This window comes from Zea mays, chromosome 2 (assembly GCF_902167145.1).
Source record: "Zea mays cultivar B73 chromosome 2, Zm-B73-REFERENCE-NAM-5.0, whole genome shotgun sequence".
Lineage (NCBI taxonomy): Eukaryota > Viridiplantae > Streptophyta > Magnoliopsida > Poales > Poaceae > Zea > Zea mays.
The window spans coordinates 185687969-185760057 of NC_050097.1; the positions used below are offsets into that span (position 1 = coordinate 185687969).

General features: G+C 46.5%; 2 protein-coding genes and 1 pseudogene across 3 annotated transcripts; 1 reads left to right on the forward strand and 2 right to left on the reverse strand.

Annotated features, from left to right (window-relative positions):
• The first annotated feature begins 31679 nt into the window (after window positions 1-31679).
• Window positions 31680-34699, forward strand: LOC100282420 (golgi SNARE 12 protein). Its single transcript, NM_001155331.1, is given in 5 exon segments — window positions 31680-31898; window positions 32550-32777; window positions 32907-33071; window positions 33910-34023; window positions 34105-34699. Coding segments are annotated over 5 exon segments (657 nt in total). The 5' UTR covers window positions 31680-31862; the 3' UTR covers window positions 34219-34699.
• A 3994-nt stretch (window positions 34700-38693) lies between these two features.
• Window positions 38694-40591, reverse strand: LOC103647426 (DUF868 family protein). Its single transcript, XM_008671964.4, has one exon. The coding sequence runs from the start codon at window positions 40139-40141 to the stop codon at window positions 38876-38878; it is 1266 nt and encodes a 421-aa protein (XP_008670186.1). The 5' UTR covers window positions 40142-40591; the 3' UTR covers window positions 38694-38875.
• A 28890-nt stretch (window positions 40592-69481) lies between these two features.
• LOC103649148 (uL24 ribosome protein pseudogene) lies at window positions 69482-69944 on the reverse strand (annotated as a pseudogene). Its single transcript, NR_165274.1, has one exon. The product of NR_165274.1 is annotated as an uL24 ribosome protein pseudogene (transcript).
• Window positions 69945-72089: the final 2145 nt, after the last annotated feature.

The following is a 72089-nucleotide window of genomic DNA, read 5'->3' on the forward strand; positions in this document are numbered from 1 at the left end:
GGCTATAAAAGGGACCCCTAGGCGCATGGAGGAGTACACCAAGCATTCCTAAGCACCAACTTGTTTCTTACTGCTTGATATATATATTAGTCGAATAGTCCTCCCTGCTTTTATTTTACCTCGCGTTCTAGGTGATAAACCATGACTGGGAAAAAGACCACGGCTTCCTCTGACGGCGGCACTCCAAAGAAAGCCAAGGTGGTGGTGGAGGATGAGGAAGAGGCGGGGTTGGAGGATGAGGAAGAGGCGGGGTTGGAGGATGAGGAAGAGGCGACTGTGACACTATCTGTGGAGAAGGACGCGCTGAAGAACAGGCATTCTGGATGTGCAAAGTGCTGCATTCGCACGGACGGTAAGTGTTGGACCTGCTACGAGCGCATTGGCAACAATAGCTCTCTCTCTCCCTCTCCCTCTCCTCTCTAGAAAGTCACTAGAAAGTCGTGTAAAATTACATGCTTCGGTTTGTCGCTAACAATAATCAATTACATGACATGTCCTAACAATAATCAATTACATGACAACTATATAATCTAGGGAGCTATTGTTCTGCCTTGTCCATCGTGGCGTACCCAGGGCATCGAATTGTGTGGGATGCTTCGCTCAACGTTCCTTATCTTGGTTGGATGGTCTATGAAAAGAGACTTGTCGTTGAACTGGTTAAAATCCTCTAAATCAGATACACCATCAACTCCTATAGCTTGTTGTTTTCCAGGAAAAACTACATGCTTCGGTTTGTCGGTGCTTTTCTTCTCATTGTTAGAAATGATCTGTTCAGCATAGAAGACATGTGCAGCACGATTAGCAAGGATCCATGGGTAATCTTTGTAACCTACCTTACTTAGATCAAGAACTCTGACCCCATAGTTGTCTACCGTGACATGTTTGTCTTCAACCCATTGACATCGGAAAACCAAGATCTGAAATGTACCATAGTCTAGTTCCCATATGTCCTCAATAAAGCCAAAATATGTAATAATCTCACCAGTTTCATCATCTATGGCCTCGCATCGAACACCACTGTTTTGTGACATGCTCTTTTTGTCCTTGGACTTGGTACAAAATGTGAATCCACTAATGTCATAGGTTTGCCATGTTGTGACCTGGCGTGATGGTCCAGATGCCAACCCCTTGATGGTTTGTTCTTCTATTGTTTCTCCACGTGGAATGTCCTTCACCATTAGCCATGTGTTGAACCGCTGCTTATGTTGCTTCATTACCCAATCAGCCGTATTCCCAGGATTTTGCTCGTGAAGCTCATTGATGTGTTGTTGGATAAATGGCTCTATTATCGCTAGCTGATGTAGGATGCTGTGATGTGCCTCAAGTACTGTATTGTAATATGGAGGGATGAAAGATTTCCGTCCCATCCTCCCGCTTCCATACAATCTACCCTCGTGTCGTGACGGAGGCAAACCTATTGCAACCTGGTCTTTTAGGATACTATTGCAGAATGGACCTCCGGACTCAATGGCCTCTTCGGTACAGTACCCCTCTATCATGGATGCCTCGGGACGAGCACGGGTTGATACATAGACATTCAGTATTGACATGAAACGCTCGTACGTCCACATTTCAAGCAAGTACATAGGACCCAATGCCTCTATTTGTGGCACCAAGTGCACCACAAGGTGCACCATAATATCAAAGAACGATGGAGGGAAACACATCTCAAACTGTGATATTGTCTCCACTGCGAATTCCTGAAGAGATGCCAACTCATCACGGTCAATTACCTTTTGTGAAATTATGTTGAAAAAGTAGCACAACCGTGTGATTGCCATCTTTAAAAACAAAGGATTTATAGCCCTGATGGCAATAGGTAGGAATGTAGTCAGCATGACATGACAATCATGTGAGTTGTAGTTGGTGACTATTAGGTCTTTCATTGACACAATACTCCGTATGCTAGAGCAGAATCCGGATGGGACTTTCAAATTCTTAAGCCAAACACACATCGCATGTTTCTCATCTACATTGAGATTGTAGCTTGCTGCTGGGAGATGGTACTTCCCATTTTCTTGAAGAACAGGATGTAGTTCCTTTTTTATGCCTAAATTTACCAAGTCCATGCGTGAATTGAGCCCTTCTTTTGTTTTGCCCTTTATGTCTAGCAAGGTGCCAATTATGCTTTCAAACACGTTCTTCTGAACGTGCATACCATCGATCGCATGCCGCACATCTAACTCTTTCTAGTAGGGCAAGTACTCGAAGAAAATAGACTTTTTCTTGAATATAACCCCCGGAGCTGGTTTGGCATCCTTCCTTGTTTTTCCGTCTTTTGTCTTCTTCCTGTAACGCCCCGAATTTTGCAGTTGAATTTTTTTTCTTTTCTTTACTCGCCAAAATTCGGGCGTTACCTTTTCCTTTTCTTTTTCCCCTCGCTAAACCTTGACCTTTTCCAAAGTTCTAGCGGGATTCGGTTTGGAATTCCCGTACGTATAAAAACCCTAAATACTTTATGTTGTTTGATGCACCATGCCGCCCTTGCATTTCTTTTGATTGCTTTGAAAGCGCAATTGCATTCATGTAGAAAGATCGGATTTCGAAAATGTGGAGAAGATCTTTTCTTTCTTTTTTCTCCCTCTCTTTTTCTCTCCTTTCTTTTTCTCTCTCTCCCGCGCCGTGGGCCGACCCCGGCCGGCCCAGCCGCCCCTGGCGCCCCCTTTGGGCCCAAAAAGCCCATGCCGCCCCCCCCCTCCCTTTATTTTCCCCAAAACCCCCCAATCCCTCTCCCTCTCTCTCATTTTCTCTCCCCCTGCCCTAAGCCGCCGCCGCCCCCTGCCCAACCGCCGCCCTCGGCCGCCCCTGCCGCCGGCCGCCCCTCGCCGTCGCGCCCCTCCCCGGTGAGCTCCCCCCTCCCCCTCTCCTCCCTCCCCCATCCCCTCTCCCCTTTCCCCATGGCCGGTTCGGCCGCCTCCCTGCCCGCCGGTTCGGCCGCCCCATGGCCGGCTCGGCCGCGCCGCCCCCTGCCCCGCCGGTTCGGCCGCCCCACGGCCGGCTCGGCCGCCCCCTGCGCCGCCCCCTGCCCCGCCGGTTCGGCCGCCCCACGGCCGGCTCGGCCGCCCCCTGCGCCGCCCCCTGCCCCGCCGGTTCGGCCGCCCCCTGCCCCGCCGGTTCGGCCGCCCCGCCCTCGCCAGCTCGGCCGCCCCTGCGCGCCCCGCCTAGGGCCGGTTCAACCGCCCTAGGGCCGGTTCAACCGCCCCCCCCCCCCCTTCTGTTTTTTTTTTATTTTTTTTATTTTATTTTATTTACTTTCTGTGATCATAATTACTGTATTTTAAGTAGTCTAATCACTGTTTATGCTATGGGAAATAGGAAGTTTAATTTAAAATTCCGTTATGCTATTGATTCACGTAGTTAATTGTTTACCCTGTGCAATGTTGATCAACTAAAAGTGATTAGGTTTCCATCAGTATATATAAATATGTATAACAGAATTATTTTGTTAAAAACCAATTGTGTCATTAGTGCATAAGATTTAACCCCCTGCGAGACCTTTCCCGTTTCTTTCTATCCACAACAAATGCGTTATCGAATGTCATACTTGATGCATATTCGCTTTATTTGTTATCTTGTATGGTGTACTGTTCTTTTGTATTAAATATGTGGATGTATGTATGTATGTTTGCGCTCGCATAGAGAACGATCCGGTCGAAGAGCCCGAGGAATTCGCAGGAGAAGCCCCTGAGCAGCAGTCGTTTGGTGGAGGCAAGTGTCCTTTGACCTATCTATGTCCTATTCATTCTTTAATTCACCTCCCGCATTACACATTTATACCTAAGGATTGACTAGCTTTTGTTATCCATGTCCTTGTTTACCTACTTGGGTCGGATTATTATTACTTAGTCTGATGCTATTGCTCAACTCTAATCAATGAACATGATGTGATTATCTATGATACGCTGTTTTCCCGTTCTTCTTTATGATTATACTTGTGGTTTTCAAGGGGACTCGAGCGGTTTCTCGAGTGCCTCTCCGTAAGGACCTGTTCTATGGATGACCGCCCGGGAAAACAGTGCAACCATGAGGGTGGAATGGGGTGCCCTTAGCTGAATAATTAGAGGATCCGGGGTGTAGTTCACTTAGCCGTCGTGCCGTCAATGGGGCTCGGTGTATGCGGCTCGCTCTGCCAAGTTTGGGTTCGCCCCTTGGGGAGGAGTGCGGTGCATTTAGGAAACCTAACGGGTGGCTACAGCCCCGGGGAATCTTTGTAAAGGCTTCGTAGTGAATCCCTGGCCATTCACCTCGGGAGTGAATAAGGGTCTTGCAAGCCCGGGCCAGAGAGGGAATCACGGCTTGTGGGTAAAGTGCACAACCTCTGCAGAGTGTTATGAAACTGATATATCAGCCGTGCTCGCGGTTATGAGCGGCCAAGGGAGCTCCAGAGATTAGTGATACTTGATCAGAGACATTGTGGTACAGGTGGTTATGAGATTGATGGTTCTGGTTATGATTATGGTGCTGGTAAGTGGTATTCTTTCCGTTTGGAAAGGGTACATCGGGTTAATAACTTGGGTTAATGCTAAAACTTGGCTTTCTACTAGTAAGTAATAACCTGACCAACTAAAAGCAACTGCTTGACTTATCCCCACATAAAGCTAGTCCACTACAGCCAAACAGGATACTTGCTGAGTATGTTGATGTGTACTCACCCTTGCTCTACACACCAAACCCCCCCCCAGGTTGTCAGCATTGCAACCACTGCTCAGGAGAAGATGAAGCTGTGGAAGGAGACTTCCAGGAGTTCCAAGATTACGACGAGTTCTAGGTGTGGGTTAGCGGCAACCCCCAGTCGGCTGCCTGTGAAGGCCGTGTTATCTACGTTTCTTTTCCGCACTTTGATTTATTGTAAGAACTATATGGACGTCTCAGACGTATGATGTAATCGACTATTTCCCTTATTAATACTATTTTGAGCACTGTGTGATGATGTCCATATTATGTAACTGCTGTGTACGTGAATAACTGATCCTGGCACGTACATGGTTCGCATTCGGTTTGCCTTCTAAAAACCGGGTGTGACATAAGTGGTATCAAAGCCGTGCTGACTGTAGGACCGCTAACCTAGAGTAGAATGGCCGTTCTAAGGATTATAGACCTCTGTCTCTTCCTTGACTTTGATATCCCTTCAAAAGTTGGTCCTACTGACCAAACCTATGTTCTACTATATATTATACCTTGCTGAAAATTATGTTTTATTCTGATCCTTCATTTACTTATGATTCATTACTTGCTGGTCATATTAATTCTGTTCTCACCCTTTTGCTTGCGATGTCTTTTGTAGATGGCTCGACTTAGACACACTGCACGAAAGTCAGTCATCCCCTTCTTACCTTCCCGCCTTGCTGAGCGTCCGCTTCGCCGTCCCGTGGCCGGACAGTCCAGCCACTTGGAGAGACTACACCACCGCCTGCGTGAGGAGCAGGAGCGTCGACGACAGGAGCAGCAGAGCTCTTCCTTCTCGCTCCACCAGGAGATAGAGTCTGTGAGGAGCTGCTCCCCTGTGCTTCCTCTGGAGCCGCCCCCTGCACCACCACTGGGCGCCCCAGCTTTTGGAGTAGCTGCTGGAGGAGACCCAGACGACGGAGGAGGCGACGACAGCTCGAGCCACGACACCGACTTCTCTGCTAACCCTGAGCCGGAAGGATGGGTTGCTCGACCCATCACTCGCGACGCTGCTCGCGGGTGTCACTTCCATGATGCGCTCGACACCCTGCTACGTCGGGCATTTGACCGGCATACTTGGTCCGTCGAGTATCGCTGTGTGGTCTACCAGCATAGTCGCGGGGTCTACCCGGACCGCTGGGAGGCAACTTGCTTGGTGCGCTGCCCGGAGGACAGTCTCCAGGGTGCAGAGGCCTGTTCAGAGCACTATTCTATCTCTGAGCGGGACTCAGCTGAGGCAGCCATGCAAGATGCTGCACGGCGTGCGCTTTCGCACTACTGCTCGGTTTTCGGTGGGGCAGCTGACGGTCTCGACCTGAAGTATTACCCCCGCCGTTCATCTGGCAGCACAGGAGGCGTGATTGTCTCACCCGTTGGTGAGGGCAATCCTAGGTTGAGCAGCACAGTCAACCTAGCCGCCGTGCTAAACACGGAGCTGGACCATGCACTAGACGAGCTGAGTAGGGCTCGTGCTGAGATCGCCCAGCTGCGGGCTGAGCGCGCGGAACGTCGTTTTCTGGACGGTGGTTCCCCCGCTCCCGTTGGGACTCAGCACCCGTACCGCTCACCTCAGCGTGGACACCAGTCTTATGGCAATCCCGCCTGCAAGACCAAGATAAACCTAGAACCATAGATCGTTAGAGTTGGATCTTGTAATTAATACGAAATAAATATATACATAGAAGCTTCAGTCTTGGCGTTAGTCTCGGTCTTAGTTAGTTTTAGTTAGACAGGGTAGTTTGCTATATCCTGTGCATTTATGTTTGTCATGATGAACTATGTTTGGTTTGGATCTTTGTAATGATTGTCACCAGAGTGTGGGTATCCCCTGCATTTTGGTTTACATACTATGTCAATAAAGTTAGTTATATAGTTGGGAAACCCATTATTCTCCTTTCCTCTTTATCTGAGAAGCTGTGTGGTCTGTGTTGGAGATCAGTGAAGATGCTCATCTGTTCAGTGCTGTTGGAGAATTCTATACTCTTTTCTTATGCTGCAAGCTTTGCCAGATCAGTTCTGATGTGTGGTTGCGTTCTGCAGATGTCAGAGAACAGGCGTAGAGGAGGAAGGCGTGCTCAGCAGGAGCGAGCCGCTCCGCAGGATGAGGTGCCCCAGCAGCAGCACCTGCCGCCCCGCCCCCGATGTCGATTGAGCAGATGTTTCTGATGCAGACTCAGGCAGTTCAAGCCATCAGTCAGACTCTGGCCGCCATTCAGCAGCAGCAGCAGCAACAGCAGCAAGCACCACCCCAGCCTCAGATGCCTCAGATGCCTAGAGACAAGCGTGCTGAATTCATGAGAGGTCATCCACCAACGTTTGCTCACTCTTCTGACCCCATGGATGCTGAAGATTGGCTGCGCACTGTGGAGCGGGAGTTGCATACCGCTCAGTGCGATGACAGGGAGAAAGTTCTGTATGGTCCCTGTCTGTTGAGAGGAGCAGCCCAGTCATGGTGGGAGTCTTACCTCGCCACCCATGCCAACCCCGACACCATCACCTGGGAAGAATTCCGAGGTAGCTTTCGTCAGTACCATGTTCCTGCAGGTCTGATGACAGTGAAGAAGGAGGAGTTCCTGGCCCTTAAGCAAGGGTCATCGTCTGTCAGTGAGTATCGAGACAGGTTTCTGCAATTGTCTCGCTATGCTCCTGAAGATGTCAACACCGACGCCAAGCGGCAGTACCGTTTCCTGAGAGGCTTGGTTGACCCTCTGCAGTATCAGCTGATGAATCACACCTTCCCGACATTCCAGCACCTGATTGACAGAGCAATCATGACAGAAAGGAAGCGCAAGGAGATGGAAGATCGTAAGCGCAAGATCAGTGGACCCCAGCCTGGAAGCAGCAGCCGTCCTCGTTTCTCAGGCAATCAACCTCAGCAGTTCAGGCAGAACCAGCGTCCACCTCAGCAGCGTCAGCAGTATCAGCAGTTCCAAAGGCAGTACCCTCAGAATCAGTACCAGAACCGTCAGAGCAATCAGTCAGGAGGTCAGTTCCAAAAGCAGAATCAGCAAGCACCTCGTCTTCCTGCCCCAGCAAATCAGCAGAACAGTCAGGCAGCACCAGCTCAGGTTGGAAACAGGGCATGTTTCCACTGTGGAGAGCAAGGCCATTGGGTGATGCAATGTCCGAAGAAGGCAGCCCAGCAGCAGTCAGGCCCCAATGCCCCAGCAAAGCAGAATGTGCCTCAGCCTGGAGCAGGCAATCGCTCTCAGCAGCGCTATAATCATGGAAGATTGAATCACTTGGAGGCTGAAGCAGTTCAGGAGACCCCCGACATGACAGTAGGTATGTTCCCAGTCGATTCCCATATTGCAGAAGTGTTATTTGATACTGGAGCAACACATTCTTTCATTACTGCATCATGGGTAGAAGCACATAATCTTCCAACTACTACCATGTTAACCCCCATTCAAATTGACTCAGCCGGTGGTAGAATTCGAGCTGATAGCATTTGTTTAAATGTAAGTGTGGAAATAAGGGGGATAGCATTTCCCGCCAACCTTATAGTAATGGGTACTCAGGGAATAGATGTCATCCTAGGGATGAATTGGTTAGATAAGTATCAGGCAGTTATCAGTTGTGATAAAAGGACAATCAAGTTGGTGTCCCCACTAGGAGAGGAAGTGGTGACCGAGTTAGTCCCGCCTGAGCCAAAGAAAGGAAGTTGTTATCAGATGGCTGTTGATAGCAGTGAAGCAGACCCAATTGAGAGTATCAAGGTTGTGTCTGAATTCCCAGATGTGTTTCCAAAGGATTTACCGGGTATGCCACCAGAGCGGAAAGTTGAATTTGCTATAGAGCTTCTTCCTGGAACCGCCCCTATCTCTAAGAGAGCTTACAGAATATCTGGACCAGAGTTGGATGAACTTAAGAAGCAAATTGATGAGCTGTCAGAGAAAGGTTACATCCGGCCAAGCACCTCGCCTTGGGCCGCCCCTGTCTTGTTCGTAGAAAAGAAAGATGGCACCAAGAGGATGTGTATCGATTATCGAGCTTTGAATGAGGTCACGATCAAGAACAAGTATCCTTTGCCCAGAATAGAAGATCTGTTCGACCAGTTGAGAGGAGCCAGTGTGTTCTCCAAGATCGATCTGAGGTCAGGTTATCATCAGCTCAGGATCCGACCTTCGGACATTCCGAAGACGGCATTCATTACCAAGTATGGTTTATATGAGTTCACAGTGATGTCTTTTGGTTTGACCAATGCGCCGGCGTTCTTTATGAACTTGATGAACAGTGTATTCATGGATTATCTTGATAAGTTTGTGGTGGTATTCATTGATGACATTCTGGTTTATTCTCAAAGTGAAGAAGAGCATGCAGATCATTTGAGGATGGTATTGCAGAGATTGCGAGAGCACCAGTTGTATGCAAAGTTGAGCAAGTGTGAGTTCTGGATCAGTGAAGTCCTGTTCTCGGGTCACATAATCAACAAAGAAGGATTGGCTGTGGATCCGAAGAAAGTGGCAGACATTCTAAACTGGAAAGCGCCAACAGATGCTAGAGGAATCAAGAGTTTCATTGGAATGGCCGGATATTATCGGTGATTCATTGAAGGGTTTTCGAAGATTGCGAAGCCAATGACAGCGTTGCTAGGCAACAAAGTTGAGTTCAAGTGGACCCAGAAGTGCCAAGAGGCCTTTGAAGCGCTGAAAGAGAAGTTGACTACAGCGCCCGTCCTAGTCTTGCCCGATGTGCACAAGCCCTTCTCTGTGTACTGTGATGCTTGTTACACAGGTTTGGGATGTGTGGTGATGCAAGAGGGAAGAGTTGTGGCTTACTCGTCCCGACAGCTGAAGGTTCATGAGAAGAACTACCCAATCCATGATCTAGAGTTGGCAGCAGTGGTTCACGCACTGAAGACATGGAGGCACTATCTGTATGGACAGAAATGCGATGTTTACACAGACCATAAGAGTCTGAAGTACATATTCACTCAGTCAGAGTTGAACATGAGGCAACGAAGATGGTTAGAATTGATCAAAGACTATGAGTTGGAGATTCATTACCATCCAGGCAAAGCAAACGTAGTGGCAGATGCTTTGAGCAGAAAGAGTCAAGTCAATCTGATGGTCGCTCGTCCGATGCCTTATGAGTTGGCCAAAGAGTTTGACAGGTTGAGTCTCGGATTTCTGAACAATTCGCGAGGAGTCACAGTTGAATTGGAACCTACCTTGGAGCGCGAAATCAAAGAAGCGCAGAAGAATGATGAAAAGATCAGTGAGATTCGGCGATTAATTCTAGATGGCAGAGGCAAAGACTTTCGAGAAGATGCAGAAGGTGTGGTATGGTTCAAAGACCGCTTGTGTGTTCCCAATGTCCAGTCTATTCGGGAGTTGATTCTTAAGGAAGCTCATGAGACAGCTTATTCGATTCACCCTGGCAGTGAGAAGATGTATCAGGATCTGAAGAAGAAATTCTGGTGGTACGGAATGAAAAGAGAAATCGCAGAGCACGTGGCTATGTGCGATAGTTGTCGAAGAATTAAGGCAGAACACCAGAGACCTGCTGGATTGTTGCAACCGTTGCAGATCCCTCAGTGGAAATGGGATGAAATTGGTATGGATTTCATAGTCGGATTGCCTCGCACTCGAGCCGGCTACGATTCCATTTGGGTAGTAGTGGACCGCTTGACCAAGTCAGCCCACTTCATACCTGTCAAGACCAACTACAACAGTGCAGTATTGGCAGAATTGTATATGTCTCGGATCGTTTGTCTTCATGGTGTGCCAAAGAAGATAGTGTCAGACAGAGGAACGCAGTTCACCTCTCATTTCTGGCAGCAGTTGCATGAAGCCTTGGGCACGCATCTGAATTTCAGTTCAGCTTATCACCCGCAGACAGATGGTCAGACTGAAAGAACCAATCAAATTCTTGAAGATATGTTAAGAGCCTGTGCGTTGCAAGATCAGTCCGGATGGGACAAGCGATTGCCTTATGCAGAGTTTTCCTATAACAACAGTTACCAGGCCAGTTTGAAGATGTCACCGTTTCAAGCGCTGTATGGAAGGAGTTGCAGAACTCCGTTGCAATGGGATCAGCCTGGAGAGAAGCAAGTGTTTGGGCCAGACATTCTGCTTGAAGCCGAAGAGAACATCAAGATGGTCCGAGAGAATCTGAAGATAGCGCAATCAAGGCAGCGAAGCTATGCAGACACAAGAAGAAGAGAGCTGAGTTTCGAAGTCGGAGACTTTGTTTATCTGAAAGTGTCACCGATCAGAGGAGTCAGAAGATTCGGAGTCAAAGGCAAGCTAGCACCCCGCTACATTGGTCCGTATCAAATTCTCTCAAAGCGTGGAGAAGTGGCTTATCAGCTCAGTTTGCCAGAGAATTTGTCTGCTGTGCATAATGTCTTTCATGTGTCTCAATTGAAGAAGTGCTTGCGTGTGCCAGAAGAGCAGTTGCCAGTGGAAGGTCTGGAAGTCCAGGAGGACTTGACCTATGTTGAGAAGCCAGCTCAGATCCTTGAGGTTGCAGACAGAGTCACCCGAAGGAAGACCATCAGAATGTGCAAAGTCAGATGGAATCACCACTCTGAGGAAGAAGCAACCTGGGAGCGTGAAGATGATCTGATGGCCAAGTACCCGGAGCTCTTTGCTAGCCAGCCCTGAATCTCGAGGGCGAGATTCTTTTAAGGGGGATAGGTTTGTAACGCCCCGAATTTTGCAGTTGAATTTTTTTTCTTTTCTTTACTCGCCAAAATTCGGGCGTTACCTTTTCCTTTTCTTTTTCCCCTCGCTAAACCTTGACCTTTTCCAAAGTTCTAGCGGGATTCGGTTTGGAATTCCCGTACGTATAAAAACCCTAAATACTTTATGTTGTTTGATGCACCATGCCGCCCTTGCATTTCTTTTGATTGCTTTGAAAGCGCAATTGCATTCATGTAGAAAGATCGGATTTCGAAAATGTGGAGAAGATCTTTTCTTTCTTTTTTCTCCCTCTCTTTTTCTCTCCTTTCTTTTTCTCTCTCTCCCGCGCCGTGGGCCGACCCCGGCCGGCCCAGCCGCCCCTGGCGCCCCCTTTGGGCCCAAAAAGCCCATGCCGCCCCCCCCCCTCCCTTTATTTTCCCCAAAACCCCCCAATCCCTCTCCCTCTCTCTCATTTTCTCTCCCCCTGCCCTAAGCCGCCGCCGCCCCCTGCCCAACCGCCGCCCTCGGCCGCCCCTGCCGCCGGCCGCCCCTCGCCGTCGCGCCCCTCCCCGGTGAGCTCCCCCCTCCCCCTCTCCTCCCTCCCCCATCCCCTCTCCCCTTTCCCCATGGCCGGTTCGGCCGCCTCCCTGCCCGCCGGTTCGGCCGCCCCATGGCCGGCTCGGCCGCGCCGCCCCCTGCCCCGCCGGTTCGGCCGCCCCACGGCCGGCTCGGCCGCCCCCTGCGCCGCCCCCTGCCCCGCCGGTTCGGCCGCCCCACGGCCGGCTCGGCCGCCCCCTGCGCCGCCCCCTGCCCCGCCGGTTCGGCCGCCCCCTGCCCCGCCGGTTCGGCCGCCCCGCCCTCGCCAGCTCGGCCGCCCCTGCGCGCCCCGCCTAGGGCCGGTTCAACCGCCCTAGGGCCGGTTCAACCGCCCCCCCCCCCCCTTCTGTTTTTTTTTTATTTTTTTTATTTTATTTTATTTACTTTCTGTGATCATAATTACTGTATTTTAAGTAGTCTAATCACTGTTTATGCTATGGGAAATAGGAAGTTTAATTTAAAATTCCGTTATGCTATTGATTCACGTAGTTAATTGTTTACCCTGTGCAATGTTGATCAACTAAAAGTGATTAGGTTTCCATCAGTATATATAAATATGTATAACAGAATTATTTTGTTAAAAACCAATTGTGTCATTAGTGCATAAGATTTAACCCCCTGCGAGACCTTTCCCGTTTCTTTCTATCCACAACAAATGCGTTATCGAATGTCATACTTGATGCATATTCGCTTTATTTGTTATCTTGTATGGTGTACTGTTCTTTTGTATTAAATATGTGGATGTATGTATGTATGTTTGCGCTCGCATAGAGAACGATCCGGTCGAAGAGCCCGAGGAATTCGCAGGAGAAGCCCCTGAGCAGCAGTCGTTTGGTGGAGGCAAGTGTCCTTTGACCTATCTATGTCCTATTCATTCTTTAATTCACCTCCCGCATTACACATTTATACCTAAGGATTGACTAGCTTTTGTTATCCATGTCCTTGTTTACCTACTTGGGTCGGATTATTATTACTTAGTCTGATGCTATTGCTCAACTCTAATCAATGAACATGATGTGATTATCTATGATACGCTGTTTTCCCGTTCTTCTTTATGATTATACTTGTGGTTTTCAAGGGGACTCGAGCGGTTTCTCGAGTGCCTCTCCGTAAGGACCTGTTCTATGGATGACCGCCCGGGAAAACAGTGCAACCATGAGGGTGGAATGGGGTGCCCTTAGCTGAATAATTAGAGGATCCGGGGTGTAGTTCACTTAGCCGTCGTGCCGTCAATGGGGCTCGGTGTATGCGGCTCGCTCTGCCAAGTTTGGGTTCGCCCCTTGGGGAGGAGTGCGGTGCATTTAGGAAACCTAACGGGTGGCTACAGCCCCGGGGAATCTTTGTAAAGGCTTCGTAGTGAATCCCTGGCCATTCACCTCGGGAGTGAATAAGGGTCTTGCAAGCCCGGGCCAGAGAGGGAATCACGGCTTGTGGGTAAAGTGCACAACCTCTGCAGAGTGTTATGAAACTGATATATCAGCCGTGCTCGCGGTTATGAGCGGCCAAGGGAGCTCCAGAGATTAGTGATACTTGATCAGAGACATTGTGGTACAGGTGGTTATGAGATTGATGGTTCTGGTTATGATTATGGTGCTGGTAAGTGGTATTCTTTCCGTTTGGAAAGGGTACATCGGGTTAATAACTTGGGTTAATGCTAAAACTTGGCTTTCTACTAGTAAGTAATAACCTGACCAACTAAAAGCAACTGCTTGACTTATCCCCACATAAAGCTAGTCCACTACAGCCAAACAGGATACTTGCTGAGTATGTTGATGTGTACTCACCCTTGCTCTACACACCAAACCCCCCCCCCAGGTTGTCAGCATTGCAACCACTGCTCAGGAGAAGATGAAGCTGTGGAAGGAGACTTCCAGGAGTTCCAAGATTACGACGAGTTCTAGGTGTGGGTTAGCGGCAACCCCCAGTCGGCTGCCTGTGAAGGCCGTGTTATCTACGTTTCTTTTCCGCACTTTGATTTATTGTAAGAACTATATGGACGTCTCAGACGTATGATGTAATCGACTATTTCCCTTATTAATACTATTTTGAGCACTGTGTGATGATGTCCATATTATGTAACTGCTGTGTACGTGAATAACTGATCCTGGCACGTACATGGTTCGCATTCGGTTTGCCTTCTAAAAACCGGGTGTGACACTTCCCGAAAACAAACTTGATATTCCTGACTATTTCAAAAACTCTATGACCTCTATTGTTACCCGATGGAGCAGTAGAATGTAGTTCACCATTATTGTCAAAGTACTTATCCATCTTTTGCATGCGGTACCTGTGTCCTTCCAATAAAAAGCGTCTGTGCCTCATGTACACTATCTTCTTAGATGCAGTAAGGGACACGTAAGCAGTTCCATCAATGCATACTGTGCAGCCAACCTTTCCCTTAAACTGGCCTGATAATGTGAAGAGTGCAGGGTAATCGTTGATCGTAACAAAAATAATTGCTCTCAGCGTGAATGAATCTTTACGATACTCATCCAACATTTGAACACCCGTTACCCACAATATTTTCATATCCTCCATTAATGGCTCTAAAAATACATCCATATCAACTCCAGGTTGTGTAGGTCCAGAAATAAGGATGGTTAGCAAAATGTACTTCCGTTTCTGCGTCAACCATGGAGGAAGGTTGTATATGGTGGGGATCACTGGCCATGTGCTATGCTTGCTGCTCCTTTCAGCAAATGGATTCATTCCATCAGTACTCAGTGCGAACCTAACATTTCTTGGTTCATCGGCAAAGTCTCGGTGGTTCTCATTGAAATCTTGCCACTTCTTCCCATCGGCTGGATGTCGAAGCTTCCCATCATTTTTGTGCTCATCAGAAGCATGTCAGCTCATAAGTTTGGCATCCTCAGGGTTAGCGAACAAACGCCTCAATCGATCGACGACGGGGAGGTACCACATCACCAAAGCAGGAATCTTTTTGAGCGCATAATAATCTACTTCTTCTTTTTCTTTGCTCATGGATTTTGAAGTCTTCTTTTTGGCTTTCTTTCGCTTCTTCCCTTTAGACACAGATGCAACACACTCTTCCTCTCGATAGACTTTATTCGTCTTGTACCTACTTGCACCACACTTTGGGTAGCTCTCCAAATCTTTATAATCATCACCTCGATAAAGGATACAGTGATTTCTACACGCGTGGATCTTCTCCACACCCATAATGAGTGGACTGATTAGTTTCTTTGCATAGTACGTGTTAGCAGGCACTTTGTTCTCCTTTGGAAGCATGTCTGCGACAATACTCAAGAACGCATCGAAGCCAGCATCAGATAGACCATATCTAGCTTTTAACATCAACAGCTTTAACACAGACCGGAGCGTCGTGAACTCTTTGGTACAGCCCTTAGACTCGTCATACAAAGGCTCTTCTGCTGCCTTCTTCAGGGACTCCATACCTTTCATGAAGAACATCGATGGATCTGTATGACGACGCAACATTGCCTCTAACAACTCTGCATCTTCCTCGTCCATTACATTTGGCAGAACATGGGTTCTTTCACGTTCATTTCCTCCAGCGTAACCATGATCAGTAACATTTGGCACTACATGTTCGCTCTGTGGAAGAGGTTGTTATGTCTCGTGAACGAACTGAAAGCTGTCGTCGATGTTCGCAGGGTTTCCAGCTGTATAAGGTGAAGAGCTACCCTCTCCATGCTTTGTCCAAATTATGTAATCCTTCACAAATCCTCGGCATACCAGATGAGATATGAATTGTTCTGTGTCATCAAATACAACAGCTTTTTTGCAGTCCATGCATGGACAATATATGTGCTTTGTCTTTGTTCTCCAAGCATGGTTTGTAGCGACAACAATAAACCTATGGACCTCAGATATGTATGATGGATCTATCCTTGATAAGTTATACATCCAGGATATCCTCTCCATCATCACCTGTAAAAAAAGTAACATAAAACACACAAGAACACAAATTGGCAAGAGAAACATATACCAATATTTCCTAACAACTAAATATATCATGGATAAAGAAAATTGGCAAAAGAAACATGAACAACCTTTCTTAGCGACCTTCTTCCAAAAAATAAAGATCAAAACATCCCCCTTGTATTTTGTGAAATCTGGCCTTCCAATGAAAGTTGGGCTGCGCGCGAGCTACACAGTTTTTGTCCGGAAGGATGAAGGGGTATTTATACAACAAAGGTCATAGGCGGTTGGATTAGGCAACCTAACTACTTTATCTCTAACACATGGTGAAACCCTAGATCCAAAATGTGGCTAAAATGGAGGAAAAATGAACAAAATTTGGCAAAAGAAACATAAGCCAAACTTTCCTAGCAACTAATAAACAAAAAATCTTAATACCCAAACCTATCTCTAACACATGGTGAAAGCCTATTTTCAAAATGTAGTTAAAATTGAGCAAAAATGAACAATAATTGGCAATTGAAACATAATTAAACCAACCTTTCATAACAATTAATAAAAACAATCTTAATTACCAAACCTATCATCCTCCCTCTCCATACAACACATTCACCATTCATTAAGCAACTAAATATGTGTCATGGATAAACTGATTTGAGAACTAAACATGAAAAAGGAGAGGGAATAGACAAAATCTAACCATCTTAAGCAACCTCATTTGAGGAAATAGAGAAAATAACCTAGCTATACTCTTCTCTCTCACATGTAAAACCCTAGATCCAAAATGTGGCTAAAATTGAGCAAGAATGAACAAAAATTGACAAAGAAACATAAACCAACCTTTCTTATCCACCTTCTTCCAAAAAATGAAGACCAACCCCCCCCCCCTTGTATTTTGTGAAATCTGGATCTCCAAAATCGCCTCCAATGGAAGTTGGCTGCGAGCTACAACTCCTGTCGGGGGGGGGGAAGAGTGGTATTTATAACAGATAGTTCACTGGCGGTTGGCTTGAAAAACCGCCAGTGGAAACCTATTTCCACTGGCGGTTATCTTAACACAACCGCCAGTGGAAATAGGAGGTGGTTGGTGTAACAGAACCGCCAGTGAAAATTAGATTTTCACTGGCGGTTGGTGTAACAGAACCGCCAGTGAAAATTAGATTTTCACTGGCGGTTTCCAAGCCGGGCCCACTTGGTTTTTTTTACTGGCGCGCGGTAACTGAAACCGCCAGTGATAATTTATGGGTGCCGCAGGCTTAGTGTTAGCTGACTCAATCTAGCTAATAATTTATTAGCTGGCTAACTATTATCTTTAGTGGTTTTAAATATACTCTTAATATCTGATCGCTTATCTGACAGGCGTCGAACTTTAAACTTATATCGGACGGCTGGTAGAAAAACTGTTTTACTGTTATGTTAGATCTTTTCTTACCCCTAGCTCGCCGAATTTCTCATCACGCGCGTGGGATCCGCCGCGGCGCTGGAGTGCCAACACCTGCACCATGGGCTGGAATTGCACCCCCAGCAGGAGACGAGACGAGCGAGGATGGTGAAGCGAGTGGTTTCACACTGATTTTTCTACTACACGTCTGCACTCACTTGATTGATCTATGAATGAGAGATCGATCAACCTAAGATCACGCATCATCGACCGACCGGCTCGATTATTAAACTATATAGAGAGAGCGTAGAAGCAAATCCAGTCTTGACTTGGGTTGTGTCCTCTTGTGCGTCGTCCAACTTTGGCCTGCTTTGCTTGTTAGTTGCTTTCGTACGTTGGATCGTGATCTCGTGCGCCCAACTTTGGCCTGCATGCTTACATGGTTTTGTTTGTTTGTATTGCTATCTGCTTAGTTTTGTTTAGAAATGGCAACGGAGGTCAACGTAGTTAGCCACTAGTACAGCCGATTGATCATTAAGCAATAATAATCTGTTAGCTCTAGGCCTCTAGCTAGCTAGCTAGCTCTATTGTATTATTGTTGGGCATGCACTAGGCCGGGTTACCTAGCTCCAAGCGAAAGCAAATCTAGTCAGCCCGCAGTAACGACGCATGCGTAGGAAGAAGTAACCGAGTCGAATCCGTCGGGGGGTGATTTCCTTTTGACTACAGCTGAAGTAGGCATCGGATATTAATTGGGTCTGTAATCAAGTTGTTTGCTACTGTTGAAAGTATGGATTCCTGTTATGGGTTTATTATCGGTATGGAAACCGTCGTCATAGATAATCTTCAACATCTAATTTTAACTTAAAATTCAAAAATAATTAAGGGTTCTTAAAAGCAAGAAATAAAGTTTTCTATCACTTCCGAATCAAAGCATAAATCCACAATGAGATACCACTTCCGGTTTAAGTCATAAATTAACAATAATATTGTGGCTAGGATTGATATGTGACTACCGGTTCATGGCATGAGCCAGCAGTGGTGTAGGACCCAGTGGCGGACGCAGGATAAAATTATAGGTGGGGCAACATTATAAAAGCTAAATCACTAGACTAGATCACAACTCACAAGATAAAACTAGTTTTATGATGACAATATAAAGGCTAAGTAATAATATTATAAATGTTTCATAATAACATGCATACCGAAACTTCTCTCTTAATCTGCAGTGTGGCACCAAAATCACCAACAAAAATCCAATCTACAGTTAGAAAAGATGTATATTAGATGAACATCAATACAAGAAAAGTACATTAATGAAAATAGTGTAGTGAATATAACTAAGTTGTCAATCTTGTAGTTGTGACTCGAGGCAATTGCATTCTTCTAGTTTTAAGACCCTGGAATCTTCTAGTAATAGTCTCATCATCAAGGGATTTGAATATCTCTTTCTCCGTATAGCAAACCATCAAATCATTCATCCAATCATCTTCAATTTTGTTACGCAATTCTCTCTTAATGATGTTCATTGGAGAAAATATTCTCTCAACACTTGCTGTTGAGACGGGTAATAACAAGGCCAACTCAATTAGCTTGAAAACCAAAGGGAACACAAGATGCTTTTTAGTTTCAACCATCTTCATAGATAGAGATGCAATATCTTCACAAGTACCAAAAGCAGCATGCCTTCGCACGTGGACAATGTATGTCTCAAGTTGTTCTCTTAACATTGCACATTCAATAACTGAAAAATCCTTATCATATAGAGTACCGAGTCGGACAAGTTTCTCTATATCAAAACCGCAAAATAAGTTCTTTGGATCGAGGCAAGAAAAGCAAACAAGCAGCTCGCTAGAAACTTCATTAAAGCGATGGCATAACTCAGTGTTGATTTTATCAAGAACAACAAAGAATATCTCGGTGCGGTAGTAGTGAAGGTTTGTGATTGTGAAGCCATCTCGCCTTGAACGACCTCTAATAGGCACTTCTTCATCCATATCTACCACAGGAATACCCTTTTGAGCACAGAATTCTTTCACGCTTTGAAAGAATGACTCCCAACCACTATCTGTCCTCATCATAGCCATTCGAGTTTTCACAACATCAAGCAACTCCATAGCATGAACAATGTTGGCATTCTTCCTTTGCAAGGTTTGAGAGAGCTCATTTGTGATTGCAAGCATTTTCAACATCAATTTTAAAATGAAAACAAATTTGAAGCTCTCCATTTTTTCAATCAACCCCGCTGCCTGTGTTGGTCCACGACCATCTTCATGCACAATGGTAAGAACATGCAATACTGAGTCCCACATTGTCTCTAATCGAAGCAATGTTAAATAATGTGAACCCCATCTTGTGTCTCCAGATCTAGCAAGGTTAATTTCTTGATTCACACCTCTACCAGATAAAATGTCACCCCTTTCTAGTTTTTCTAAAATATTCTAGTGGTGTTTTTCTTTTAGAGCATCCCTTCTCTTGCAAGATGAGCTTGTGGTGGTGACAATTAAGTGAATGTACTCAAAGAAGTCATGAACTGATTGGCAACAAGCACTACTAGCAATAGAAACCACCACAAGTTGGAGTTGATGTGCAAAACAATGAACATAATAGGCATGTGGATTAATATCAAGTATCTTTCTTTGTAAGCCATTAAATTCACCTCGCATATTCGATGCTCCATCATATCCTTGCCCCCTGATCTTGGATATAGATAATCCATGGTGATCAAGAAGGCCAAAAATAGCTTCCTTCAAGGCTTCTGATGTAGTATCCTTGACATGCTTGAGCGCAAGAAACTGTTCCATCACATGGCCTTGATTATTCACATATCTATCTTATAAAAAATTAGTTAGCTAGGCAACACAACATGAAAATAAAATATGAAACTACAATATGCAAATAAAATATGAAAGTACTATTACCTCAATATCACCGCCATTTGTTCTTTAACAGAAACATCACGTGATTCATCAATAAGAATAGAGAAGTTTCTATCTCATATTTCTCCTAGGATGTCTGTGATCTGTTGAGCACAACACTTTGCAAGATCTTTTTGAATATGTGGTGATATCATAATGCAATTTCTTGGAGCATGCTCAAAAGCATCTCTCACTTCTTTAATTTTATCTTTCATCCAATAAATCAATTCTAGAAAATTTCCCTTATTTAACGAACTAGATGACTCATCATGACCACGAAAAGCCAAACCTTGCATCAAAAGAAATCTTAAACAAGCCAATGAAGAAGTCAAACGAATTTTATAAAGGTCTTCAGCCTCACGACTGGCACTAGACATGAGAGTAGATATGCTTTGTCTTTGGTCGTTGTTAAAATCATCAAAATGTAACCTAGCATTGTTGTGGATACTGTTAACACCACCAACATGTGATTTCAACCTTTCAACTGCATCTTTCCAATTATTATACCCAATTTTAGTGAAAGCTTCATATTTATCACAATTCACTGCTTGCTTAAAAAAGAAAGCAATAAAAGCAATACACTGCATCTTTTGATTCACTATACTCCAACCAATCATACTTGTCATACCATTCCTCTTTAAAACGCCTTGAACTTTGTCCATACTGTCTACGAGGGAAATCTAAACCCTTTGGTTGGCATGGACCATTCAGAACATATGCCCTTCTCACTTGATCTTGGACATCTTTATCATATTCATAAATTTGCCTCCTTAAAGCGGGATCTGCAACTATGTCATCCGGATTGAACGTCCCTCCAACAGTTGGTGTGTTATTCACATTATTATTAGCACTAGTGCCAGAGCCTCTTGAAAGTGGCTGGAAAAACCTTCTCATTTGCTTCGCCCAATATTTCTGTGAGGTTTAAAGGCCTAAAAAATCATAGAAACAATATCCGATAAAACACAACAATTGACCAATTGTTAACTTGAATTCTATGGGCTGGAGCATTTTGCCGAACACCTTGCGCTCACCAATGGACTTATGGAGTGTTGCCCCAAATGGCCAAATCGGCTCTATAAATCTAAATCACTACGCTGTTATAGGACCGAGTCACCGAGCGACGAGCGCAGAGGCAGATCTAGGCATGGAACAGAAGTACAGAACGGAAGGACCAAGGATTTACCGTCTCCGTCTGGGTGCAGACTGGGTGGCTCGTGGCTGGGTCCTGGCCTCGCCGGCTGGGGCGCTGCGCTGGCCGCTGGGCGAACAGCAGAACGGCCGGTTGGCTGGGCGCCTGGGCGAACGGCAGAACTTGCTGCCACTGCGATTTTGATTTCATGTCGAATGGATTATGGATGGCTGGCGGCTGGCTCCGTGGCTCCTATTCCTATACCATATTATGAAGATTATAAAATTTGAGGTGGGGCCATGGCCCACCTTGCCCTCACTGTGGATCCGCCACTGGTAGGACCTATCATTGTCGGCTTTTCATTTGAGCCGATAGTGATAGCTCCACAGTATAAAACCCCACATCCTGCACCCCCTCTCATCCTGAACACATTCATCCAAGGAGGTGCCATTCCCTACCTTATCCTCCATTGTTTCTACCATTTTTCACCAAAATGATTGAAGGGACCAATACGTTTAAGAGGAGGTGAATTAGACAACTTTTAAAACTCTATTTTTTATAAACTAAGGCATTTAAGTTTGCCTAGTCAAAACCTATACGGTAAATAAACTATCTATATGTGTTATGATTTTGATAAATGTGTTACTATGTTCACCGCAAAAAGTTTTGTAACCTAGGTTCTAATCCTATCAACTAAGCTAGAAAGATAAAGCACACAACCAAGATATACAATATTAATGTGAAAACTAAAATACAATAGATATACAAACTCTCATTGACAAGTGTAGTAGTTTTTGCCGAGGTATCGAGAAGCATGTAAGTTTTCCTAGTCCTTGTAGGACCCATCGCAAGGATGACCATGCAACAGCCGAGCTTTCGACCAGATAACTCCGTGTATAACCCCAGGCATTTTCTGTACGCAATTGGGTCTTCGAGATGGCCTCTTATTGTCATCTTCCCATTGTCTTTACTATCAGGGTTTTGACTAAAACTCTAAGGGCCTCGTAGTCTCCAGTACATAGTAGTGGCCACAACATAGTTGGTGTGATCTTGCAAGATTGCAAGCCCCTCGGAGTGCAACATCGATAGCGCGCACAAGCACCAACTGGCAAGAGGTATGCAAACCTCACTCAAACACTAGGACTAAACCTAGAGCAAGCATTATAAGTAGTGGTCCAAATAACGTAAGCACTTCTCAAAGCACTACGCTAATTATCGATTGATTCTTTGAGCACCTGAGTGTCTAGAGCTCATATAAATGTCTCGATTCAATAGTTATGTCTTCCAGCTCCCACACTTCTCACATGGTTGGTTGGAGTCATATTTATAGTCCTCAAGGAGAGCTATAGCCATTGCAACTTCAATAACCATCTCTTCATATCACTTAAATTGTCCAAAGAGTGTGCCTGTTGGACCATGTGTAAGGCCCAATGCCTCACAATCGCTACTTTGTGAGCACTAGTCGTTAAACCAGTCTGGTGCCGCTTTTACTTCTATGGAACTTATCTAATGTCATACTCTTTGTTCGATGCTCCGATGCCCAAAGTTGTCCCAATCTAACACTCCTTAGAGCATGAACAGTGACGTCGTTTGGTCTAATGTCCTAGTGTCCTCTCGGTCTGATCTATGAATCTCTGATGCCCTATTGATCATGGATAGTTAAATTGTAATCTAATGCTCTTTTTGATGTTGTGTGCGTGTCATGGTCTGCGCGTTTCTCTTTCTCCTATGTCTCCCAACAAAGAAGCCAGGAACAAAATATGGAGGTATTCTCCAGAGCCGGTCCTGACATTTTAGAGGCCCTGAGCGAAAGTTAACATGGAGGCCCCTCTCATCTCTCTATGTATGTATGTATACTTATTATATATTTAGGACTAGTTTGGATAATCAATTCTCCTTCAGGATTGAAGGAGATTGGAGAGAAAATTAGTTTATTTTCACCTCAACCCCCTCCAATCCCGAAGGGGATTTAAGGTTCCCAAAGGGGCCTATACCTTCGGCGCTAGGCTGCCGCCCACACCCTAGGGCCGGCTCTGGTGTTCGCAACCCAAAATTCGTGATATTTTAGGTAGATCTGCGCCTGATTTCGTTTGTGCTAATGTTCGCATCGTTATACGTAGAGATGTCAATGGGGAATTCCTCAGCGGAGATTAACTCCCCAGACCCGTACCCATGAACATAGACCCGCCCCCATCCCCGAACCCGAACCCGACCTCGGGTACGAAAATCCTCCCACACCCATCCCCGACCGGGTACTAAATACCCATGGGTATCCATACAATCCCGATGTCGGTTAGTGAATATACAGCGTAACGCAAACGTTTAGAGTATCGTCTCTCGCAAAGCATCACAATTCACACAGAGACATATAGATATAGTGGCATAGAACATGTTAAACAGATCTCACTTCTCAGTTCTCACCTTCACTTCTCAGTTCTCACCTTCCTTGCTCGTCAGCAGTGTTCCGACGTCGATGAAGATGCCATCCGGGCGTCCAGCGAGCGGTCCCGGACTCCAGGCGTCCGGGCAGTTGCAGCTGCCGTCCCGAATAACCCGACGAAGATCTCGCAATCGCAAAGTCAGCGGCGCCACCCAAGTCAAGTCGAAGGTCACTACACGGTCAAGAGCCGCGGACCTCTGACCGAGGCGGAGTGGAGGCCCAGGTCGACTTCCCAGATCTATATTGCCCCAGCCGATGAGATCTTCCCATCCCGTTTCTTTCCGTGTCCGCTTTTGTGTTGTCAAGTACTTGGATCGGGCCGGTCCAGCCCATGGTCTCCCGTTACCTTGCGTGACCCGTTGATCGAAAGGTGGCTCCTTCAGGTTTGAGGTTTCGTGGCCCAGCCCATTCCTCGGGTGGACCAAGACGGGAGGATCTACACACGCTTGCGCGGCGGCATTCTCTCTCTGATTAGTGGAGTAGAGTATTCCTTTTTGATGTAATAACGACGGCACTTTTCTGTCTCTGACGGTCTGACCGGTGACGGTGAGTGAGCCTTGTAGAGTGGGATTTCCTCTCTACTTCGCGACAAGAGCCTATAATAAAACTGTTAAGTAACCCTAGTCAGGGTTATGTGGGCAAATACCGGCTTTGCCCCTGAGGGGTCTCACATTTCTATATAAGGAACATGTACACCCTTTCATATGACAGAGATCAGAAAGAGGTCAGAGGCCCAACCCTATATCACGTGTCTATTGTGTTTTCTCTGTCGTGCTAATTGGAAGGGAGACGGGTACTCTACAGCTTCTTACGCCTCTATTGCTGACGGGAGAGAAGGGAGCGGATCTGGTGATCCGTGGTAACGTAGTTCTCAATACGTTATCAGCACGCTCTGCCTCGACGTTGCTGCGGGATCGGATCTGCATCAACTCCCCGTCACGCCGGCAGGTCCCTCGGCCTTGCCGAACTGTCCTACGCGACAGGTTTCACTTCCGTTCTGCATCAAGAAATACGGTATACAATTTCTTGATTGAATCTGCAATTTACTTTTCAATCGAGAGAAGAATCGCAGAAGATTAGAAAAAAAAAAGCTTCATGTACTAGCCGCAGGCATGTGTCCATCCATGGCACTGACGTGCATTACCACCATCACGGCCACACGAATCCACATCGGAGGGAGACCGAATTCTCTCTGCACTCGTTCGTATGGCTGCGGAGAACCCATGCCTTGTTGGCAATGCTCACGCCTACGTGCTGGGCTGGTGGCCCTGCTGGCCGCACGCCGCGCGAGCCGTGTGTACCGCCCTGCTGACGATCTCCGCACGCGTCGCCCATACCAGTGTGTAGTCTACTCTCTCTGGTGCAGCGACATGTGCTCCAGTTGCCGGCGAGTCTTGCCGAGGGGGTCGACGGGATGAGGCCGATTTTTTCTCGCTCTGAGCTGCTGAGACGTTGACCCGTACGGGTAGATATCCCTACTGCGTGATACGGTCGAGCCCCACCTACATGCGGCATTGAACGTTTCCTGGTGATGGCCGGGAATCTAGGCACAAAGAGGAGCGAGTCAATCGTTTTTTTTAATTATTTTTTCTCCTGTCATCCTGCACATTACGACCGGTCGTTCGTAACGGTTCTAGTAGGATTTTCTCTCGTTGATCCATGGTTTGACCGCTTCTATTTATGAGCTCGTGAATTCTTCCACGGAAAATTATAGATTAATCGAGATTGTTTTAGACTGTAATTTCTATTTTAATTAATTATTTCCCGCAGTAAATAATTATTAGAAAAATGCATGCTTGGATATGAGAAAATGTCTTTCATATACCTGATCTATTTATGCTTATACATTAATTGTAGTATTATTTTTCTGCTTTATTTCTCGTAATAAATAGTTAGCAGAAAATTATTAAAATGCATGTGAGAGCTATACTTCGTATATTCAAATCGCTCAAAATATTTGGGTTGCGTTGAACTTTCGTACTCACATCGAGCGATTAAATGATATATTGGGTACTCACACGTGTCAATCAGGCTGCGTTATTAATCGACTAAATTATGACATTGGCTGCGCCCTGGCAACACGACTCAATATTTGTGTCGTACGTACTTGGCTGTGTCATGTGATTGCTATGTCGCGCTCTCCATTAATCGGATCGCTCCCGTTGAGTCAGACCGCCATCGCTGAGTCGCGTATTTTTCGCATGCCCTGTAGGCACTGTCTGTCTGCCGTGATCATGGAGTCACATTTGCGCCTGTTGCGCACGTTGCGTGGACTTATCGTGTACCCCAATTACCGAGTCACAACTGCGCCTGTTGCGCTTGTTACGAAGGCTTGTTGTGTTGTGGTAGCCCAGATGGCCACACACGCGTTGACATCAGATACGCTAGAACTTGTACTCGCGAGGATTGCGGTGGGTTATTCAAGCCCCTAAAGTCACATTATACGCAACCTTCGTAAACAGTTTTGTTTGTCTCTATATTTTATTTGACTGTGTTGTGTGGCATCATATATTTATTTATATTGCCAAGTGGCCATAACAACTATATCAAGCTATATAGTGCTTGGAAATCTGGGAAATTAAATTGAAATATAAATGAAACACAGATAAGATAATTCTCTCATCTTTCCTCATGCATAAAGTTTTACCCGAAGTAAACCGAAGATATATAATATAATGCATGAAAGCCCTTTTGGCATAGAAGACATCACAAATTGGGATTTTATTAGTAAGCAATAAGACCTTACCAAATGATTTAAGGCTATAAATCTCAGTTATACATTGCTCAACCAGATGTTGACATGTTGCTCTCTTTGTCGTTGAACGACATGAAGCGAACTTTGAGATAAATGGCTAGTACCCTAGCAACACGAAGTTGCGAGTACATCGAAAGGTTATTCTGAGAATTTTTTCACTATGTTGGTGTGAAAACCATAGTGTGTTCCCGTCGAACCACTTTACTCGTTCTATCTAGGACCTCTATGCTCGTGTCGCATACATCTCTCGGAATTGTAAATACTTATAGTCACTGAATTGACTCGGGATAGTCCTTTGACAATTTGGTATACACTGTAAGCTAAATGGTAAAGGTCGGTCCTGAATGGACACATACCTGGGGTTTATGTAGCCGAACTACACTGAATTCCACCCTTTGGCATGCTTACCATTATCTACCTTCGATCTACCAAAAGTGAGAAGAGTAGACAAATAACTATGAAATCCACATCACCACAGAGCTTGAAGCTAAATTAGACATTAACATATTCTTGGTCCTCGGAGCCAGAAGAGTCATATGTCTTGACCACTAGACTACTAGTGATGATAATTTGTTATAGAAATATGAAGATCTTATGGAGACCTGTTGTATCCTCTCTACTCCTGATGATTTCTTCGTATGAGAGCAGTACTATCTGTTGTTGAAGATGGATCCTGGGCGGATACCAGTCTTGTTTCGTTCTTCCCAAGCAGTTATCATCATTTGCTTCATCATAAGCTAGTTATATGGTGATATTTCCCAGATAAAATGAATTCTTGGCCTTATCTGTTCTATTTCAAAGCTTCTCTTTTTGCTGAACAATGAAGAGATCGAAATAATGCTATATAGAACAATTTGGTATATAATATGAGGAGAAATGTTTGCCCTGCTGGCAACACCACAAATAATTAACTATTGTTATAAGTTCTCTCTCAAAATTATTATACCTAGAAACGTTGCATAAATTGATACCCAATTTCAGACCGGTATGAGTAATTGGGTAAACAATGGGCAATAATAAAACGAGCTGGACTATACATCTCTGCATATAAAAATCTCTGCTTGGCAGCATTGGCATGATGTCGTGCACTTTACTACCAATATAAACACACATTTTCCTATGTGCCTCAAAGCACAATGCAACCAGTGAATGTCTTTGTGAGTGTTAGACCCTGATGGTCATTTTACTTGTTGATATGAAGTCAACTAATGGCTCCAAATGACGAATGGTATTCATGAGCCCCTGAAGAAGCCTTGTGGATAAAATAGTGTTGTGCATGTTAGTCTAAATCTTAATGATTGACTGTGCATTTGGTAATAATAACAATAAGTTTGCAGAAATGTAACCATGAAGCAACTTGTTGTTGCGTGTCTCGCTGGATGTTGAGACTAACCCTTCATGTGAAGGACAAATATGTAGTATTCATGCCACTACATTAATCTAAGTCCAAAGCTCACTGCATAAAACCCCTATATGTAATGTGCGTAAGAATTCCCAAATAAATCACCACAATAGCATACATTGGCCACAACTGGATGATTGTGGTTGGGGATTTTATCTGTATGCTTTTAGAACATCTCGGCATTAGGGGGAGGAATGCCCATATAGTGTAATGCCTCAATATTCTATAAAACGCACAAAAGCCAAACTGAACCTGTCGTTCAGTGTGTACTCCTGTGTATATGGAGTTTGCCAGAAATCGTTGAGGAGTAACCATATTGGCCTGAATGCTTCTACCTGATGTAGATGTGGATATACCCGGGATTAATATCATATCCACATTTGACTTATTGGTATTTGATCTATTCTCGGGGACGCCTGCGAATATGATCCATCAGCCTTAGTCAAAGCATATGTTCTAATTACAGATTCACGTGGTCTGTGATAACTTTCCTCCGATTAATTCACCCTGATGGTGATTTGCCTCACGAAGAGGTTCATCTTGATGATGAAATTCCTAGCAATGCGCGCAATATCATTGTGCTGGGAATACGGAACAATGAATCTTTCGTTTTGGGAAATGACGAAGATCATTATTAAATGTGGGAGACAAATGTGTCGACACCTATATTGCCTCTATAGATTGCAAAGGGATCCAAAACAAAGTCCTAGGCATGAGTGCTTGAAGCTCTCTTATCGGGTCATTGATAAATGCAATCGAGGCTAAACCAATAATCGCAAAATGAAAGTCACGAGCTTGAAGTTCGGACATTTATGGGCACTATTGAAATAATGTGTGGTGAATGCGATGGTTCAAGTGGTCTTGTGAGAGACCCATCCCACATATGTGTTGAATAAACACTGTTCCGCTATGTAATATATCTGGCAAATGACATGAATTAAAATATGCAGTTAATAGGATTCTGAAGATCCATCATGAGATCCTAGGAGGACCCATATCTTTGAATTATAAATATGCAACATATAAATCTCGTACCGAATAATACATTCCTGACGAATGAACACTATCTTATGTAGAGAGAATATCTCCTAGATGAGATTATAGTTCCTTAATGGAACCTTTCCAGAAGAAATAAAGTCTATGTTAAACACCAAAGTTTGATAATCCCTATAAAGGGATAAAGACCCATACAGACCCGAAAAGGAATAAGACGAGGTACCAAAGGACTTAAAGTTCACCGAATAAGCACATGTGCATTCCACGATCTTTACTAATGGTTTTTTTCTAGTAGATGTGGAATTACGGTATCCTCTAAAGCCCTGATGGCAGAAACCTATAAGGTTTAGGTGTTACTGGCATAATATCCCCATTGTGCTAGAATGATAGACTATAACGATGTATGTGATCGATGAAAAATCCCTGATGGATTACGATCTTTGATGGACTTTTGTTACACTATCATAGATGTTGCAATGGATGAACGCCTGGAGCGATGTGTCATATTTAGAATATGTACTATTGCAACTATAGTATCCCCTAAGTCCTGTTGAAGAATATGTTATTTGCTTTGCACAACTATGTATAAATTGTGGTGTAAGATAGATAATGATAGCACCCCAACCTCATCCATTATCGTTATTCCAGATGAACAATAAGACATATATCTTGAAGAATATGCTTTAGTGATGAGGGATAACGACTTTGACAGATGTCATCGTCAGGGGGAGCGAATGCTTATATTGATCACAATCGTGAGACAATAAATGTCATATTCAATGCCCTGAAGGCGTGAGCTTGATGATCAATATGTGAACCTTTATGGAACTTTCTATCAAATATATAGATACAGTCGATCGAACACCATCAGTCAAAGTGGCTTATTTATATTGATACGTGCACTTACCTCGTATATCCTAGAAGTGAGTAGAGGTAAAGTTCCTGAAATAGTCCTTGCAAGGATATGCAATCCGTTTGCTAAATCTTTATGTGCATATACTTCTAGCAGAAGATGTTTGGCCTTATTGATACGATTTTGCAAGGATCAGAGGAGCACATTTCTAAAGTTAGCCCTTGTAGAAGATTCGATAGAATCTAGATCCCAGAGGATTGAAATCTGTCCTGATGATAGCTGTTGTACTCTTTTTCCCTTGGTGAGTTTTCTTGAAGTTTCTCACATGAGGTTTTTAATGAGGCAACAAAGTGCAAATGCAATTTGTATCACCATGCACTCTTTCTCCACATTTTCCCACTGGGTTTTTTTCGGAGTTTTAACGAGGCATGTGTTGGTCGCGGTATTCGCCCAAGGGAGAGTGTTAAGTAACCCTAGTCAGGGTTATGTGGGCAAATACCGGCTTTGCCCCTGAGGGGTCTCACATTTCTATATAAGGAACATGTACACCCTTTCATATGACAGAGATCAGAAAGAGGTCAGAGGCCCAACCCTATATCACGTGTCTATTGTGTTTTCTCTGTCGTGCTAATGGGAAGGGAGACGGGTACTCTACAGCTTCTTACGCCTCTATTGCTGACGGGAGAGAAGGGAGCGGATCTGGTGATCCGTGGTAACGTAGTTCTCAATAAAAACGAAGGGATGAACGTCCGGCTAGTTGTTGGAGATATCCACCAGTCACCACTCACCAGCTGCGGTTGTGGCAGAAGATGCCCAGATGTCGCCGCCCACCGTCCACACGTCGCCGGCCGCTTCGACTATTTACAGCCGTCGTCCGTAGGCTCCCTGCAGCGGCTTACCATGGTAGCGCTCGCGGGATAGCAGCGCGCTCACGCCCATCTCCAAGACCGCGGTCGGGTCCCCTGCCATGGCGTGCACAGCCTCGCGCATCTCTCCACGACCCTTGGAGATGGCGTGCTATTCGTGCCTGAAGAAGCGTGGTGCCTATCTGAATCGCTCAATAAATGAAGAGTGAAGCGTCTGTATCACGCTCTTGTTTGCAGCTGATGGCATTGGAGGCCAATACCTATAGAAAGTTGTTTGTTTAGAGTCTCTGTAGATTGCTCATGTGGAGCTTGTGTAGATTGCATTGGAGGCGTGAGTTCTGTTGGCTCATGTGAAGCCTGTAACCCTGAGATATGAAAGGAGGAATAAAGTACAGCTTGTTCATTTTGATTTTGATCAGAAATTGATTTTGTAACCAATATTGTTTGCACATTCAAGCAAATGCATTTGTACAGCTTGTTTGCAAATAAGAATAACAAAAACACTCAGAGCTTGTTTGCACATAAAAATACAGAGCCAACAGAGCCAAATTTCAGCTAACATCCAGTACTACTATTCAGTGTGCTTGTTTGCTTCTCCAAAAAAAAAACAGCAGCAAAAGGATCTTGGCTATGTGATCCTGAACTAGGAGGAAGAAAAGGAATCCAATGTCAGCTTGGCTATGTGAGCCTGAACCTGTCCTGGAGCATACAAACTGTTTTGAGCGGCAAATTCCATTTGATCCCAAACACACTACGTACATGACAACATCAAATTCCCTGCGTTTGTTGAGCGATTACAAACACCGTAGTAATCCTAGCCAACCGTCACGGCGACGGTGCGCGGCGGTCGGCGTGGGCGGCAGTTGATTGCCGTGTGCTGCAGTCGGTTGGCAGGGGTCGGTCGGCGAGGGCGCGGGTCGCCGGAGTGAGCGGCGATCGGATGGACCGTCCGCGTGGACGAATTCTGCAACATTGCAAGCGAGCGTGACGAGCTGAGCGTGGGGTTCTTTGAAAAAAGACCACCGTTGGTTGCCGGATGTGTGGACTTGATGCGCGTTGTGCATTTGTGCACGGGCGGTCGTTTGTGGACCCGATACGAGCCCTCGCCAAACACATCGGCGCATCAGGTTCGGCCACCACCAACCACCCGTTCCGCGCCCGTCCTCGACCCTCCCACCTATTCGCTCGCTCGCTCGCCGTCCGCGCCCGCGCGGGCCGCGAGATCTAGGCCAGTCGCCGCGGCCGTGGCCGCGGGCTGACGGGATCTCTGTCCTCCCGACACGACGAACCTCTAGGAAGGCGCCTAAGACGAGGAGGAAGCGGGGGCTATGGAGGCGTCTTCCTGGGACGCCGTTCGCAAGCAGGTGACCCGGCCCTCGGACCACACGCGCTTTTCTTTCCATCCGCAGTTCCATGGATCCTCTCGGTCCCGCTCTCGCCGTCTCGCGGCTGCGTAGCCCCGTATGGGCCACCCTAGTCTCTACTTGGGATCTGGCTCCCGTCAACTCCGCGATGGAGTGGGGATACAGGTGCGCAGAAGTGAGGAGGGACGATTTTAGAGGAGGCTGCTCTGTTGGTCGTCGAATTCCGTAGGGTACTCGTGTCGGGAGTAAATGCTGTGCCGAGAAAAGCTGAATTGGATTCGTTTCGATGATCCGTTAGTCTAGTTGTTCGCTTGTAACGTCATTTAGCATTTCTCCTAGTGAAGGGGCAACCTGTAGCAACGATGCACTGATTGCAGAATGCTATACTGTCTAGATTTCGTTTCCTGCTTCTCTAAACGAACCTTTCATTGACTTTCTCTGTCTTCCTAACGAAGCCATGTATGTTTACTGGTAATATGATTATAGTGGTTTAAGACTGCCAATGCTCGGAAACATGGCATACTGTATTAGCTAACTTTACGTCTTTGTGGTTTCATGATGCTGTAGGATACTCCTGTTTTTCTTGTCTTGTCTGATTAATGGTGTCTAAGGTTTAGCGTGTTTTGAATGGTTTATTGCCTCCCCTTTCAGGCAAGGAGGTTGGAAGCTCAGTTAGATGACCAAATGATTGCATACCGTAAATTGGTTTCTATGAAATCAGACGGTTCAGAGGACAACATTGAGTCTGATATAGAAAGATCACTGAAGCAGTTACAGCAAGTGAATTCGCAAATGCAAACTTGGGTATCATCAGGAGGTTCTGAAGTTCTTTCTCATACTCTGACTCGTCATATGGAGATTTTGCAAGACCTTACTCAGGTTCTGGTTGCCTCTTAGACTACTAAGTTCCATTCATCATAACTACTTTGAATGTACTGCTAAGAAAGCACCGTATATAACATGACTGTACTCCCATTTTGACACCATGATTTGTTTCATCAAATATAGGAATTCTATCGGCTTCGATCAAGTCTCAGGGCAAAACAACAGCATACTTCTCTCCTTGACTTGAGAGATTTTGACAGAGCAAAGTTTGATGTTGAGGAGCCGTCAGACTCAGCTGATCAAGTTCTTCTCAGGGAACAAGCTGCGATTGGCAGGAGTACTGGACAGGTACAAATATATCCTCCTTTCGGACAATCCTTCAACTGTTTCTCTTCTCCTATTTCTTCTTGAGAGAACAATATGGAAGGACACTCCTGTAAAAGAAGCATCAATATGAATTTAAACCTGTGCTGTGGCGTGAGTGGCCTGCAGTGGCGAGTGGTGACGTGCAGCGCGAGAGGCCTACAACGTGGCATAGAAGCCTTCGGCATGGATGACTAGTTTTTTTCTTGCGGTGATACGGGCATGGAAGTTACATAGATCAGATAGGATGACACAGCACAGATAGTAGTAACGGAGATTTTATACAGTATGTAACTGCAATAGCAGCTAGAGGGAAAAATATAAAACCAATGGCATATAAGGGAACTCATATTTTTTTCAATGGCAGGGGGATAAGTATAAGTTTTGATGACATAGAAAGAATTTTCTCTAAAATGTGGCTGATATGGAAAGGCTAGATAGTTGATTGAGTGTACTCTATTTGTTTGCTGGTATTGGGGGCGAGATAGTCGATTAAGTTGTACCTCTGTTTGTTTGCTGGTATTGGGAAAGAATCATCTAAAGGCAGAAGATTTTATTTGTTTCTCATTTGGTGACCTTACTAATCTCCAGTTTAGTTACCAAAAGGATTTATTATTGTTACTGTTGCATTTATTGACCTTACTAATCTCCACCATAATATTTATATACTTGTTATAGATAGCAAACCCATCGATTTGATAGTTTCAGGGAGAGCCTTCTGTCGAGCTACTACTTTTGTCTGGAATACTACATGTTTCACTTCAGAATGATGAATGCTGTCAGTTGTATGCCTGAGGAGTTACTGTATGTTTAATGATACCAGATGGATAACGTGATATCACAAGCTCAGGCAACACTTGGTTCTCTCATGACCCAACGGTCAACATTCGGTGGCATCACTACAAAGATAAGCAACGTCAGCAGCCAGCTTCCAACAGTATGTATCGCATCTGATATAAAGTCCATTCATTGCCTTCTTAGGATATACATCTCATGGAAACCTTACTCAACCTTACAGATTAACCACGTCCTCTCATCGATCAGAAGGAAGAAATCCATGGATACCATCATTCTTTCGCTCGTTGCATCTGTCTGCACGTTTCTCATCTTCATCTACTGGCTGTCGAAGTAGGTTTACCAGAGCAAAGATATTACAGTGTTGTAAGCTTGGGACCACACCACCAGTACCGGTACAGATAGTCTTCATTGGTGTTTGTACAATATTATTGGTTGATTGAATGCTGTTACGATTCGGGCGTGCTGTAGCCACCGTGTCTCCAGCTGTGCAACTGCTGCCAATACTGTGAACTGAACTCTGTACCTCGTGTACTTCGGCATAACTAAGGGTGGAGCAACTGGCGTTGCTTTAGCTGCCCCATGTTGGCATGTTGCTCAGATGTCGGCTTAAAGGTGGATCTTCACCTATGACTATAGTTGACAATATAGGCTCTATATTTTATACAATAAAATATAAGGATGAGGCTCTATTTGTTTTTATTTTTGAACTAAAAATAATTTAGAACCCTATCAATTTGTAAAGAAACATTTGGATCACGATCTATTACCACCCCTACCTATGTCGTAAGCCTCTGTTATCAGACATTTTCGAGTCATCTTTGGATCCCTTAGACCTTGTTCGTTTGTGCCGGATTAGTGGGTCGGGACGATTCTTAGCTGGATTGCTTCTCTAATTTATATAAACTTTGATTAGCTGGAACGATTCCGTGTGCAATCCGACGTAAACGAACAAGCCCTTGAGGATGAAAAATCCGGCAGTTTTTGGTGGTAAACCCTCGAAACCGCCTGGTCATCGTCCCAGGAACAGTTTTCCATCGGGTTGTTTTAAACTTTCTATTAAAATTTTAAAAAATTGAAAAAACAAAAATCTGTAAAAAATATGATAAACGTCCAAATATTTTTCTAGCATATCTTATTCTTAATTTTACTTTATTTTTGAATTGATCAACATTTTTTTGTTAAAAACAATAAAAAGATAAGAAACAACAAAAACTGGCGAAAAAATAACGGGTTAGTGCCGAGAAATCTTTGGAAACCGTATTGTTTGAATTTAAAATAGGAACATTTCAAAAATTGAAAAACCTACGGAAAATTAGATTACCACTTGAAATGGGCGATTTACCATCGGTTTATAGCAGTTTATCGGTGGTTTTGGTCGGTTTATCGATTTTTTAATTTGAATTCAAATTGTCAAGCTGGTTGGTTTTAACAGTTTTGAGTAGTTTTTCGATGGAAAACTGATACCGGACAGTAGCAGTTTTTTAGTTGAAATGGTTTGGTAATCCTTGCAGTGGATAGGGTAAAACATGGGACGTGGGACTGTTGATGACGTAGTAAAATTTGAAATAGGGGATGTGATAGAGGATGTACTGGAGATGGCAAATACAACCCGATTAAATGACCTATATCTTAAGGGGTATGTAAGAGGGTAAGTATAAAAAAAATACAAGAAATATATCTTGGTGAATGAACGTCTCTAGCATGATTCTCTAAATCTAGATACGACTAAACATATACAACCCACATAAATGAGCCGTATATTGATAGATTCTAGTGAATAAGATACAAGATTTAGATATAATTGGTTATATGAATTAGTTTCTTAGGTGTATATAGTGTTTAAAGAATTATAACATAGTTGCTAGGTTGTACATGCCTTTATCCAGATCCAGGATAGCAATAAGGTGTAGAGACTGTAGATACGATCATTTGCCATGATCCAACCAACACACACGGGGTAAGAAGTGTAGCCGAGTAGGTGTACACGTGTCATTTTTTTTTGTTCACTAATTTATTCTCTAAATGTAATAATTGCATTCTATTTAGTTACTAGTAAGGACTTGTTTCTAATTATTTGCCGGTGGCTAACAATTAGCCGACAAATAACTAGTCAGAGTATATTTGGAGTCCTGGCTAATAGATGCCTTTTACCTTTACACGATCTATTAACACCAATTAGCAATGCGATATGGCTAATGAGCAAATATTTTGCCAGTCCTCCGGCTAACAATTAGATAATTTATTAGCCAGTATGTTTGAAGGCCAAGGTAGTAATATTAGTCGGCAAATGTTTGCCACCCGCGTGGATCCAAACAAACCGGGCCTAAAACTTCGCTCAAATGTTGGGATAAAAAACCCTTATTTTGACGAATTCGCGGTGCTTGATTGGGGGAATGGATCGAGTTGGCCTATCATCAACTTATATTATAGCATAAAAAAATTAGCACTTCTTATAATCATTCATATATGAATATGGACATAAAAATTTATAGCTAAAACGACTATTATTTTAAGACGGATGAAGTATGTGTTACTCTACAAAGAACATGAAAGGTGTCTTATAGTGAACAAACAAAACTATTTCAGATTGGACTTGAACCAAACACCTCATGTTCGAACCATCCCTGCCGAAAAAAAAAACGGGCCTTGCAGTTCCGCGCGCGATGATTGACGAGGCATCCCATCTCCTACTCCGACTTCCGAGATAGGGGACACCACACCAGGAACTAAGGCAGGAACGTGGTGCCACTCGCTAGAGGACGAACCCGTCTAGCAAAAGCAAGCAAGCATCGTCCACGCCCGGCACTACAGGGCCCCGTCCACATGCAGGTGTGGTGTGTCCCCGGTGCCGTCCCATCCGGCCGTGCGCTTCGGGAATGCCGGGGGCCCCAAGTGCGCACACGGGATTCAGCGAGCGCCCACGGGAAATGCACCGCGCGAGTGACCTGACGGTGACGGACCCGTCCCTTCCCCGCCGGACCGCAGATTGCGGCGCCATCGTCGCCGTCTCTGATGACGGCATCTCGTGCGAAAGCGTCAAATGTGTTATTATTGTTGCACGTGCCAGGTGCTCGCCCAGGCACATCACCCGTTCGGCTGTCCCAAGTCCCAACCTGGATCGCCGGCACGGCCCCGTTGCTTCATCAGCTACAGGGAACGTGCGGTGGACGCTTCGAGTACTAACGCTCCATTCCACTTCCACCCACGAGGTAGGGGTGGAAACGAGCCGAGCTCGGCTCGGCTCGCTGCGGCTCGCTCATGTAACGAGCCGAGCTCGGCTCGGCTCGGCTTGTTCCTGGCTCGCGAGCCGGCTCGCCGAGCCAACGAGCCTAGGCATAAAATTAAATCTGCTCTCTAAATTATAATATAAAATCTTAAAAATATTTTAAATAACATATTTTAAATTAGTAAAATAGATATATCACTAATATAATGTATAAAATAGATTATTTTTGTATAGTAATCTCAAATAACATAAATTAATTGTCTACTCGGTATTAATATTATATGCTAATTAAGATTTTATGTAACAAATTGTTGTTGGGTCGAGCCACGAGCCAGCTCGCGAGCTGCACCGAGCCGAGCCGAGCTGGCTCGCTCTTTTCACGAGCCAGAAAAACAGGCTCGGCTCGGGCTCGTTCGGAGCGTCGAGCCGGTCCGAGCCGAGCCGAGCTGCTGCGAGCCCGAGCCAGCTCGTCGAGCTCGAGCTTTTTTTCCAGCCCTACCCACGACCGTATGCAAAGGGGGGATGGATTTGGACATGGCAGTTTTGTTTGCTTCGGCGGCATCCGCGTTACGCACTTCCTTCCCGTCTCAACTCTCAATGCTAAGGCTAGCCGCAGTGAATGACTGGAACCGGTACGCTATGCGGATAGAGTTAACGCGAGTGCTGCAGCCGTGTACTGGGACCGGTACGCTAAGGCAAGCAAGCAAACCAGAAACCTTAAATGTAGAGTTGCAGCAACGTCTACTGCATACGTCTGCTCCGTGCACCAGGAGAGAGGCGGGGCCGGAGGCAGCAAAGGTTGTGGGACCAGAGGCGGGGCACCAGGAGAGAGAAATAATAGAATATATGGTATAGAGTAAACATGAGTGCGGAGGATTGTGATATAGAGTAAAGAATTTTGCTGACCAGGACAGAATATTCTTTTTAGGGTAGAAATTTAGAGTAGTATGAGTGCAGATAGCCTAACGCTCAAGCAGCACCGCTGCCAAAAACGCAGCGCCTGGATCCGGGCCTACTACCGACGGGGATGCCGTGCTGATGACGTCGTCCAGCTGGGTTCAACTACATGGTTTGCAATTGCCTCGATTTAAAACAACCTCCACTACGAGCGCGCTTCAAAACAACATCAGCCAGTTGCTGATGATGCCCCGTGACAGCCTACCAAGACTTTGCACCCATAACGCATTTGTTTTGGACGCAGCACTCATGGCAAGCCCCAAACTTGTCATTGTTTAAGCAGGCCTTAACCACCAGACTTGAGCCACTCGATCGATCCCAGCGGAGCAACCAGCATGTCCGCGTCGCCATCCAAACAAAACAACCAGAGGCTTTTTGGCACCTATCTGCCCATGATTGGGAATTAAGCTCGCGGTTCCCAGTAATAGCCGAGCAACCCAATCTTTTCAGCTATTTTCCGTCACGGGAGGCATGGGAAACAAGGCGCAGAAGCTGGTTTTTTTTTTCTTTCTAAGTCAAGAGATCTAGTTACTCGATCACTTGTTTAGCTCCAAATCAGTTAGCGATTTGCCACCTACTGTTTGCAGACCAATGAGTAATTGAGTACTAGTCGTCAATGGAAGGAATTGGGTAGAAATGGCTTTGGTCAGTGGAGCACTCAAAGCTGCACAAGAACATTGCTCGCTGAACAACTGCAACTTACAACAACAATGGGAAGAGAAATCCTCACTGAACTGTGAACCAATCATCAATCGAAACAATGCCGGGCAAGCCCCTTTGGCCGCCGCTAGCCCAAGGCCCAAGCACGCTAGTTCTTCCAGGCGTAGACGAGGAGGGAGAAGCCGTCGCCGCTCTGCAGCTCGGCCTCCTCGGGGCTGCCCCAGTCCATGACGGTGGAGCCGCTCGCCCACGACGCGGAGGAGGAAGCCACTGACGCCGACGAGGAGGAGCTCGCCTTTGCCAGCCTGCTCGCCTGGCCCCTCGTCCTCCGCTTCTCACCGCTGCTGCTGCTCTCGCTCCAGTCCCCTCTCCCCCACCTCCTACCGTCGACGTACCCCGCCAAGCCGCCTCCGACTTGGAGCACCTCCTTCTCCCTGGCGTCGGCCGGGTCACGCTCCTCGCCGTCGCGGCCGGCGAGCTCGAAGCGGAAGACGAAGACGGCGTGCGCGGGCGGAGCCGTGGCGGCGGGTGGCGAGGCGTCGCGCGCGGGGAAGAGCCAGTCGTGAAGGTCCCAGGAGACGAGGACGCGGTCGCCGGCGCCGAGGTCCAGCTTCTCGGTGCCGCGGAACTTCCAGCGCAGGCGGCGGACGTGGAGCACGCGATCGCCGTCGACGGAGACCGACATGCCGACCTCGGCCCTGTCCCGCTCCCGCCCCTGGCCCTGGCCCTGCGCGCGCGAGACGAGATCCACCGCGATCTCCCGCTCCCTGCCGCGCACGACGACGCAGGTCCGGTGTCCGCCGCCGGCCCCGTCGCGCATGGACACGTGCTCGCGGCGCGAGACGAGGGCGGGACCAGGGCCGGAGCCGGGGCCGGGCGGGCGGCGCGCCCTGGTCTTCCTGTAGGCCTCCTCCGCCATGTCCCCGGCGGCGACCGCCATCTCGCCGTCCACCACGACGGCGACGAAGTACCCCGACACGGGCTCCGGGGAGCCCGAGGCCGCGAAGCGCGCGCGCGACAGGTCCCAGGCCAGGTCCACGCGGCGGCCCCGCGCGCGGAAGCGCTTGGACCCGCGCCGCCGCCACAGCAGCCACGGCCGCAAGCGCACGGCCACCGTCGCGTCCTGCTCCCCCTCGCCGTCGCCCTTCTCGGCGCCCCCGTACTCCACCTCGCCGTCGCCGTAGTCGGACGCCGAGGGAGACGGCGCGGGCCCCGCGGACACGCGGAGCACCGCGCGGAGGCTGAGCCCGAGCGCGGCGCGCGACCAGGTCAGCGCGGCGAGACCGAGCCGCGTGGTGTAGACGGACGTGGCCAGGCTCGTCCCCACCCCGGAGCCGGGCCCCGACCCCGGCGACGCCCGCCCGCCGGGTGCTGCCGCGACGCGGCGGAAGCAGGCCGGTATCGCGTCGGGCATCGCGCCTTCTCCTTCTGGCCCTTCTTCGTCCCTCGGTCCCCTCTGCACTTGGAATGGAGTGGAGGTGTGAATGGCAATATTTTTCGTTTTTTTTTTCCCGGACTCCCGGTACGGTTAGTTCGCCCTCGCGCAGAGGTTACATATAACTCTGACGAGGTGGGGCGGGGGTGTCGCTATGGCTCGGCCTCGGCGGTGCGTTGGACTGGACCCAGCTCGCGACACTTTTGTGCGGTGAGGTGAGGTGCAGTGCTGTGCCCAGTGCTGTGCGGTACTGCGGTGGGAGTCTGGGACTGGGACTACCGTTCGTTGTTTTGGTTAACAAGGGCGCGAATAGAGCCGCGTTCATATTACCGGCGCGCGCGTGCATGATGTCAAACGCATTATTGTTCACGAACGCGAAGGAACCCTGGTGGTTGGTTCGTGCAATCAATATTAGGCGTTGATGGCAACGGTAAGGGGGTGTTTGGTTTCTAGGGACTAATGTTTAGTCCCTAGATTTTATTCCATTTTAGTTCCAAAATTACCAAATATAGAAACTAAAACTTTATTTTAGTTTCTATATTTAGCAATTTATACACTAAAAAGGAATAAAATGAAGGGACTAAACATTAGTCCCTAGAAACCAAACACCCCCTAAGTGTCGTTTATTAATTAGGCGTTGCTTCTTGGAGTGGAAAAAAATATTAGAGCTCGATCTGGGAAATCCAAATGCAGGTCCGAACAGGGATGGTAATGGGTACCCGAAATCCGATGCAGCCTTGCTGGATAATAGAGTACGAGTATGGCGAATTTTGATAACTATGGGTATTTTATTAGGTCTTTTGTTATATCCATCGGGTATGGTGCACATTGTATGTTCTTTTTTGCTCCATATCTGCTATCCGATAGAAAACCCGCTAACATATGATATGTAGGTTCGGATTAAGGGGCTTGTTCTCTTTTATGCATGGGCTTCTATGGTGGTTACCATCAATGCTAAGTGTTGTTGACCTTTGTGATAAAATTGTGTTGGGTTCAAAGAATTTTCCATGCTAGCATAAAGATACTATGTTATTTTAACATCTTTTCAATATTGATGAGGTTTGGGGTTTCAACAATTTGTATTTGATACTTTTGCGATTTAAATGATCATGTCTACTATAATGTTAGAGGTTATAGGTACCCGTTAGGTAACCACTACCCGTGGTGAATATAGGTATGACTTTATACTTACGATGGGTAGTGGATATAGGTATAAGTATTAAGGGATTTTTAATGGTATGAGTATGATTTTATGTGTCTGCCATCCCTGTAGCTGTGATTACGAGAGACTAGCTCTATGAGACAACTTAAAGAGTTGTACAAGAGTGTGTGACGAGTGTTGTCGTAGTCATTTCCCGGCAATTTCGTGAATATTTATCCTATTTACATGAACTATAGTGGATCGTTCGACTATTCCACTTCCGTTTCTGTTCAACTAAAGAATAGTAGACCTTGATCGGTGAAGGGGTTTTTTTTTGGTTGAGATAGGAAGATTGGAGTTGGATGACTCCAAGTTTGGTCAACTCCAGTACTCTGGCACGACTACTACAAAGGGCACGTACTCCGCCCCCTTTTGCTCGCCAAGGCTCCATCATGCGAGTTGCGAGGCGAGGAGACCTCATCATGCGCAGCATGCATGGTATAGGACTTGGAGTGGATAGCAGACCTCATCGTACGTGCTCCACTTCCTAGCGCCGAGTGGCATTAGCCGCGCGCGCAGCTAAATTCAGCGCTGATTCTTCTTCGAACCAGACCGGACCGGCGGGTGAGAGTCAGAGGAGGAGACGAAAGGCACCACCGCCGCACCAGCTACGACCCACCGCCACGGAAAACGCGAGACGACCATCGCCGTCAACGTGGGTGGTGGCGCGTGCCGTCCGTGGTTTCAACCGAACCCGGTCCCTGGATTGCCAGTTTGACATGGCTCGGATGCCGCAGCCGTCTTGTGGATCATTTCATTGCCAGCCCGGGCGGTGCCGGTGACTTGGACCTTGTCGCCGTACGGTCATCGTTCCAGAACTGCAAGTCGGCCGTACGCGCTGCCCTGCTAGTACCTCCCTCCCTCCCTCCCTCGCCCCTCACACGTCCAATCGCAGGAACAACACAAACAAGATTGCAAGAAGCATGTACATTCTAAAAAAAATGGACCTTCTTGGGTGCTGAGATTTGTGAGACAGCAGCGACTGATCGTGCAAAAAAGAAAAAGAAAAACTGTTGGCGCGCAGATCATCGGAGAAGTCCGGCATTGGATGCGCTCATGGAACCTGCTGCTTCCTCCTCGTCTGCTACATCTCATCTGCTTGCACATGAACACACTGTGCCATGGCCTTATTTCTTGCACCTGAACAAGATGGCCTTATTTCTTTTTCGAAAAAGGCGCCAAGAGAGTGTCTTTCCCGGAATTTTGGAAAATTCTTCTATTCCTTTCTTTCCAAATATTCCACCAAAAATACACCACTAGCCCATCGAAGATCCTTCGTCTCTGTTTATCAATTCTGAGCCTATGTAAGTTTCAGATGGATATAGATAGCAAACCTTTTGTTGTCTTTTCCTCTCCAGCTTCACTTCCTCCATGAAGCTTACATGGCTATCGAACTTTACGCGCCTGACCACACGCGCTTCGATTCGTTCTGCAGCACACGATCGGTCGGTTTCGTGGGTTCCCTTGTCGAAGTTTTCCTAGGGAGCTGCAGAACAGAAGGGATCAACTTGATCATTTCTACCCACGCCCGCACAAATAAATGCCTCCGTTGCCCTTGGACGATGTTTCTGTAAGGTGGACGTCTCTTACATGCGGGTGTGCTTTGACCTGGTGAACATCATATTTGGTACTTTGACACGGCCGGACGGTCCGGCTCTGTAGCCCGAACGGTTCGCGTCCTCACGACCAGATAAATACGAGCGAGAATACTTATTCCATACATGGTTATCCTAATCTATATGTGAAGATCTATTGGATCTCGTCTAGTAATAGATTCAGACCACCCCTATAAATATAAAGGGGCACGTCCGATTGATAACCCCAAACACATTTCAATCGAACCGATCTACTTTATTTACCTTTCTTTATCATTCTTATCCTAGGAGTAGATGTAACGTAGCTTTAGTTGTAGTAATCCGCATATCTATCTCCATCCCTATTCGACTATATGTCATCTAGATTCGTCTTGATTACCCTGTCGACCCCAAAGCGACCCTAGGATCTTACCCCTCCTGGGGGCAAGATCTAGTTGTCCATTCAAGATACTCTATCTCGACTGTCTTAACCCCTAGACACTCTACGTCGTATGGGAACGTCCTAGGTGCGATGCTGACCCGGTGCCCCGTGAGAAGTAAGAGGACATTGCGCCATCGCGGATCATCTGGCCTAAGGCACAAATCGTCCGGAGCGACGCAGGGGAGGAGCCGCTCCTGCATTGAGTCCGCGGGCCGTTCGGCCCAGGGCCTCGGACCGTCTGCACTCCCGCAGAGGGCACCATTAGGCGGTACATCCCTAGTGTTTGAAAGGGAAATGTGCCCTTGGGCCATTTCTAAGTATTTTGGTGATTGAGTGCAAACACAAGGGCCTAAATGTGAAAATATGCTCATGGATGAACAAAGTGTAAATCACAAGTAAAGGTATGTTTCTAAGCCTTAGTACATTAGTTTTGTGTACTAACATCTTGTCTAAGTGTTAGAAACAGGAGAAAGAAGAAAAGAAAAGAAGTGGAGAGTGGCTGTGTACAGCCAAAGGCTGCTTCGGGCTGGGGCACCGGACTGTCCGGTGTGCACCGGACAGTGTCCGGTGCGCCAGATCAGCGCAGCGCAAACCAGCCGCTCTCGGGTTATTCTCCGGCGACTTCGGCTAAAATTCACCGGACTGTCCGGTGTGCACCGGACTGTCCGGTGAGCCAACGGTCGGCCGGGCCAACGGTCGGCCGCGCAATCCGCGCGGGACACGTGGCCGAGCCAACGGTCGGAAGACGGCACCGGACTGTCCGGTGTGCACCGGACATGTCCGGTGCGCCAACAGCGCCAGATCTGCCAACGGTCTGCAACGGTCGTCTTCGCCGTTTAAGGAAACAAATCGGGCACCGGACAGTGTCCGGTGTGCACCGGACTGTCCGGTGCCCCCGACGACAGAAGGCAAGGATGGCCTTCCGGATTTGCTCTCAACGGCTCCTAGCTGCCTTGGGGCTATAAAAGGAGCCCCTAGGCACATGGAGGAGATACACAAGCAACCTTTGAGCATTCTTGATCATCCACACTAGGTCTCTACGCATTCGTTTGTGTTTCTAAGTGATTCGAGCTCTGTTCTAAGTGAGAACTCTGAGATAGTCTTGTGAGCTCGATTCTTGGCCGTGTGTGTGCGCTTTTGCTGTGGATTTGTGTGTGTTGCTTTCCTCCCTTACTCTGTGTTTCATTTGTGATCATATACTTGTAAGGGCAAGAGACTCCAATTTGTGGAGATTCCTTGCAAACGGGATAGTGAAAGGAAAACAAAACACCGTGGTATTCAAGTGAGTCTTTGGACCGCTTGAGAGGGGTTGATTGCAACCCTCGTCCGTTGGGACGCCACAACGTGGAGTAGGCAAGCGTTGGTCTTGGGCGAACCACGGGATAAAACCACTGTGTCACTCTGTGCTTGATTCTCTTGTGGTACTGTGTTTTGTTGAGATTGTTGAGACTTCACCTTAGCCACTTGGCAATAATCGTGCTAACACTTAACAAGTTTTTGTGGCTTAAGTTTGAAGTTTTTACAGGATCACCTATTCACCCCCCCTCTAGGTGCTCTCAATTGGTATCGGAGCCGTTCTCTTCACAAAGGGACTAACCGCCCGAAGAGATGGATCCTAAAGGGAAGGGTATAGTGATCAACGACAAAGAGAAGGAATCCTTCGTCAACGAGCCGAAGGACGATAAGCCTACCGACTCCGGCTCGGGCCAAAGACGGAAGGAAGGGAAGAAGAAGAAGACCAGGCGCATCAAGGAGATCATCTACTACGACAGCGACGAGTCTACTTCTTCCCACAAGGACGAGGACCACAACGACTACGAGAGAAGAAAACCGGTTAATTCGAACTTTTCTTTTGATTACTCTCGTATTCCGCAAAGTTCACATTCTCATTTGCTCTCCATTCCACTCGGCAAGCCCCCACACTTTGATGGAGAGGACTACGGATTTTGGAGCCACAAAATGCGTAGTCACCTATTCTCTCTCCATCCTAGTATATGGGAGATTGTAGAGAGTGGAATGCATTTTGATAGTTCGGATAGTCCCATGTTCATTAATGAACAAATTCATAAGAATGCACAAGCTACTACTGTTCTTCTAGCTTCCTTGTGCAGGAATGAATACCATAAGGTGAGCGGCTTGGATAACGCCAAGCAAATCTGGGACACCCTCAAGATTTCTCATGAGGGGAACGACGTCACCTTACTCACCAAGATGGAGTTGGTGGAGGGCGAGCTTGGACGGTTCGCAATGATAAGGGGCGAGGAGCCAACGCAAACATACAATCGGCTCAAGACCCTTATCAACAAGATAAGAAGCTACGGGAGCACGCGATGGACGGACCACGACGTCGTCCGCCTAATGCTAAGGTCATTTACCGTTCTTGATCCTCACTTGGTGAACAATATACGTGAAAATCCCAGGTACACCAAGATGTCGCCCGAAGAAGTTCTTGGGAAATTTGTTAGCGGGCGAATGATGATCAAGGAGGCGAGATATGTGGACGACGCCTTGAATGGTCCGATCAACGAGCCGCAACCTCTCGCTCTCAAGGCAACACGAAGCAAGGAGGCGCTACCTAGCAAGGTGGCACAAATTGAGGCGGCCGGACTCAACGATGAAGAGATGGCTCTCATCATCAAGAGATTCAAGACGACGCTAAATGGTCGCAAGGGGCAGCCAAGCAAGACCAAGACCAAGGGGAAGCGCTCATGCTTCAAATGCGGTAAGCTTGGTCATTTTATCGCTAACTGTCCCGATAATGAAAGTGACCAGGAAAAGGGGAACAAAAGAGAAAAGAAGAAGCAATACAAGAAGGCAAAGGGCGAGGCGCATCTAGGAAAGGAGTGGGACTCGGATTGCTCCTCCTCCGACTCCGACAACGAAGGACTCGCCGCCACTGCCTTCAACAAATCGGCTCTCTTCCCCAATGAGCGTCTCACATGTCTTATGGCAAGGGAGAAGAAGGTGAGTACTCAAGACTCCACTTATGCTTCTTCTAGTGATAGTGAGTCTAGTGATGATGACATAGATTATTCATGCTTGTTCAAGGGCTTAGATAGATCTAAGATAGATAAAATCAATGAATTGATTGATGCATTGAATGAAAAGGATAGGCTTTTAGAAAAGCAGGAGGATTTATTGTATGATGAACATGATAAATTTGTAGAGGCACAAAAATCATATGCTTTAGAAGTAAAAAGAAATGAAATGCTTTCTTATGAACTATCTACTTGTCATGAAACCATTTCTACTTTACAAGGTGTTAACAATGATTTAAATGCTAAGTTAGAAGTAGCAAATAAATCTAATTCTTGTGTAGAACATGTTAAGATTTGCACTAGGTGTAAGGATTTCAATGTTGATGCCTGTAGTGAACATCTAGTTTTAATTTCCAAATTAAATAAGGAAGTGGCTAGTCTTAATGCCCAACTTAAGACTAGCAAGAATGAAGTTGATAAAATAAAATTTGCAAGGGATGCCTATACGGTTGGTAGACACCCCTCAATTAAGGATGGTCTTGGCTTCAAGAGAGAGGCCAAGAACTTAACAAGCCATAAGGCTCCCATCTTCGTCAAGGAGAAAGGGAAGGCCCCTATGGCTAGTAATGCTAAAAAGAACCATGCTTTTATGTATTATGATAGGAGAAATGCTAGAAATGCTTATAATGATTTTGATTCACATGTTTATGATCCTCATGCCATGTTTGCCTCTAGTTCTTCTTATAAGCATGATAGGGATATGCCTAGGAGAAATATCGCTCATGTGCCTAGAAAGAATGTTATTCATGCTCCTAGGAAAGTAGTGAATGAACCTTCTATAATTTATTGTGCTTTAAACACTTCCTTTGCTATTTGTAGAAAGGATAGGAAAATAGTTGCTAGGAAGTTAGGGGCAAAATGCAAGGGAGACAGGACTTGCATTTGGGTCCCTAAGGACATTTGTGCTAACCTTGCAGGACCCAACATGAGTTGGGTACCTAAGACCCAAGCCTAAATTTGCCTTGCAGGTTTATGCATCCGGGGGTTCAAGCTGGATTATTGACAGCGGATGCACAAACCATATGACGGGGGAGAAGAAGATGTTCACCTCCTACGTCAAAAATAAGGATTCCCAAGATTCAATTATATTCGGTGATGGGAATCAAGGCAAGGTAAAAGGGCTAGGTAAAATTGCAATTTCTAATGAGCATTCTATATCAAATGTATTCTTAGTGGAGAGTCTTGGATATAATTTGCTATCTGTCAGTCAATTATGTCAAATGGGATATAATTGTTTATTTACAAATGTAGATGTGTCTGTCTTTAGAAGAAGTGATAGTTCACTAGCTTTTAAGGGTGTATTAGACGGCAAACTTTATTTAGTTGATTTTGCAAAAGAAGAGGCCGGTCTAGATGCATGCTTAATGGCTAAGACTTGCATGGGCTGGCTGTGGCATCGCCGCTTAGCACATGTGGGGATGAAGAACCTCCACAAGCTTCTAAAGGGAGAACATGTGATAGGTCTAACCAATGTTCATTTCGAAAAAGATAGACCTTGTGCAGCTTGTCAAGCAGGGAAACAGGTGGGAGGAGCGCATCACAGCAAGAATGTGATGACCACTTCAAGACCCCTGGAGCTGCTGCATATGGATCTCTTCGGACCCGTCGCCTATCTAAGCATAGGGGGAAGTAAGTATGGTCTAGTTATTGTTGATGACTTTTCCCGCTTCACTTGGGTGTTCTTTTTGCAGGATAAGTCTGAAACCCAAGGGACCCTCAAGCGCTTCCTCAGGAGGGCTCAAAATGAGTTTGAGCTCAAAGTGAAAAAGATAAGGAGCGACAACGGGTCCGAGTTCAAGAACCTTCAAGTGGAGGAGTTCCTTGAAGAAGAAGGGATCAAGCACGAGTTCTCCGCTCCCTACACACCACAGCAAAATGGTGTGGTAGAGAGGAAGAACAGGACGCTCATCGACATGGCGAGGACGATGCTAGGGGAGTTCAAGACCCCCGAGTGCTTTTGGACGGAAGCCGTGAACACGGCTTGCCACGCCATCAACAGGGTCTACCTTCATCGCCTCCTCAAGAAGACGTCATATGAGCTACTAACCGGTAACAAACCCAATGTATCGTACTTTCGTGTATTTGGGAGTAAATGCTACATTCTAGTAAAGAAGGGTAGAAATTCTAAGTTTGCTCCCAAAGCTGTAGAAGGGTTTTTATTAGGTTATGACTCAAATACAAAGGCGTATAGAGTCTTCAACAAATCATCGGGTTTGGTTGAAGTCTCTAGCGACGTTGTATTTGATGAGACTAATGGCTCTCCAAGAGAGCAAGTTGTTGATTGTGATGATGTAGATGAAGAAGATGTTCCGACGGCTGCTATACGGACCATGGCGATTGGAGAAGTACGGCCACAGGAACAAGATGAACGAGATCAACCTTCTTCCTCAACTATGGTGCAACCCCCAACCAAAGATGACGAACAGGTACCTCAAGTGGAGGCGCTTGATCAAGGGGGAGCACAAGATGATCAAGTGATAGAGGAAGAAGCGCAACCGGCACCTCCAACCCAAGTTCGAGCGATGATTCAAAGGGATCATCCCGTCGACCAAATTCTGGGTGACATTAGCAAGGGAGTAACTACTCGATCTCGATTAGTTAATTTTTGTGAGCATTACTCTTTTGTCTCTTCTATTGAGCCTCTCAGGGTAGAGGAGGCCTTGCTAGATCCGGACTGGGTGTTGGCCATGCAAGAGGAGCTAAACAACTTCAAGCGCAATGAAGTTTGGACACTGGTGCCTCGTCCGAAGCAAAATGTTGTGGGAACCAAGTGGGTGTTCCGCAACAAACAGGACGAGCACGGGGTGGTGACGAGGAACAAGGCTCGACTTGTGGCAAAAGGTTATGCCCAAGTCGCAGGTTTGGATTTCGAGGAGACCTTTGCCCCTGTGGCTAGGCTAGAGTCAATTCGAATCTTGCTAGCATATGCCGCTCACCATTCTTTCAGGTTGTTTCAAATGGATGTGAAGAGCGCTTTTCTCAACGGGCCAATCAAGGAGGAGGTGTACGTGGAGCAACCCCCTGGCTTCGAGGATGAACGGTACCCCGACCATGTGTGTAAGCTCTCTAAGGCGCTCTATGGACTTAAGCAAGCCCCAAGAGCATGGTATGAATGCCTTAGAGACTTTTTAATTGCTAATGCTTTCAAGGTTGGGAAAGCCGATCCAACTCTTTTTACAAAGACATGTGATGGTGATTTGTTTGTGTGCCAAATTTATGTCGATGACATAATATTTGGTTCTACTAACCAAAAGTCTTGTGAAGAGTTTAGCAGGGTGATGACGCAGAAATTCGAGATGTCGATGATGGGCGAGTTGAACTACTTCCTTGGGTTCCAAGTGAAGCAACTCAAGGACGGCACCTTCATCTCCCAAACGAAGTACACGCAAGATCTGCTAAAGCGGTTTGGGATGAAGGACGCCAAGCCCACAAAGACTCCGATGGGGACCGACGGACACACCGACCTCAACAAAGGAGGTAAGTCCGTTGATCAAAAAGCATACCGGTCAATGATAGGTTCTTTGCTTTACTTATGTGCTAGTAGACCGGATATTATGCTTAGCGTATGCATGTGTGCTAGATTTCAATCCGATCCTAAGGAATGTCACTTAGTGGCGGTGAAGCGAATTCTTAGATATTTAGTTGCTACGCCTTGCTTCGGACTCTGGTATCCAAAGGGGTCTACCTTTGACTTAGTTGGATACTCAGACTCCGACTATGCTGGATGTAAGGTCGATAGGAAGAGTACATCGGGGACGTGCCAATTCTTAGGAAGGTCCCTGGTGTCATGGAACTCTAAGAAACAAACCTCCGTTGCCCTATCCACCGCTGAGGCCGAGTACGTTGCCGCAGGACAGTGCTGTGCGCAACTACTTTGGATGAGGCAAACCCTCAGGGACTTTGGCTACAATCTGAGCAAAGTCCCACTCCTATGTGACAATGAGAGTGCTATCCGAATAGCGGAAAATCCTGTTGAGCACAGCCGCACAAAGCACATAGACATCCGGCATCACTTTTTGAGAGACCACCAGCAAAAGGGAGATATCGAAGTGTTTCATGTTAGCACCGAGAACCAGCTAGCCGATATCTTCACTAAGCCTCTAGATGAGAAGACCTTTTGCAGGTTGCGTAGTGAGCTAAATGTCTTAGATTCGCGGAACCTGGATTGAATTGTAGCATACATGTAGTTATGCTTTTGATCATGTTCCTTTTTTGCATTATGTTGCTTATTATGGTGCTCAAGTTGTACAAACACTCCCTGGACCTCACAAGTCCGTTGCAAAGTGATGCACATGTTTAGGGGGAGATATGTTACAACTTGACTCTTTGAGACTAACCTTGTGCTTGAGTTTGATAATTTAGTCTCGAAGGAGGATTGAAAGGGAAAAGGTGGACTTGGACCATGAAAGACTTCCACTGCACTCCGATGAGAGGGTAACTAATTCCAAGTTCATCTCATGAAATCTTATTGCCATTCGCTCTTAATTGAAGACTTTGGTGAGGCAATGAGGTTAAAAGGCCAAGATTGATCCCGTTTTGGTGCTTGATGCCAAAGGGGGAGAAAATAAAGGCCAAAGCGATAAATGGATCAGCTACCACTTGAGAGATTTTGAAAATAGTAGAATAGAGTTTTTGTTGTGTCAAAAGCTTTTATTGTCTCTCTTGTCAAAAGTTGGCTTCTTGTGGGGAGAAGTATTGATTATGGGAAATAGGGGGAGTTTTTGAAATCTTTGATCAATCTCTTTTGGAATGACTCTCTTTATACTTCAACATGTGTGTTTGACTTAGAGATAGAGATTTGAGTTTGATTTGCAAAAACAAACCAAGTGGTGGCAAAGGATGATCCATATATGCCAAAATTGAATAAAACCAATTTGAGTTTTTATTTGAAGTGATTTTGCACTTGTTCCACTTGCTTTATGTTGTGTTGGCATAAATCACCAAAAAGGGGGAGATTGAAAGGGAAATGTGCCCTTGGGCCATTTCTAAGTATTTTGGTGATTGAGTGCAAACACAAGGGCCTAAATGTGAAAATATGCTCATGGATGAACAAAGTGTAAATCACAAGTAAAGGTATGTTTCTAAGCCTTAGTACATTAGTTTTGTGTACTAACATCTTGTCTAAGTGTTAGAAACAGGAGAAAGAAGAAAAGAAAAGAAGTGGAGAGTGGCTGTGTACAGCCAAAGGCTGCTTCGGGCTGGGGCACCGGACTGTCCGGTGTGCACCGGACAGTGTCCGGTGCGCCAGATCAGCGCAGCGCAAACCAGCCGCTCTCGGGTTATTCTCCGGCGACTTCGGCTAAAATTCACCGGACTGTCCGGTGTGCACCGGACTGTCCGGTGAGCCAACGGTCGGCCGGGCCAACGGTCGGCCGCGCAATCCGCGCGGGACACGTGGCCGAGCCAACGGTCGGAAGACGGCACCGGACTGTCCGGTGTGCACCGGACATGTCCGGTGCGCCAACAGCGCCAGATCTGCCAACGGTCTGCAACGGTCGTCTTCGCCGTTTAAGGAAACAAATCGGGCACCGGACAGTGTCCGGTGTGCACCGGACTGTCCGGTGCCCCCGACGACAGAAGGCAAGGATGGCCTTCCGGATTTGCTCTCAACGGCTCCTAGCTGCCTTGGGGCTATAAAAGGAGCCCCTAGGCACATGGAGGAGATACACAAGCAACCTTTGAGCATTCTTGATCATCCACACTAGGTCTCTGCGCATTCGTTTGTGTTTCTAAGTGATTCGAGCTCTGTTCTAAGTGAGAACTCTGAGATAGTCTTGTGAGCTCGATTCTTGGCCGTGTGTGTGCGCTTTTGCTGTGGATTTGTGTGTGTTGCTTTCCTCCCTTACTCTGTGTTTCATTTGTGATCATATACTTGTAAGGGCAAGAGACTCCAATTTGTGGAGATTCCTTGCAAACGGGATAGTGAAAGGAAAACAAAACACCGTGGTATTCAAGTGAGTCTTTGGACCGCTTGAGAGGGGTTGATTGCAACCCTCGTCCGTTGGGACGCCACAACGTGGAGTAGGCAAGCGTTGGTCTTGGCCGAACCACGGGATAAAACCACTGTGTCACTCTGTGCTTGATTCTCTTGTGGTACTGTGTTTTGTTGAGATTGTTGAGACTTCACCTTAGCCACTTGGCAATAATCGTGCTAACACTTAACAAGTTTTTGTGGCTTAAGTTTGAAGTTTTTACAGGATCACCTATTCACCCCCCCCTCTAGGTGCTCTCAGTGTTTGGTCACTAGATCAGAGCCAACAGGACCTAAAGAAAATAGACAAAAACCGCAAAAAATGTGACTCCACACTTAGACAATGTTTCCGACAGGTGAACTCCTGTACATGCGGGTAAAACACAGAGACATAGTGTAGAGGGTACAGACCACTCCACCAAATAAATGTTATCGATATGGGAACAAACCAAAAGTATTTTAGCATCTATGGTCCCTTACTTTTCCAATGAATCCAAGTTTAAAAATCACAAATGTGGTAAAAAAACATTTGAACAAAAAACATTTGAACTGCATGGAGTCATATTATGGTCTTGGAAGTTTGTGATAAATCTTTTTAGAGATTATACAAAAGTTGATGTATACTTTATTCACAAATAACCTTCAATTAAAACTTCATAGTTTGAACTATATAGCAAATTATCTTTATTATTTCTCCTACATGTTTTTATCATTTGTTCATTTAAGCCTTTACAAACTCATTCCGTGGGGAAACTTATATTTTTTGTATTATTTACTATTTCCAAAGATCAAGTAGATTTTTAGATAATCAAATTAATAACTCACAAATGTGGTAAAAAATATTGAAACTTGGCTTTTAGTCATAATTTGGTCCTAGTTGTTTGAGATAAAAAAAATTAGGGGACTATACAAAGGGATGAATATAGGTGCTTCACAATGGACACAATAACCCTCACTATGTTTCGTAACATTCAGCTATAACTTTACAATTTGCTTCAAAAAGTGTACCATTTTTCAAATAACTGTTACAGACTTAGTTCATGTAAAGATGTCCCTTCTTTGGACCATTTACTAATTTTTATTGTTTAATTGCCTTTCCAACTCGAAATAATTAAATAAATACCAAATGTTGTAAAAAATAGTGAAACTTAGCATGGATTCATATTTTGGTCCTAGTTGATTGAGGTAAAAAGTCAGAGGACTATGAATATAAGTCTTCACAAATGAACACATATCTCACTACGTTTCGTAACATTCCACTACAATTATATAGTTTGAGCTATTTTTTTAATTTTTTACTTCTTGCTTCAAAAGTGTACCATTTGTTCATATAATTGTTACAAACTTACTTCATGTAAAATGTCCCTTCTTTTGGATCATTTACTATTTTCTATGGTTTAAATGCCTTCCCAAGCTGAGATAAATAAATAAATATCAATTGTTGTAAAAAATATTGAAACTTGGCATGTAGTTATAATTTGGTCCTAGTTGCTTGAGATAAAAAATTTAGAGAATTATACAAAAGTATGAATATATGTAGGTGTAGTTGGGGACGGCCATGAACTTGGCGTAGCATGGTCTCCCGAGCACTGCGTGGTAGGTTCCACAGAACCCGACCACCTCGAACGTGAGGGTTTCCTTTCGGAAGTTGGAGGGAGTCCCGAAGCAGACGGGCAGATCGAGTTATCCAAGGGGCTGGACGCGCTTCCCGGGGATGATCCCGTGAAAGGGCGCCGCACCGGCCCGGATCGTGGACAGATCGATTTGCAAGAGCCCGAGGGTCTCGGTGTAGATGATGTCGAGGCTGTTGCCTCCGTCCATGAGGACCTTGGTGAGCCTGACGTTGCCGATGACGGGGTCAACGACGAGCGGATACTTCCCTAGGCTCGGCACGCAGTCGGGGTGGTCGCCCTGGTCGAAGGTGATGGGCTTGTCGGACCAGTCTAGGTAGACTGGCGCCGCCACCTTCACCGAGCAGACCTCCCGGCGCTCCTGCTTGCGGTGCCGAGCCGAGGCGTTCGCCACTTGCCCACCGTAGATCATGAAACAACCGTGGACCTCGGGGAACTCCTCTGCCTTGTCGCCCTCCTTCTTGTCGTTGACTTGGCCTTTGCCACCTTCCGCCGGGGGCCCGACCTTATGGAAGTAGCGCCGAAGCATGACGCATTCCTCAAGGGTGTGCTTGACGGGACCCTGGTGATAGGGACACGACTCCTTGAGCATCTTGTCGAACAGGTTGACCCCTCCGGGAGGCTTCCGAGGGTTCCTGTGCTCGGCGGCAGCGACAAGATCTGCGTCGGCGGCGTCGCGTTTCGCTTGCGACTTCTTCTTGGCCTTCTTCTTCGTGCCGCGCTGGGCGGACGCCTCGGGGACGTCTTCTTGCTGATGTCCCTGAGGCTGCTTGTCCTTACGGAAGATGGCTTCGACCGCCTCCTGACCAGAGGCGAACTTGGTGGCGATGTCCATCAGCTCGCTCGCCTTGGTGGGGGTCTTGCGACCCAGCTTGCTCACCAGGTCGCGGCAAGTGGTGCCGGCGAGGAACGCCCTGATGACATCCGAGTCGGTGATGTTGGGCAGCTCGGTGCGCTGCTTCGAAAACCGTCGGATGTAATCTCGTAGGGATTCCCCCGGCTGCTGGCGGCAGCTTCGGAGATCCCAAGAGTTCCAGGGCACACGTATGTGCCCTGGAAGTTTCCAGCAAAGGCTTTGACCAGGTCGTCCCAGTTGGAGATCTGCGCAGGAGGCAGATGCTCTAGCCAGGCTCGGGCGGCGTCAGAGAGGAACAGGGGGAGGTTGCGGATGATGAGGTTGTCATCGTCCGTTCCACCCAGCTGGCAGGCCAGCCGGTAGTCCGCAAGCCACAGTTCCGACCTCGTTTCCCCCGAGTACTTAGTGATGGTAGTCGGGGCTCGGACCCGGGTCGGGAACGACGCCCGTCGTATGGCCCGGCTAAAGGCTTGCGGACCTGGTGGTTCGGGCGAGGGGCTCCGATCCTCCTCACTGTCGTAGCGTCCCCCACGCCTGGGGTGGTAGCCTCGGCGCACCTTCTCATCGAGGCGGGTTCGACGGTCGCGGCGGTGGTGCCCGTTGCCGAGGCGACCCGGGGCCGCAGGCGTCGTGTCCCGCGTGTGTCTTGTGTGGACCGAGGCTTCCCGCATGAATCGAGAAGTCGCTGTGCGATGCTCCGGGGGGCACCCTTGCCTTTGGGAGGCAGAGCTCTCGGCCCGTCGGACCGCGGCATCCTCCAGGAGATTCTTGAGCTCCCCTTGGATACGCCGCCCCTCGGTGGTGGATGGCTCCGGCATCGCTCGGAGAAGCATTGCCGCTGTAGCCAGATTCTGGCCGACCCCGCTGGAGGCCGGGGGCAGCCTTGCCCTAGCATCGTCAGCGATACGGTGCTGGACGTCCCGGGCCTGTTGACGCGCTTCTCCGGCGAGTGCTCGGCGTGCCCACTCCTGCTCGATGTTTTGCCGGAGCTACACAAGTTGTCCTGCTTCCTCGTCGAGCTTGGCCTGCATCTCGCGGATTTGCTCGAGCTGTGTGTCCTGACCCCCCGCAGGGACTGGGACCATAGCTAGCTCCCGCAGGATGTCAACGCGAGGCGCATGCCTAGGGGGATCGTCGTCCTCCAGCATACCAAGGTGGTTGCCTTCGTCTAGACCCCCTAGATCGACGTGGAAGCATTCGCGACTTGGGTCACAACCCTCGTTGTCAAGGCTGTGGCCATCATCGGAGCAATCGGAGAGGCAGTAGTCACATGCGGTCATGAAGTCTCGCATGGCACTAGGAGCACGGAGCCTGGAGAAATCCCAACCAGAGTCGGGCTCGTCTTCTTCCTCGGAACCCGGGGGCCCGTAGGTCGAGACGGCCGCCAGTCGGTCCCAGGTTGACCACATATGGTACCCCGGAAGGTTAGGATATGCCTTTATGAAAGCGCTCACCGAAGCGGGGTCGCTTGGTGGATCAAAGCTGAATCTAAAAGGCACAGGGTGGAAAACAGACGGTACCTCTTGATCGACGGATGGTGACGAAGTCGCGTAGGGGACGGACTGCACCGTTATCTCAGGTACAAGGCTAACGCCCAGCAAGTCCTCCGCGAGAGTGCTGGCGTCATCTGTCCGCTTGGGGTTGGCATGTTGCGGGGAAACGACACTCAACGTCGTCTCGGGCGCGAGGTCAACGCCTGACATGTCCCCCGTTGGGGCGCCGGCGTCGTCGACTCGCTCGACAGCTGACGAGGTGCCGCCTCCTGCTTGGCCACGGTTGCACCGCCTCCTCCTCCTGCGGCGAGGAAGGTGGAGGGACAAACCCGGATGCTGCTCTTCCGCCACGGGGGGAAGACGTCGTCGAGTCCGCCACCGCCGGGCGGGCTGACGGCCGCCGTTGTCGCTGTCGCGCTGCGGAGGAAGGAGTACCATGTCGTAGCTGCCGTCGAGGGACATGAACTCGAGACTCCCGAAACGGAGCAGCGTCCCGGGCTGAAGAGGTTGCTGAAGACTACCCATCTGGAGCTCGATGGGAAGTTGTTTCTCAACACGCAGCAGGCCCCTACCTGGCGCGCCAACTGTCGGCGTTTTGACCCCGGGGGGTCCCTGGACCGACGAGTAAAATTGTCGCTGCGTGTCCCAGCCCAGATGGGTTGGCGCGAGATGGAACACAAGGGGGGAGAACCGCGGCTCGTGTTATCCTGCGCCAGGGAGGATGCGCTTGCAGTAGGGGTTACAAGCGTTCACGAGGGAGAGAGAGAGAGAGAGAGAGAGTGAGCCTGTTCGTCAGCCCGTCCTCCCGCGCGACCACCCTCTTGTATGAGGGCCCTGGACCTTCCTTTTATAGCCCGTCCTCCCTATTCGACTATATGTCATCTAGATTCGTCTTGATTACCCTGTCGACCCCAAAGCGACCCTAGGATCTTACCCCTCCTAGGGGCAAGATCTAGTTGTCCATTCAAGATACTCTATCTCGACTGTCTTAACCCCTAGACACTCTACGTCGTATGGGAACGTCCTAGGTGCGATGCTGACCCGGTGCCCCGTGAGAAGTAAGAGGACATTGCACCATCGCGGATCGTCTGGCCTAAGGCACAAATCGTCCGAAGCGACGCAGAGGAGGAGCCGCTCCTGCATTGAGTCCGCGGGCCGTTCGGCCCAGGGCCTCGGACCGTCTGCACTCCCGCAGAGGGCACCGTTAGGCTGTACATCCCTAGTGTTTGGTCACTATGAAAGGGAAATGTGCCCTTGGGCCATTTCTAAGTATTTTGGTGAATGAGTGCCAACACAAGTGCTTAAATGTGAATTTATACCCATGGATGGACAAAGTGCAAATCAAGAGTAAAGGTATGTTTCTAAGCCTTAGTACATTAGTTTTGTGTACTAATATACTTGTCTAAGTGTTAGAAACAGAAAGAAGAAGAAAAGAAAAGAGGTGAAAAAGGCTTGGCTGTGTACAGCCAAGACTTAGCTCAGTCTGGCACACCGGACTGTCCGGTGGTGCACCGGACAGTGTCCGGTGCGCCAGGCTGGCTCGGCGTGAAGAGGCCGCTCTCGGGAATTCGCCAACGGCGTACGGCTAAAATTCACCGGACTGTCCGGTGTGCACCGGACTGTCCGGTGAGCCAACGGTCGGCCGGGCCAACGGTCGGCCGCGCAATCTGCGCGGGACACGTGGCCGAGCCAACGGTCGGAAGGGGGCACCGGACTGTCCGGTGTGCACCGGACATGTCCGGTGCGCCAACGGCTCCCAGATCTGCAACGGTCGGCAGCGCCATTTTAGGAAGGAAATCGGGCACCGGACAGTGTCCGGTGTGCACCGGACTGTCCGGTGCACCCGACGACAGAAGGCAAGATTGGCCTTCCAGATTTGTTCTCAACGGCTCCTAGCTGCCTTGGGGCTATAAAAGGGACCCCTAGGCGCATGGAGGAGCACACCAAGCATTCCTACAACATTCCTAAGCACCAAGACATCGATTCCACGCATTTGGTTCATTGTGATAGCATCTAGAGCTCTTGTTGAGTTGTGAACTCATTGAGTTGTGTTGCGAGCTCTTGTTGCGACTTGTGTGCGTGTTGTTGCTCTGATTTTGAGTCTTGTGTGCGTTGCTAGTTCCTCCCTTACTCCGTATTTCTTTGTGAATCTCAAGTGTAAGGGCGAGAGGCTCCAAGTTGTGGAGATTCCTCGCAAACGGGATATTGAAAGGCAAAGCAAAACACCGTGGTATTCAAGTTGGTCTTTGGACCGCTTGAGAGGGGTTGATTGCAACCCTCGTCCGTTGGGACGCCACAACGTGGAGTAGGCAAGCGTTGGTCTTGGCCGAACCACGGGATAAACCACTGTGTCATCTCTGTGTTTGATCTCTTGTGGTATTGTGTTTTGTTGAGACTCTTCTCTAGCCACTTGGCAATTAGTGTGCTAACACTTAACAAGTTTTTTGTGGCTATAAGTTTAAGTTTCACAGGATCACCTATTCACCCCCCCTCTAGGTGCTCTCAATTGGTATCAGAGCCGTTCTCTTCAAGAAAGGGACTAACCGCCCAAAGAGATGGATCCTAAGGGGAAGGGAATCGTGATCAACGACAAGGAGAAGGAGTCCTTCGTCAACGAGCCAAGGGATGACAAGTCCAACGACTCAGGCTCGGGCCACAGACGCAAAGATGGGAAGAAGAAGAAGACAAGACGCATCAAGGAGATCGTCTACTACGACAGCGATGAGTCTACTTCCTCCCAAAAGGACGACGACCACAACGAACACGAGAGAAAGAAACCGGTTAATTTGAACTTTTCTTTTGATTACTCTCGTATTCCTCAAAGTACTAATGCTCATTTATTATCTATTCCACTTGGTAAACCTCCTCATTTTGATGGAGAGGACTACGGATTTTGGAGTCACAAAATGTGTAGTCACTTGTTCTCTCTCCATCCTAGCATATGGGAGATTGTAGAAAGTGGAATGCACTTTGATAGTACAGATAGTCCCATGTTTATTAATGAACAGATTCATAAAAATGCACAAGCTACTACTGTGTTGCTAGCCTCTTTGTGCAGGGACGAGTACCATAAGGTGAGCGGCTTGGACAATGCCAAGCAGATCTGGGACACCCTCAAGATCTCTCATGAGGGGAACGATGTCACCTTGCTCACCAAGATGGAGTTGGTGGAGGGCGAGCTTGGACGGTTCGCAATGATAAGGGGCGAGGAGCCAACTCAAACATACAACCGGCTCAAGACCCTTATCAACAAAATAAGGAGCTACGGAAGCACGCGATGGATGGATCACGACGTCGTCCGCCTAATGCTAAGGTCCTTTACCGTTCTTGATCCTCATTTGGTGAACAATATTCGTGAAAATCCTAGGTACACCAAGATGTCGCCCGAAGAAGTTCTTGGGAAATTTGTAAGCGGGCGAATGATGATCAAGGAGGCAAGATATGTGGACGACGCGTTGAACGGTCTTATTCATGAGCCTCAACCCATTGCTCTCAAGGCAACAAGGAGCAAGGAGGCGCTACCGAGCAAGGTGGCGCAAGTTGAGGCGGCCGGGCTAAACAATGAGGAGATGGCACTCATCATTAAGCGCTTCAAGACAGCGCTTAAAGGTCGCAAGGGACAGCCAAGCAAGACCAAGACAAAGGAGAAGCGCTCGTGCTTCAAATGTGGTAAGATTGGTCATTTCATTGCTAACTGTCCCGATAATGAAAGTGACCAGGAAAAGGGGAACAAAAGGGAGAAGAAGAAGCATTACAAGAAGGCCAAGGGCGAGGCACATATCGGAAAGGAGTGGGATTCGGATTGCTCCTCCTCCGACTCCGACAATGAAGGACTCGCCGCCACCGCCTTCAACAAGTCATCCCTCTTCCCCAACGAGCGTCACACTTGCCTCATGGCAAGGGAGAAGAAAGTAAGCACTCATGATACTAGTACTTATGCTTCTTCAAGTGAGGACGAATCTAGTGATGAGGATGAAGTAGATTATTCATGTTTGTTTAAAGGCCTAGATAGAACCAAGGTAGACAAAATTAATGAATTGATTGATGCCTTGAATGATAAGAATATGCTTTTAGAAAAGCAAGAGGATTTGTTGTATGAAGAACATGATAAATTTGTAGAAGCACAAAAATCTCATGCTCTAGAAGTTAAAAGAAATGAAATGCTTTCTTGTGAATTATCTTCTTGCCATGAGACAATTTCTAAATTAAGGAGCATTAATGATAATTTGAATGCTAAGTTAGAGATTGCTAGTAAATCTACCTCTTGTGTAGAAAATGTTGTAACGTGCACTAGATGTAATGATATTAACATTGATGCTTATAGTGAACACCTAGCTTGCATTTCTAAATTAAGAGGTAGCTAGTCTTAATGCCCAACTTGAGACTAGCAAAAGTGATTTTAAGAAACTAAAATTTGCTAGGGATGCCTACACGGTTGGTAGACACCCCTCAATTAAGGATGGTCTTGGCTTCAAGAGGGAAGTCAAGAACTTAACAAGCCATAAGACTCCCATCTCCACCAAGGAGAAAGGGAAGGCTCCTATGGCTAGTAATGTTAAAAAGAACCATGCTTTCATGTACCATGATAGGAGATATTCTAGAAATGCTTTTAGAGGTTATGATGTTTTTGATTCACATGCTTATGACTCTTATGCTATGACTGCTTCTAGTTTTCATGTTATGCATGGTAGAGATAAGCCTAGGAAAAATATTCATCATGTGCCTAGGAAGAATATTGTTAATGTTCCTAGAAAAGTTATGAATGGTTCCTCTACAATTTATCATGCTTGTGATGCTTCATTTGCAATTTGTAGAAAGGATAGAAAAGTGATTGCTAGGAAATTAGGGGCAAAATGCAAGGGCGATAAAACTTGCATTTGGGTCCCTAAAACAATTGTGACTAACCTTGTAGGACCCAACAAGAGTTGGGTACCTAAGTCCCAAGCCTAAATTTGCCTTGCAGGTTTATGCATCCGGGGGTTCAAGCTGGATTATCGACAGCGGATGCACAAACCATATGACGGGGGAGAAGAAGATGTTCACCTCCTACGTCAAGAGTAAGGATTCCCAAGATTCAATTATATTCGGTGATGGGAATCAAGGCAAGGTAAAAGGGTTAGGTAAAATTGCAATTTCTAATGAGCACTCTATTTCAAATGTGTTTTTAGTTGAGTCTCTTGGTTACAATTTGCTATCTGTTAGTCAACTATGCAATATGGGATATAATTGTCTTTTTACAAATGTAGATGTGTCTGTCTTTAGAAGAAGTGATGGTTCACTAGCATTTAAGGGTGTATTAGACGACAAGCTTTACTTAGTTGATTTTGCAAAAGAAGAGGCCGGTCTAGATGCATGCTTAATTGCTAAGACTAGCATGGGCTGGCTGTGGCATCGCCGCTTAGCACATGCGGGGATGAAGAACCTTCACAAGCTTCTAAAGGGAGAACACGTGATAGGTTTGACTAACGTGCAATTCGAAAAAGATAGACCTTGTGCAGCTTGTCAAGCAGGTAAACAAGTGGGAGGAGTACATCACAGCAAGAATGTGATGACCACTTCAAGACCTCTGGAGCTGCTGCATATGGACCTCTTCGGACCCGTCGCCTATCTGAGCATAGGAGGAAGTAAGTATGGTCTAGTTATTGTTGATGACTTTTCCCGCTTCACTTGGGTGTTCTTTTTGCAGGATAAGTCTGAAACCCAAGGGACCCTCAAGCGCTTCCTCAGGAGAGCTCAAAATGAGTTTGAGCTCAAGGTGAAGAAGATAAGGAGCGACAACGGGTCCGAGTTCAAGAACCTTCAAGTGGAGGAGTTTCTTGATGAGGAAGGGATCAAGCATGAGTTCTCCGCTCCCTACACACCACAACAAAATGGTGTGGTAGAGAGGAAGAACATGACGCTCATTGATATGGCGAGGACGATGCTAGGAGAATTCAAGACCCCCGAGTGCTTTTGGTCGGAAGCCGTGAACACGGCTTGCCACGCCATCAACAGGGTCTACCTTCATCGCCTCCTCAAGAAGACTTCATATGAGCTACTAACCGGTAACATACCCAATGTATCTTACTTTCGTGTATTTGGGAGCAAGTGCTACATTCTAGTGAAGAAGGGTAGAAATTCTAAGTTTGCTCCCAAAGCTGTAGAAGGGTTTTTGTTAGGTTATGACTCAAATACAAAGGCGTATAGAGTCTTCAACAAATCATCGGGTTTGGTTGAAGTCTCTAGCGACGTTGTATTTGATGAGACTAATGGCTCTCCAAGAGAGCAAATTGTTGATTGTGATGATGTAGATGAAGAAGATGTTCCGACGGCCGCTATACGAACCATGGCGATTGGAGAAGTGCGGCCACAGGAACAAGATGAACGAGATCAACCTTCTTCCTCAACTATGGTGCATCCCCCAACTCAAGACGATGAACAGGTTCATCAAAAGGAGGCGTGTGATCAAGGGGGAGCACAAGATGATCACGTGATGGAGGAAGAAGCACAACCGGCACCTCCAACCCAAATTCGAGCGATGGTTCAAAGGGATCATCCCGTCGATCAAATTCTGGGTGATATTAGCAAGGGAGTAACTACTCGGTCTCGATTAGTTAATTTTTGTGAGCATTACTCCTTTGTCTCTTCTATTGAGCCTTTCAGGGTAGAAGAGGCCTTGCTAGATCCGGACTGGGTGTTGGCCATGCAAGAGGAGCTCAACAACTTCAAAAGGAATGAAGTTTGGACGCTGGTGCCTCGTCCCAAGCAAAACGTTGTGGGAACCAAGTGGGTGTTCCGCAACAAACAGGACGAGCACGGGGTGGTGACAAGGAACAAGGCTCGACTTGTGGCAAAAGGTTATGCCCAAGTCGCAGGTTTGGACTTTGAGGAGACGTTTGCTCCTGTGGCTAGGCTAGAATCAATTCGTATCTTGCTAGCATATGCCGCTCACCATTCTTTCAGGTTGTTCCAAATGGATGTGAAGAGCGCTTTCCTCAACGGGCCAATAAAGGAGGAGGTGTACGTGGAGCAACCCCCTGGCTTCGAGGATGAACGGTACCCCGACCACGTGTGTAAGCTCTCTAAGGCGCTCTATGGACTTAAGCAAGCCCCAAGAGCATGGTATGAATGCCTTAGAGATTTCTTAATTGCTAATGCTTTCAAGGTTGGGAAAGCCGATCCAACTCTTTTCACTAAGACATGTGATGGTGATTTGTTTGTGTGCCAAATTTATGTCGATGACATAATATTTGGTTCTACTAATAAAAAGTCTTGTGAAGAGTTTAGCAGGGTGATGACGCAGAAATTCGAGATGTCGATGATGGGCGAGTTGAACTACTTCCTTGGGTTCCAAGTGAAACAACTCAAGGACGGCACCTTCATCTCTCAAACGAAGTACACGCAAGATTTGCTAAAGCGGTTTGGGATGAAGGACGCCAAGCCCGCAAAGACTCCGATGGGAACCGACGGACACACCGACCTCAACAAAGTAGGTAAGTCCGTTGATCAAAAGCATACCGGTCAATGATAGGTTCTTTGCTTTATTTATGTGCTAGTAGACCGGATATTATGCTTAGCATGTGCATGTGTGCTAGATTTCAATCCGATCCTAAGGAGTGTCACTTAGTGGCGGTGAAGCGAATCCTTAGATATTTAGTTGCTACGCCTTGCTTCGGGCTCTGGTATCCAAAGGGGTCTACCTTTGACTTAATTGGATATTCAGATTCCGACTATGCTGGATGTAAGGTCGATAGGAAGAGTACATCGGGGACGTGCCAATTCTTAGGAAGGTCTTTGGTGTCATGGAAATCTAAGAAACAAACTTCCGTTGCCCTATCCACCGCTGAGGCCGAGTATGTTGCCGCAGGACAATGTTGCGCGCAACTACTTTGGATGAGGCAAACCCTCAGGGCCTTGGCTACAATCTGAGCAAAGTCCCACTCCTATGTGATAATGAGAGTGCTATCCGCATGGCGGAAAATCCTGTTGAGCACAGCCGCACAAAGCACATAGACATCCGGCATCACTTTTTGAGAGACCACCAGCAAAAGGGAGATATCGAGGTGTTTCATGTTAGCACCGAGAACCAGCTAGCCGATATCTTTACCAAGCCTCTAGATGAGAAGACCTTTTGCAGGCTGCGTAGTGAGCTAAATGTCTTAGATTCGCGGAACTTGGATTGAATTGTAGCATACATATATTTATGCTTTTGATCATGTTCCTTTTTGCATATTGTTGTGTAGTATGGTGCTCAAGTTGTACAAACACTCCCTAGACCTCACAAGTCCGTTGCAAAGAGATGCACAGTTTTAGGGGGAGATGGGTTACAACTTGACCCTTTGAGACTAACCATATGCTTGAGTTTGCTTGTTTTAGTCTCGAAGGAGAATTAAAAGGGAAAAGGTGGACTTGGACCATGAAAGACTTCCACTGCACTCCGATGAGAGGGTAACTTATTCCAAGTTCATCTCATGTACTCTTATTGCCTTTATATTCTTATTGAAGATTTTGGTGAGGCAATGGGGTTCTTGGGCCAAGATAGATCCCGTTTTGGTGCTTGATGCCAAAGGGGGAGAAAATAAAGGCCGAAGTGATGAATGGATCAGCTACCACTTGAGAGATTTTGAAAATAGTAGAATAGAGTTTTTTGTTTTGTCAAAACTCTTTTATTGTCTCTCTTGTCAAAAGTTGGCTTCTTGTGGGGAGAAGTGTTGATTATGGGAAAAAGGGGAAGTTTTTGAAATCTTGAATCAATTTTTCTTGGAATGACTATCCTTATGTCTTATCATGTGTATTTGACTTAGAGATAGAAATTTGAGTTTTGATTTGCAAAAACAAACCAAGTGGTGGCAAAGGATGATCCATATATGCCAAAATTGAATCAAAATAAATTTGAGTTTTATTTGAAGTGATATTGCACTTGTTCTGGTTGCTTTATGTTGTGTTGGCATAAATCACCAAAAAGGGGGAGATTGAAAGGGAAATGTGCCCTTGGGCCATTTCTAAGTATTTTGGTGAATGAGTGCCAACACAAGTGCTTAAATGTGAATTTATACCCATGGATGGACAAAGTGCAAATCAAGAGTAAAGGTATGTTTCTAAGCCTTAGTACATTAGTTTTGTGTACTAATATACTTGTCTAAGTGTTAGAAACAGAAAGAAGAAGAAAAGAAAAGAGGTGAAAAAGGCTTGGCTGTGTACAGCCAAGACTTAGCTCAGTCTGGCACACCGGACTGTCCGGTGGTGCACCGGACAGTGTCCGGTGCGCCAGGCTGGCTCGGCGTGAAGAGGCCGCTCTCGGGAATTCGCCAACGGCGTACGGCTAAAATTCACCGGACTGTCCGGTGTGCACCGGACTGTCCGGTGAGCCAACGGTCGGCCGGGCCAACGGTCGGCCGCGCAATCTGCGCGGGACACGTGGCCGAGCCAACGGTCGGAAGGGGGCACCGGACTGTCCGGTGTGCACCGGACATGTCCGGTGCGCCAACGGCTCCCAGATCTGCAACGGTCGGCAGCGCCATTTTAGGAAGGAAATCGGGCACCGGACAGTGTCCGGTGTGCACCGGACTGTCCGGTGCACCCGACGACAGAAGGCAAGATTGGCCTTCCAGATTTGTTCTCAACGGCTCCTAGCTGTCTTGGGGCTATAAAAGGGACCCCTAGGCGCATGGAGGAGCACACCAAGCATTCCTACAACATTCCTAAGCACCAAGACATCGATTCCACGCATTTGGTTCATTGTGATAGCATCTAGAGCTCTTGTTGAGTTGTGAACTCATTGAGTTGTGTTGCGAGCTCTTGTTGCGACTTGTGTGCGTGTTGTTGCTCTGATTTTGAGTCTTGTGTGCGTTGCTAGTTCCTCCCTTACTCCGTATTTCTTTGTGAATCTCAAGTGTAAGGGCGAGAGGCTCCAAGTTGCGGAGATTCCTCGCAAACGGGATATTGAAAGGCAAAGCAAAACACCGTGGTATTCAAGTTGGTCTTTGGACCGCTTGAGAGGGGTTGATTGCAACCCTCGTCCGTTGGGACGCCACAACGTGGAGTAGGCAAGCGTTGGTCTTGGCCGAACCACGGGATAAACCACTGTGTCATCTCTGTGTTTGATCTCTTGTGGTATTGTGTTTTGTTGAGACTCTTCTCTAGCCACTTGGCAATTAGTGTGCTAACACTTAACAAGTTTTTTGTGGCTATAAGTTTAAGTTTCACAGGATCACCTATTCACCCCCCCTCTAGGTGCTCTCACACTAGATCAGAGCCAACAGGACCTAAAGAAAATAGACAAAAACCGCAAAAAATGTGACTCCACACTTAGACAATGTTTTCGACAGGTGAACTCTTGTACATGCGGGTAAAACACAGAGACATAGTGTAGAGGGTACAGACCACTCCACCAAATAAATGTTATCGATATGGGAACAAACCAAAAGTATTTTAGCATCTATGGTCCCTTACTTTTCCAATGAATCCAAGTTTAAAAATCACAAATGTGGTAAAAAAAACATTTGAACTGCATGGAGTCATATTATGGTCTTGGAAGTTTGTGATAAATCTTTTTAGAGATTATACAAAAGTTGATGTATACTTTATTCACAAATAACCTTCAATTAAAACTTCATAGTTTGAACTATATAGCAAATTATCTTTATTATTTCTCCTACATGTTTTTATCATTTGTTCATTTAAGCCTTTACAAACTCATTCCGTGGGGAAACTTATATTTTTTGTATTATTTACTATTTCCAAAGATCAAGTAGATTTTTAGATAATCAAATTAATAACTCACAAATGTGGTAAAAAATATTGAAACTTGGCTTTTAGTCATAATTTGGTCCTAGTTGTTTGAGATAAAAAAAATTAGGGGACTATACAAAGGGATGAATATAGGTGCTTCACAATGGACACAATAACTCTCACTATGTTTCGTAACATTCAGCTATAACTTTACAATTTGCTTCAAAAAGTGTACCATTTTTCAAATAACTGTTACAGACTTAGTTCATGTAAAGATGTCCCTTCTTTGGACCATTTACTAATTTTTATTGTTTAATTGCCTTTCCAACTCGAAATAATTAAATAAATACCAAATGTTGTAAAAAATAGTGAAACTTAGCATGGATTCATATTTTGGTCCTAGTTGATTGAGGTAAAAAGTCAGAGGACTATGAATATAAGTCTTCACAAATGAACACATATCTCACTACGTTTCGTAACATTCCACTACAATTATATAGTTTGAGCTATTTTTTTAATTTTTTACTTCTTGCTTCAAAAGTGTACCATTTGTTCATATAATTGTTACAAACTTACTTCATGTAAAATGTCCCTTCTTTTGGATCATTTACTATTTTCTATGGTTTAAATGCCTTCCCAAGCCGAGATAAATAAATAAATATCAATTGTTGTAAAAAAAATATTGAAACTTGGCATGTAGTTATAATTTGGTCCTAGTTGCTTGAGATAAAAAATTTAGAGAATTATACAAAAGTATGAATATATGTGCTTCACAAATGGACACATCTCTCACTATATTTCGTAACATTCAACTATAACTTGACAATTTGAGCTATATTTTTTTTTACTTTTTGGCTTCAAAATTGTACTTTTTTTCATCTAACAGTTACAAACTTACTTTTAGATCATTAATAATTTCTATGGTTTAAATGCCTTTCAAAGCCGAAATAAATAAATACCAAATGTAGTCAAACAATAGTCACTAGTAGAGATCTTATCATCGGTGACGTTCGTATTGCGTCACGGAATATGCAGGTATCGTCACAGATAAAGATTTGTGACGAATTTGTGACGATTCCGATTTGGTCATAGGGGTCGCGTCACATTTGTTGTGTTGTGACGGACTGCCCATTTTCGTCATCGATGTGTATCCATTCTGTGACGAAATACGCGTTGTCATGGAAGTGATTTCATTCTATGACGATCAGGTTTGGTCATGGAGGAAGGCACTTTTCCGTCATAATCCGCCGTCTACCCGGGCAAGCTGACGGCGTCGTTAACGTCGTTTGCTTTCTGTGACGGTACTGTATCGTCATAGATAGAGTCGTGTTTTGGTCATTAACAACCGTTTGGAAGGGTCCGGATGGCGTATGACGCCAGCGCTGACGTGGCAGCTGACGTGGCATATTTTAATTATATGCCACCAGTTTGGTCACAGATATGCAGAGAATAATTTTATTGGAAATTGCAAAACATACTAGAACAGAGGAATGAGCACACAATTCCATATTCCGTAGATGAATAAAAATAGTATTCCAGTGAGCATACAAACTAAGTGGACAATACTGAACTCAGTTCACAGCATCACCACTTGACTTCACATTTCAGTTGAGCTTCTTGATGAGCACATTGGTCTCCTCCATCTCCTTGATGTTCTTCTCTGTTATCTTCTTGTACTCCTCCAACTCCCTTTGTGTCCTCGCCTGTTGTTCCTCAGCTTCTTCACATTTCTTCCTGAGCTGGTCGAGTTCACCTTGAACAGTAGCCGTCGCTTCAACTGCAAGTTGTTCCCGAAGCTCATTTCTTCCTGAGCATCAGGTTCAGCCCTCAAAGCCTCCATATGAGACTGAAATATCATGGACAGAAAACAGTTACATGTTAATGCTAATGAGCAACAACAAGATGCCAATTGTTAGTTATTGCAATAGAATTTGCTCAGATCAAATTCGCTGTGAAAATTTAAAAGGTTCAGAATAACTAGATCGGCAATTAATAAAAATTGTTTCCCCACATGTAGGTAATTCTTGATGAGCACACGATATATGTTCCCATGAAACAATTACAACTGAGAGAAGCTAGATAATATGTAGAGGTGACTTTCAGTAGTGAGGCGACTGTGGTGACTACGTTAACCCTGAGAATTTGTCGGCACAGTCTTCACAGAAATAGAGTTTGTGTGTGTATATTTATAAGGTGAATGTCCGTTATAAATAAATACAGGGGGAAAAATAGTAGCAACACGGAAACTGATGTCCAGATACAGCCAACCAGGCACAACGACATATGTATCTGAAGTCTGAACAATAACCGTGAGACGAACTGAAAACAACAGGGGAGCAAGGAGGAGTACAGGGGATCCAAACCCAATCCGCTCTGAAGATGAGGGCCTGCCATCTTGCAGCAGGTCTAGTTATTCTGAGCCTTGCGGTCGAGGAGCGCCTTACGGTCCTTGTCGAGCTTCAGCTTGGTGACGATCACCTTGGAGGGGTGGATACCCACGTTCACGGTGGAGCCGTTCACCTTCTCGCGGGTGATCCGCTCGATGTGGATGACCCAGCGGCGGCGGTATACCTGCACCACCTTCCCCTCACGGCCCTTGTAGGTGCCGCGCACGACCTGCACCTCGTCGTCCTTGCGGATCGGGATGGAGAGCACGTTGTACTTGTGGTGGAGCTCCGTCGACAGCCCGACGGACATGAGAACGCGGCGGACGGAGGACGGGGCCGTGAAGTGCGCCTTGCGGCACTTCCGGCAGGAGCTCGTGGCGCGGGGATTGCACTTCATGGCGGCGGCGGGATGGACGCTCCTGCTTACCTGGGAGGCCGCTTCGGTGGCGGCGGCTAGGGTTTTCTGTGTGGGAGAGCGAGTGGAGGCGGCTGGTGGAGTGGTGGTAGTCAGCGGAAGGACAATATAGCTGGTGCGCTGCTAGGGTTTTGTGTAGTCGCTATGGGGACGTTCGATTCGCATCGGACGGCTGTAATACCCAAAAATGTATACGATGAGGATATAGTAAATCTCCTTATGTTGTGTGCCATATTTGCATCATAAAAAGAGCACACATATAACTAAGAGTGATTAAATTAAAACAAATGATACTAAAATAAAAGAAAATGCATCATGTTGGAGTTTATATGTTCGTGCATTAAATAAAATAATAAGGGCAATAATAATGAGATAATAATCCTAGAAGTTAAATTAAACCCTAGATTGAAATTAGGGTTTTGAAAATGGAAGAAGAGAAATGATATAAAAATATGAATAATATAATTATATTTATAAAATTGGTATTACTAAACTTCACAAAGGTAATAAGAGAATGATTTGGGTACAAGTTTGAATTCAAAATTCAAAGTCCAAATTTAACTTGGAAATGGAGAAAAGAAATTGGGGCATGAATATAAAAGAAAAGAAAAGAATAAAGCCAGAACTGCTCTAACTGGGCTCGCAACGCGCTTTTCGGCCCGCCTGGGAAACCCTCTGCGTGGCCCACTTCCCCAACCTCCCCTGCAGCCCATTCACCGCGCCAGCCGTCGCCGTTCACTCCACGCGCGGCCACTTACAAGTGGGACCCACTTGTCGGGTTCGTCTCCTTCGCGTAACAGAAACCGCGCGGGAGCTTCGGCTGCCGTTGCGGGACCGAGTCGCTCGCCACCCCGCGGGAAAAGTGGAACTGTAGGTCCGAGCTCGCGGCGTCGTGGGGGATAAGACCCTCTGAGTCCTCCACAAACCCCCGCTCGCCCCGTACTGCTCTGCTCCGCCATTGGAGTGAAGATCCACCACCGCAGCGCAATCCGCACCATCGCCATCGGCGCCGCGTCCACGACTTAGTACTCGGGTGCCTCGCCGTGCTTCGGGGACAGAACCGGGGCCTCGCTACGGGGGAAGGGCGGCCGGTGACCTCGGAATTCGTCGTGTCGTCGTCCCGGGCGGGGGCGATTGCTCACCGGCGTTGTGTCGTCGCCGCGGAAGCACTGCGCGCGTGAGCAGCTTCACCAATCTTCCTAACACCGGTAATGACCCTCCCATCGTGTTCACTGTTGTTCGCTCATGGATCTGCACTAGAAATCGAGTAGGGGCTGACTCTGGGAGCCGGAGCAGGGCGCACGACGGCGAAGGTCCGCCGTAGGGAGTGGGCGGCGCCGCTGCGACCCGGTAGCTCAGGGTAGGGGGCAGTTGGGCCGTCTGATCTTATCGGACGGTCTAGATTTGAACCAGCGTGAGCCGTTGATCTCAGGATGATCGGAAGAGATTAGATATGGTGTAACGTTTCGACCGGGACGATTTCAGCCGTAGATTTGTGATCCAGTGATTAACGTTAAATCCTCGACTCATTAAATCCTTACCATCGGATCTAGATCGGGCGGCTCTGGGCGGGTACCGGTTCGGCCGAGATCCGATCTAATCCGTGCCCTTGGCAAGTGATCCAACGGCCAGAAAACATCCGTACCCCTTCGCGGGTCAGTATTGCTAAAGAGCCCCTGCGTTTATCAGAAATCAACCCGCCATCCAGAGAACACTGTGCTCTGTGTCTTAGAACATTTACACCGAGAACCCTGTGCTTACCAGAAAATGAGGCCCGATCCAGAACTGTTTTAAATCAAATAAATGAATTAGAAATTGGATTTAATATGAAAATAAACCCTGGAACTTGTATAAATCATAGAAAATCCATTTTTAGTCCAAATTGAGCCATTCCAATTTATAAAATTTTGTAATAATATTCTCTGTCATTTAGTGTCTCTGTTTTGACATGAAAACAGTAAGAAAATTAATTTATCATTTAATCCTATTTCAAGCACATTAAATCTTAGGAAATTCATAACTTGAAATCTATAACTCCAAATCTAGTAATTCCAGTTCCTATGATCTCATTTTAATGTGTAGATTTTTACTGCATATTTTATTTGCATGTTTGATGTGATGTTAATTTATGCTATACTGTGTATGTATTGTGTTGATGCGAGTAGACGAGCAAGCCACTGTGGATTCTGAGGTTCAACAAGTAGAGATA

Excerpts from the sequence above, each read along its gene's own strand:
- LOC103647426 (XM_008671964.4), bottom strand. The coding sequence starts at position 40,141 with ATGCCCGACGCGATACCGGCCTGCTTCCGCCGCGTCGCGGCAGCACCC.